The sequence below is a fragment of the Coregonus lavaretus genome (assembly GCF_964263955.1).
Source record: "Coregonus lavaretus genome assembly, chromosome: 40".
Lineage (NCBI taxonomy): Eukaryota > Metazoa > Chordata > Actinopteri > Salmoniformes > Salmonidae > Coregonus > Coregonus lavaretus.
The window spans coordinates 3,841,217-3,911,087 of record NC_140027.1 but is presented as its reverse complement, the minus strand read 5'-3'; the positions used below and the strand labels follow the sequence as shown (position 1 = coordinate 3,911,087).

General features: G+C 45.1%; 4 protein-coding genes and 3 pseudogenes across 9 annotated transcripts in view; 3 read left to right on the top strand and 4 right to left on the bottom strand.

Moving 5' to 3' along the window:
* The window catches only part of LOC311113258 (serine/threonine-protein kinase N1-like), a 61,883-nt pseudogene extending 61,014 nt beyond the window's left edge, over positions 1 to 869 (bottom strand). Inside the window, exon 1 of the transcript XR_014615940.1 lies at positions 515 to 869. The product of XR_014615940.1 is annotated as a serine/threonine-protein kinase N1-like (transcript). The remainder of the gene's footprint in view (positions 1 to 514) is intronic.
* Positions 870 to 10,320: 9,451 nt separating this feature from the next.
* Positions 10,321 to 21,598, top strand: LOC311113761 (ATP-dependent RNA helicase DDX39A-like; annotated as a pseudogene). The gene is made up of 8 exons (XR_014615939.1): positions 10,321 to 10,385; positions 11,323 to 11,531; positions 11,806 to 11,933; positions 12,249 to 12,694; positions 13,285 to 13,376; positions 14,797 to 15,089; positions 17,863 to 18,230; positions 19,482 to 21,598. The product of XR_014615939.1 is annotated as an ATP-dependent RNA helicase DDX39A-like (transcript).
* Positions 21,599 to 22,324: 726 nt separating this feature from the next.
* LOC311113760 (uncharacterized protein) lies at positions 22,325 to 26,029 on the bottom strand. Of its 3 annotated transcripts, XM_084157068.1 has the most exons (5): positions 25,271 to 26,029; positions 25,113 to 25,183; positions 23,843 to 24,920; positions 23,706 to 23,742; positions 22,325 to 23,595 (listed from the first exon to the last, which is right to left on the bottom strand). In XM_084157068.1, exons 3-5 carry the CDS (start codon positions 23,974 to 23,976, stop codon positions 22,339 to 22,341), a joined length of 1,428 nt encoding a protein of 475 aa, XP_084013194.1. In that variant the 5' UTR covers positions 23,977 to 24,920; positions 25,113 to 25,183; positions 25,271 to 26,029; the 3' UTR covers positions 22,325 to 22,338. The 3 variants fall into 3 exon arrangements, with proteins under 3 accessions (XP_084013194.1, XP_084013193.1, XP_084013192.1); XM_084157067.1 differs by having other exon boundaries at positions 25,113 to 26,029; XM_084157066.1 differs by lacking the exons at positions 25,113 to 25,183; positions 25,271 to 26,029 and having other exon boundaries at positions 23,843 to 25,088.
* Positions 26,030 to 26,420: 391 nt separating this feature from the next.
* Positions 26,421 to 34,339, top strand: LOC311113350 (ATP-dependent RNA helicase DDX39A-like; annotated as a pseudogene). Its single transcript has 7 exons — positions 26,421 to 26,488; positions 27,395 to 27,603; positions 27,878 to 28,005; positions 28,330 to 28,606; positions 29,402 to 29,471; positions 31,131 to 31,423; positions 34,329 to 34,339. The product of its transcript is annotated as an ATP-dependent RNA helicase DDX39A-like (transcript).
* Positions 34,340 to 38,113: 3,774 nt separating this feature from the next.
* On the bottom strand, positions 38,114 to 39,987 carry LOC311113748 (uncharacterized protein). The gene is made up of 3 exons (XM_084157050.1): positions 38,947 to 39,987; positions 38,745 to 38,856; positions 38,114 to 38,514 (listed from the first exon to the last, which is right to left on the bottom strand). The coding sequence occupies exons 1-3, from the start codon at positions 39,970 to 39,972 to the stop codon at positions 38,405 to 38,407; spliced, it is 1,248 nt and encodes a 415-aa protein (XP_084013176.1). The 5' UTR covers positions 39,973 to 39,987; the 3' UTR covers positions 38,114 to 38,404.
* A 677-nt stretch (positions 39,988 to 40,664) lies between these two features.
* LOC311113746 (uncharacterized protein) lies at positions 40,665 to 45,008 on the bottom strand. Its single transcript, XM_084157048.1, has 4 exons — positions 44,224 to 45,008; positions 42,796 to 44,135; positions 42,659 to 42,695; positions 40,665 to 42,548 (listed from the first exon to the last, which is right to left on the bottom strand). Exons 2-4 carry the CDS (start codon positions 42,927 to 42,929, stop codon positions 40,671 to 40,673), a joined length of 2,049 nt encoding a protein of 682 aa, XP_084013174.1. The 5' UTR covers positions 42,930 to 44,135; positions 44,224 to 45,008; the 3' UTR covers positions 40,665 to 40,670.
* Positions 45,009 to 45,382: 374 nt separating this feature from the next.
* LOC311113747 (ATP-dependent RNA helicase DDX39A) lies at positions 45,383 to 56,273 on the top strand. Its single transcript, XM_084157049.1, has 9 exons — positions 45,383 to 45,451; positions 46,388 to 46,596; positions 46,852 to 46,979; positions 47,311 to 47,587; positions 48,857 to 48,975; positions 53,091 to 53,222; positions 53,540 to 53,649; positions 55,215 to 55,507; positions 56,000 to 56,273. The coding sequence occupies exons 2-9, from the start codon at positions 46,389 to 46,391 to the stop codon at positions 56,014 to 56,016; spliced, it is 1,284 nt and encodes a 427-aa protein (XP_084013175.1). The 5' UTR covers positions 45,383 to 45,451; position 46,388; the 3' UTR covers positions 56,017 to 56,273.
* Positions 56,274 to 69,871: the final 13,598 nt, after the last annotated feature.

Sequence of the window (69,871 nt, the reverse complement as noted above, 5' to 3'; positions counted from 1 at the left end):
GTCAAGTAGGCTAATTGACAAAATTACCCCAGCTCAATGTCTGTCGCTTCAGTGGTGTGAATTTCTAAAAGCCCAGTAGCCCACTTTTGTCTCCTTTTCATATTTCATATTCTCCTTGTAATATTCTTCAAAGTCCTTGTTATAGTCGAAACGCATTAATCAAGCTGTCAGAAATGAGCAATAATGGCTGTCACCACAAACGTTTTTTTTTCCTCTTGAAAAGGGTCCATTCCAAAAAGGTTGGGAGCCTTGTGACTGCTATTGGTTCTTCTCAGACTCAAGATGGTTCTGAGAACTGGTGAGGTCCACTGGGATGTGTGTGTGTGTGTGTGTGTTTATGCTGTTATTACACTGTAACAGCAATTTTACATTTTAGTCATTTAGCAGACGGTCTTATCCAGAGCGACTTAGTGAGTGCATACATTTTTCATACTGGCCCCCCGTGGGAAACGAACCCACAACCCTTGCGATGGAAGCGCCATGCTCTACCAAATGAGCTACAGGGGACACTTACTTGCATCGAGTCATTCGCCATCGTTTTTCTAGCAGGCTTTGTGTGGTCGTGTTCCAGTGATGAAGCCGTTCTAGACCAAACCAACTAGACTGGACACATGCGATTGTCCGGCGAGTCCTCACAATGGTCTTCTCCACGAATCTAGGCAGCTAGATTGTCAATTCATCCAATTTTCGCGCAAATATGTGCTCTGTCCAAAAACTCACCACTATATTCTCTGAGATAAATTAACTTTTAAAAACAATTCTCAGTCAATGGTCAAAGATAATCCCATTGTTGTGTCGCCTCAACGCACCACTGCCCAAAGAAGCTGGTGATCCCAAAATGTTTGTCTAGTTTCAACAAAAGGTTCGTTCAACAAATACAAAATGTTCCCGGGTGTGTCTTTAAAATATCAGCAGGGTAAAAGCCTAAAAGAAAACTGTTTGATTCAGTTCATTGTTATTTTCTTTGGAGGCTAGCTATCAACAGCTAGAGAACAAGGGGAACAAACGGCACGACTCCCTCCCTATCCGCATAACAGACTCCGAAGAGGGATAGAGATCCATTGCTAACATACAACGCTACAGAGGCAAAAAAACTGTAACATCCGTGAAACATGAACAAGCGTCAGTCTCCCAGTATCACATGCCACAAAATCCTTCTTTCAATCCGCTTTCAGCCATTTTGCGTTACAAACGGGACTACCTTATATTACCGAATGACCGAAGAGTGTCACCGGTAAAAGCGTTGTTGTTTGCTCTTCGTTTGGTTTTGGAGGGCAGAGGAATATCGCCTTGTCTGTCCGCGCATTGCCGATGATGGCTTGAGCGGGAGGCTACACTTTTTTTTTCTGGTGGAGCTGCGCGCGGTTGCGCTGGCGCAATGTGTATGGTAGGTAGCAGGAGCGCGCCCAATGTATCATGTGACCATGTCCAGACCATGGATTTGTCATTTCCATCTTCTCCTAATGAACAAACTGTTGCTTATCTCTTTCCCCTATCCCAGATTTGCAATTTCGCCACACACAAAACAACTGCTATTGTTATTACTCTGCTTACAAGTAATAATGTGCCCATACAATCACAACCACAAGATTGTAAATGGAGTACAGTTACAGTAGAATAAAAAGTATATGACTGTACAGCATTTAATATCAGAAATCTACAAGTTAAACTCATTATCTAATATTGAAAGCAAGCCCAAATATATAGTGGATACATACTAGCCTACATTAAGCAAATGCCACTTTTCTAAAGTCTACAAGCCATTAGATCAATACATAACAATAGTACCAAAGACTAACTGAGGTACAGTGTTGTGCAGAAGAGGTGTCTGAGTGTAAGAGAGAGAGAGAGAGAGAGAGAGAGAGAGAGAGAGAGAGAGAGAGAGAGAGAGAGAGAGAGAGAGAGAGAGAGAGAGAGAGAGAGAGAGAGAGAGAGAGAGAGAGAGAGAGAGAGAGAGACTATGCACTCTATTGGGCAGCAGGTAGCCTAGTGGTTAAGAGCGTTGGGCCAATGACCTAAAGGTTGCTGGTTCGATTTCCCGAGCCGGCAAGGTGGGAAAATATGCCGTTCTGCCCTTGAGCAAGGCAGTTAACCCCCAACAACAACTGCTCCCTGGGCGCCATGGACGTCGATTAAGGCAGAGGGGTTAGGTTAAATGCGGAAGATGCATTTCGGTTGAATGCATTCAGCTGTGCAACTGACTAGGTATCCCCTTTCCCTATTGACCTCCTTATCCCTACATAAGCAGAAATTCAAACTATAGCTGAATAAAACGAAAACAAATCGCAGGGCATGCAAATGGGAGATTTGCTTACCGAGAATTTGATACTGCCAGAGGTAGACTGAGACGGAAGAGCAAAGGAGCACCTGGTCATAGGTGATGTTAGGTGAAACACATCACACAAAGGCTATGAAAATGCACACCAGAAATAGCCTGCTTACATCTGATAGCAGTAATGAGCAGGCTGAATAAACATAGCCTACATACACATCATCAAGTCTTTCATCCTATTTCCTTGTGGGGTATAGGGCAGGAGTTTATTTGATTTTACCTTGTTCCGTTTCCAGGCTTTTGCTTGCTGGAGTATATTATGGGGAATACATCTGCAATATACTGCTAATAATGTTAAACTATATTGAAAAATACTTTTGGAAATAGTAGTATAGATTATGTTCTTGCCTTTGACAGTTTATCTGATCAGAGTTTTTCCTGGTCAGGTCCTGCATGACAGGCTGTGTTTGCACAGGCAGTCCAATTCTGATCTTTTGCCCAATTCTTGGAAAAAGAGCTGATCTGATTGGTCAAAATACCAATTAGTGGAAAAGATCAGAATTGGGCTGCCTGTGTAAACACAGCCATAGACCTTGTTTTGACCTCCATAATCTCTGCAACCCAAAACCAAATCTTGCATGAGTGCCGGGCCAGCTACTCGATTAGGTTCCGGTAGGGAGAGGTTAAGAAATTGGACTAGTGTGAGCGAGTGGTGAAAGCAGGATGGACTTTGGTAGCCGTCATAAGAGACTATGACCTCCACAACCCTGAAGCTATTACATTTGAATGATCTAAACAAATGTAACTCTTATTGTGTCAATACCAATACAGTTAAGAGTGTTAAAGCCTGGATGAACTATAATGACTGGCATAGTGAACTCATAATGACTGGCACAGTGAACTCATAATGACTGGCACAGTGAACTCATAATGACTGGCATAGTGAACTCATAATGACTGGCACAGTGAACTCATAATATTGATGCAGTACACACATCAATTTGCACTTAATAATTTGTAGTCTACAGTAGGCCTGTTAAAAACAAAAAAAGAGGTTCAAAATAGATGCAAGTACATGTTTATTGAATGAAATAGGTCCGGGCCGGGCTATGGGAGGAATCATCATGGTTTGTAATGGTTTGTTATTTGGGGGGGGTATTGTCATGCCAGTTTCATCATCAGCCACGTCGTCTTGGTCAGCTTCCTTGGCCCTTTCAGCCAAGAGCTCCTTGGTGAGGGTGATGTCACTACTTGAGGAGTGGAACTCCCAATCCACGGCTCCTCCTGGCTCCAAAATGGCCGTCAGAGCTCCAATCTTCAGCATGGTCATCTATGACGTGTCCGATGGTGTCTGCCATGTAACAGATGGCTCCCTCGCCACAATAGCGTGGGGGTATGGTTGGAATCATCAAATGGGTTGTGAGTAGGGGGGTTTGTCTCCCTCTTCTGTTGACTCTGGGTTTGTGGAGAGGAGGCAAGTGCACTGAAGTGCACTAAGTGGGTATACCCACACAACTACTTTTTGCCGCTTCTCTTTTTGCAGGGGAAGCAAAATAGTTTTGCCAAGGTAGCTGTTATCCTCAGGAGGAGAGATAGTTTTTTTCCCGGCTCATCAGCCACGGTATCTGAACAGGTGACAGAGAACATGGCATGACATCATTAGGGCAAACTGTAAAAAAACGTTTTATTTTGTTCATGGAAGTTCCTCCCTGTTACTTCCATTTAATGAATAAGACCCTGATAACTTCATCATAGTCTCTTCCCCTAACATTACAATGTGGTGAAATAATATAATTTTGTTGAAGACAAATAGACATGTGGACTGACAGAAGGGAGGACTTACCATCAGTGCCAAGGGGAGACACCTTGTTCTTCTTCAGGGTCTTCTTGCGACCTCGCTTCCCCTCTCCTGACTTCCTCACTCCTTCCTTCACAGCCTCGTCCTTCACTGTCTTCTTAGTAGAGAGAGAAACAGATATGAGTTGGTGCCTCACAATCAAACAGCCCCAATAACTAAACAACATACTGGTTAATGGTAGACTCCTTACCTGTGTGGAGGTGCTGTCCACAAGGTCTGCGGAGAGGGAGCTGCTGCTGGCCTTCTCCAAGCTAGCAGAGTCACATTTCTCGTTGTCGTCGATCGCAGCCACCTCCTCTTGGTCCTCTTCTAGGGTTTCCCCCTGGGCCAAGAGTTCCTCTGTGAGGGTGATGTCACTCTTTGAGGAGCTTGAGGAGGAGCGTGACCTCCCACTACCAAGGCTCCTCCTCGCTCCAAAATGGCCGTCAGAACTCCAGTCCTGGGCGTAGTCGCCTATGACGTGCGCGATGGTGTCTGCCATGCAACAGACGGTTCCCTCGCCACCATAGCGTGCGGCACGCAGTTGAGCCCGGTTGGAATCCGAACGCAGGGACAACCTTTTAGCCGCAGCCTTCACGATGGCCTTCATTGCATCTTCCCCCCTGAATTGGATGCTCTCCTCCAGGCTGAAGAGGACAGAGATGTCAGCATACTTCAGGGCATGCTGGACCTCCACAAAGAGATTCTTCATCAGCCTGAAGGGGTCATTGGCCCTCCTTGCCTGGGGGAACTCTGAGGCCTCCAGTCGGCGCATGATGCCCTGGAGGATAAACTTCAGGGTATGTGGGCTCATGACGGTGTCCCTGGGAGTGCTGCGAAAGGAGATGTCCTCCTCGATGAGGATCTCACCCGGAAGGAGAGAGGGAATCTTCTCCAGGAGGCCCTGACTGGCCTCGGTGGGGGTCAGGGAGCTGGTACTCACCTCAGAGACATCAGCTCCCCCGACCTCTTCTTCCAAGGTCTGGGCAGGAGCTGCCCATGCTGCCTGAGTGGTCGTCAGGAATCCCGCACCCATGGAGGTGCTGGGGACCACCTCATCTTCATCCAGACAGGGGTTGAACTCCAGGGTCTGTGCAGGAGCTGCCCGTGCTGCCTTGGTTGAGGTGGAGGGCTCTGAGTGTAAGACAGTCATGACACTCGTGACCAACTCCTCTTCTTCCTCTGATGAAGAAGGACACAGAGTGTCAGGGAACCTGTCCCTAGCACCAGAATCCAGTCCTAAGAAAACACACTAATACTCTGAACTGATTCAAAGCCACATCCATGTATAGCACTATGCAGTATCTAGTACATTTACTATAATGATAATACACTGGTTATTACACAGGTTATTACATGGTTATAACAGGGTTAATAATGATCATATTGGTAAAACAGGTTATAAATGGACCTTTCTGGATGATGACACTGGCCCTGTAATTGTCGTTGCAGGTCCTGTTCAGCATCTGTTCCACCCAGGCGGTCAGGACCTGGCAGACGTCCTCTAGTCAAATCAACATTTATTTAAAATGTATATATAGATATATAATTATTATTTTTTATAGATGATTTTCTTCACAAAATTAGTGAACTAGGCCTTTATTACTCCTGTATGAACGGAGAAAATGACTTGTCAGCAGAGCGGAGAAAAATACTCCCTCCCCCCATCGACAGCACCCCCACCCCAAAACATCTTGGTCACATTGTAAATGGCAATAACAATAATAACAAGGGAGCAAGAGGAGACAAGACTACATAATAACTAACCTAGTGCCCTCTTGTCTTGATCAGAGAGTGAGGTGGAGGCCTGGGGGGTCAGGATCAGGGAGCTGCCCCTCTCCTCCTCCCCAACCCCATGAGACAAGCTGGAGTCGCTGTCCCACAAATCCTCCTCACTGGATGTGGGGGTGCTGGGAGGCTGGGTCTGCTCCATGTCCCATGTGCTGGTCTGCCAAATCTCCCCTGCCCTCTCCCTGAACAGGGCAAAGACATTGAGGGACCCCTCACTGAGGGCTTTATGGACATCCCTTCTCTTGGCCCTCCTCACTGACCCCAGGTCTCCCACACTGACACTGGAGTGGGGTGTGTCTCTCTGGAGATAAACCCTCTCCATCTCCTCTGCCTGATGACAGAGGTCGAACCGTCTCGATCTCTGTGAGGACCCAGAGTGACTCCAGCTGTTGTCCTCCCCCTCCTGGAGGGTTTCCACGGCCATAATGGTGTAGTGGGCCCTTCCCTCTGAGGTCACATCTGAAGAAGACAGGCAGGTGGATGGAGATGAGGCAGTGGATGACCCTGACGACCTATTGGATGAGCTGTTGTCTCCATTTGCCAGTGACCTAGGGCTGAGCCAATATGTTCCTCCATCCAGCCCTGCTCTGGAAGGGGGTGCAGGCTACTTCTGTTGGAGCAGGACACACTTGGATGTTCCAGAGATAGTGGCTGAGCATTCACACACTCTGCCAGCTCTGGCATGTTGGACCGGCTCGATCCCTGTGATGACCCAGAGCAACTCCCACTCCGGCTTTTGTTGCCTCTTCCGGACCTCGTGTGGTGGTTCCGTCTGGCGGCCTCCTGGGCACTCTCACAGGCGTCCCTAAACAGCTCTGAGAAGATACTGGAGAAGATCCTCATACCAGAGGAGAAGAGGTCCTCCTGGGCATTCCTCAGGATGTTACTCACAGCCATGTCTGCTGTACCCTGAAGCTCCTTGTCTGTCTCAGAATTGGGCGTGGGGGGCTGCCTGCCCCAGAGCCTCCCCTTTGGCTCAGAGCTCCGCCAGTGGAACGTCTCAAAGACGATCTTCAGCACCCCTGACCCGCGGAAGGAGCAGTTGGATGATTCTGGACTGTAGATCCTGAGCAGAGCTATCGCTGGCAGGAGGAACGCATAGGACATGTCCTCCAGGTCCTCTATGGTCACATTCTTAGAAAGAAATACAGAAAACAACCATTTTTAAATGACCGCATTTCCTCTTAGTCTTTAAGTTACACGTTTTTTGTTGTTGTTGGCATGATTAGTCGGTAAAGAAGTAGAAATGGGGTAAAGAAGAAAAAATGTGGGACTTACCTTTTGTTTGAGGAACTTCCTGATGCGCTTTCTCTGACTAGAAAACAAACAAACATCAGGAATCATTGGTTAGTAGACTGGCAACTAGATTCCATTTTTCTACTGCACATAACACGGTTCAGAGCAGGACTCACGGGTGAGACTTCAGGAAGTCCTCTAGAGAGGACGCCTCCTCTACGTTCTCAGGTGTCATCTCATGGGGTGTGTCCGCCAGAGAAGTGGTATCGGAGGTGACATCACTCTCTGGGGTCTCTGGGGTCAGGGGGTCATCAACAGATGGAGAGGAGTTCATTCTCACCTCATCCTCAGGTGTCATGGGGCCTGGTGGCACTGAAAGAGAAGAGAATCAGAATTACCACCGAACAAGCTAGTAACCATGGCAACGATGAATTGTTTTTAAAAGTTAATTTATCTCAGAGAATATAGTGGTGAGTTTTTGGACAGAGCACATATTTGCGCGAAAATTGGATGAATTGACAATCTAGCTGCCTAAATTCGTGGAGAAGACCATTGTGAGGATTCGCCGGACAATCGCATATTTCCAGTCCAGTTGGTTTGGTCTAGAACGGCTTCATCACTGGAACACGACTACACAAAGCCTGCTAGAAAAACGATGGCGAATGACTCGATGCAAGTAAGTGTCTCCTGTAGCTCAGTTGGTAGAGCATGGCGCTTGCATCGCCAGGGTTGTGGGTTCGTTTCCCACGGGGGGCCAGTATGAAAAATGTATGCACCCACTAACTGTAAGTTGCTCTGGATAAGAGCGTCTGCTAAATGACAAAAATGTCAATGTAAATATAACGATTCTATTGAATAACCACTGTGTCACCTGTTGTCTCCACTTTAGTCACTTTAGTGCCCTTCTTGATAGCTGGCAGGACACCTACAGAAAGAGGAGAGTCGAAGTATGATGTGATGCTTGAAGGGGCATACATGTATAACTCATAGTCCTTCCACCATATATCCTTTTAGAATTCTATCAATAAATCCACGTTTTTTGGAAGTGGTGATCAATACTCACTGTAACTGGTTGTTGGAGATAGAAGAGGTGGAGGCAGTGCCAACACACCAACTACTTGGTGGCTTGGTTTTTTCACCCCTGCCTTAGCCTCCCTAGCCCTTCTAGCCTTGATAGCCTCTCTGGCCTTCTTTTCTGCCTTGGCCATCTTGGCCTCTCGGCTGGGCCTGGGGCCATGTGGGGGCTTCGGCACAAGGTTCTGAGACAAATAACAACAGTGGGAAAATCATATCACCATAGAAACCACCTCTTTCACCATAGGCATGATGGTACTGAGTGACATGTCACATAAGGGTTAACCTTAGAATTAGAATTAGAATTAAAATCAGAATTCCAATACAATTAGTTCTAACTAGTAGGTGACCCATGTGTCTTACTGGCGTCATGATCTCGTTGTAAACTGGTTTTCAACACGTCATATTACTAGATTACAACCAACTGGTCTCCGTTACAACCAGACGTTTTGCAACAGAACTAAAAGCCGTTTCTTACCTTTAGGGGGCCGTCCTTGGGGCAATCTACCAGGGATGGCAGCCTTAGTCCATCATGGCCAGTGGCATGGACGCCTGTCTGGAGCACCTGCTCTCCAGGACTAGCTTGGAGGGTCCCAGCCTGGGGTAGAGGAACATAAGGAAATACATTTAACTTGAGCCCTCCATTATTATGCCCACTTTTCCAACAATAAATCATATCAATCCGTTTTTACAGCATATAGGCTATACTACCAAGAAGATAGCCTCATTACATATCAAGAGAGATAGCCCCAGAATAAACAAGCATTTTTTTTCACTTATGAGACTCACTTTTAGAAGAATTCTTCTCAACCGTTTATGATTTCTATCCATTGTGCTTTCAGGCACCCTTCAGATTGGACCTGAAATTTAAAAAAATTAACAATTACATTTAAAAATACATTTACATTTTATTTTTATAAAATCCTGGCCAGTTTTGCTGTACTCACACATAATTTCTTCTTTGTCCACTCAAAGTAACTTATTTGAACATGAGGATGACTGTCCTTTGCAAATCATCAACTCAACTGAGCCAAAAGTAGGCACTGAACCTTTTCTTGAGTTCGTTTACATCATAGGCTCCTAGATTACGTCATGCCATTGTACATGATTACGTCAACTAACACAGCGCAGAGCGACCACTCCGGGAAATTAATGCATTGTTTCTGATCACATACGAAATCTCTAAAAAAGTTTACAATGTAACCCAATTCACTTTGGTTCATTGAGGTTTTATCGTATTTAATGGATAAATGTTGCCCTCTTTTGACAATAACTGAAATAGTCAGGAATTAAAGTCGCTATCATCAGTCTGCACTCTGCACACTCCCACTGTTGGACTTTTAATAGCTACAGTTAAAATAACATCTATTTAGTGTCAATAATGTGGAACAATCAAATTATTATAGTCAAATAAATCAAATCATTGATGGGTTTGGTGAGGGAAGACAGATGTGGTAAGCTGATATGATCAGGGCAGGCCCACATATTGCCAATTATGAATAAATGTTTTAAGCCAAATGCCTATTTGTTCAAGACAGTCATTGTTACCCCTATGCCCAAAATGCCTCATATAGCTTCATGTCACACATCTATCATAATGTATACAAACTGGATGAATGCAGGCTGTTTATTTGTAAATGTTGTAAATAAATATGTATATATTATGTATATGATTATTATTTTTAATGATTGTTTCATTCACTTATCTTTTTGACCTGCATTGTTGGAGTTCAGAGCTTAAGAATTTCACTGTAACCTGCAATTACATCTGCGACCCTATGTATGTGACTAATAAACTAATCTAATCTAAATTCAGACATCATTTCTGGAAGTTGAAACCTAGTCATACGTAGCTATAATTTACATTATTGCTGAATAAGGCTATCACAGTGTACTTTTTTCATGCCAGTGTTGTCAAACGAGAGATGATGCCCACAATTAAGTTTAGGGGAGCTGGTGAAATCCCGCCATTTTTGCTGGCATTTTCAAGATCGTTATTTGAATAGGCCAATCATGGTTAGTTTTCAGACCGGTTTGGGGAGATTGTCTTAAAAATGTACCAATAGTGGCTACGAATACAGTAACCCAGCGCTTCCGGACGAAAGTACTTGAGGACTGCCCCTGTGAACGTAGCTAGCAGTGATACTCGAAGCCGATTTGAATTAACACCGAAAAGTAAGTGTATTTTAATTGCATAACAAATGCACTGTATTGAGTAATTTTCAATATCTGCATGGATTGTAAAGTTGAAACATCTATTTCTCTTTCCATAACGCCCATAAATAGCAGCCATGTTCGAGTATATTTGTGTTGTAATCTTTGCTAAAACCTTGTGCGATCTGGCTAGCTAACACATTTAGCATTGCGTCGAGCTAGTACTAGCACGGTCATGTCAGTTAGCAGTTAACTTATGCTAGCAGTGTGTCGCAGGTTGGTTCCGAGAATTACATTAGGTGAAGTTAGACCCTAGAAATGTCTTACTCGTTATTAATTTGAGCCAACGTTATTTCTGAATATGCACCTTGCATTTTGAACCTATTATGGACCTTATAGCACTTTGCTGCCACAAAGTTTGAATGAGAGGAGACGGCTGCCATTGTTTGTGCGGAGAGTGAGGCATGACTCCCTGTTCAACTTGATTGAATCGGGCAACTGGCTAACTAACGTTACAGGGTGGTCGCTGGTCCAATCCTTGTTTCTAGCTAGGTAAATTGTTATGATTATGTGCAAAATGTATTCGCTTCCCATTTTGCATACTATCCAACTTTGGCGGTGACAAGCGGTGCTGTGAGTGCGGCCTGCTACTAGCGTTATTAGCAGCTAGCCAATGCTATGTAGGAATACATGTTAGACCAGCGTTTCCCAAACTCGAACCTAGGGACCCCAAGGGGTGCACGTTTTGGTTTTTGCCGTAGCACTATACAGCTGATTTCAAATAATGAAATCATCATCAAGCTTTGATTGATAGATGGTGAGGAATTTTATATAGATTATTGAATTGGCATTTCAATTTACCTTCTGAATATACTGTATTGTTGATACAGCCCCCCCCCCCACCCCACTAGTCTCCAGTCTTTCCTAGTTTCAACTAACACAACTACTCCTTCTGTAGCATGGCAGAGAACGACGTTGACAACGAGCTGTTGGACTATGAAGAGGATGAGGAGCCACAGGTTGCCCCAGAGACTGCCACACCAGTGGGCAAGAAGGAGGTAAAGGGCTCTTACGTTTCCATCCACAGCTCCGGCTTCCGAGACTTCCTGCTCAAACCAGAGCTGCTCCGCGCCATTGTTGACTGTGGCTTTGAACATCCCTCTGAAGGTGAGTCTCACAGGCACTGCCCACCTTCAACCAAGGACCGTCTCTGACTTAGTTTGTTCTATGTGTGTCTCAAATGGCACCCTATTCCCGATTTTAGTGTAATACTTTTGACCATGGCCCATGGGGCTTTGGTCAAAAGTAGTGCGCTATATATGGACCCTGGTCGAAAGTAATCGACTATATAGGGTGTCATTTGGGACTCGGACTATGAGTTATACATGTATGCCCCTTCAAGCATCACATCATACTTCTGACTTGTGTTTCTGTCTTTCAGTCCAACACGAGTGCATCCCACAGGCCATCCTGGGCATGGACATCCTGTGCCAGGCCAAGTCTGGTATGGGCAAGACAGCTGTGTTTGTACTGGCCACCCTGCAGCAGATTGAGCCCGTGGACGGGCAGGTGAGTGGTTGGAAAATGAAATTCACCTCTACATTGTGGAAGCAGCCATTTCAATGGAGAATCCATTGAGTGCTTTTTAGTTGAGGAATAGGCTTAATCTGTATCCGGGAAACCACCCCTTAGAGACAAGGGGCGTGGAGGGAGACTTGCATAAGAAAGTGTTTACTATTGCAGTCTGAATTTGTTCTCCTTTTAATTCCACTGTTTACACAGCGCTTTTCTATTGGATAATCTTGTATGTGTGCCTTTTGTTTCTCTGATGTCCAGAGAGCTCTGTATTAAACATCCTCCCCTACCTCTCTCTCTGTCTACCAGGTGTCTGTGCTGGTGATGTGCCACACACGAGAGCTGGCCTTCCAGATCAGCAAAGAGTACGAGCGCTTTTCCAAGTACATGCCCACCGTCAAGGCGGCCGTGTTCTTTGGGGGCCTGTCCATCAAGAAGGACGAGGACGTGCTGAAGAAGAACTGCCCCCACATCGTGGTCGGAACGCCCGGCCGCATCCTGGCCCTCATCCGCAACAAGACTCTCAACCTGAAGAACGTCAAGCACTTTGTCCTGGACGAGTGTGACAAGATGCTGGAGCAGCTGGGTGAGTAGGACAGGGGGGATGGTGCCAGATGTGTGAGAATGTGAGTGACGGGAGCAAGGAGTACGTTGAAACGTCAAAGATGAACGGTCAATTGAAAACATGTTTCAATGTACACTACCAGTCAAAAGTTTGGACACCTTTTTCTTTATTTTTTACTAGTTTCTACATTGTAGAATAATAGTAAAGACATCAAAACTATGAAATAACACATGGAATCATGTAGTAACCCAAAAAGTGTTAAACAAATCAAAATATATTTGAGATTCTTCAAATAGCACCCTTCACAGAGTTCAAGTAACAGACACATCTCAACATCAACTGTTCAGAGGAGACTGCGTGAATCGGGCCTTCATGGTCGAATTGCTGGAAAGAAACCACTACTAAGAAGAGACCTGCTTGGGCCAAGAAACATGAGCAATGGACATTAGACCGGTGGAAATGTGTCCTTTGGTCTGGAGTCCAAATGGTATATTTTTGGTTCCAACTGCCGTGTCTTTGTGAGAAGCGGTGTGGGTGAACAGATGATCTCCATGTGTAGTTCCCATCGTAAAGCATGGAGGAGGTGTTATGGTGTGGGGATGCTTTGCTGTTGACACTGTCTGTGATTTATTTAGAATTCAGGGCACACTTAACCAGCAAGGCTACCACAGCATTCTGCAGCGATACGCCATCCAATCTGGTTTGGGCTTAGTGGGACTATAATTTGTTTTTCAACAGTCCACAGGGTAGACAGAACCGTTCTCTTCCCCCTGTATGTAGGTGGTGATCTTTGTGAAGTCAGTGCAGCGCTGTGTGGCTCTGTCTCAGCTGCTGGTGGAGCACATCCACAGGGGCATGGCCCAGGAGGAGAGGTGGGTTCTGACGGAGGGGAATGCACTTGTTGAAATCTGAGAGACTTTGATTGGTGTAAGCAGTATTGTGAAACATCCCCCTACCCTATCAAATACTGCGTACACTTCAAATCCTCTCACTTTTCAACAAGTGCATAGGGTTTAGTGGTCGATTTGGGATTGGGTCTCTGCTTTCATTGGGAAATTCGGATTTGGGCAAAAGAATGTCCTCTCCTCGACTCCTCTCTCATCCGTAAACCGATAACCGGTCGAGTAGTGTGTCAATTAGTTAGTAGGCAAACAGAGGCGTGAGGAAGCACAAGTGTCCTTTGCGGAAGAGTTTTGAGATTTGCCACTCCCCCTTTGAATCAGCTGTTTACTCGACAGAGAAAAGCATGCACATATTTAAAAACGATATGCTACTTATTGTTTTATCTATAAAATGTCTAGCACAACTAACTAAATGTCTTACTACTTTACACGTTTAATTTGGGATTCCACCCAGGGCCTAAAATTAACACCTGCCAAATGCGGGTAGATTTGGCATTGGCGGGTAAGATGTCTTTCACCAGCCTCGTTGGCAGGTGGTCAGGGCTCCACAGTGTGAGCATTTCACTCGCATTTGTGAATTAAAAGTATGATCACATTTTATAGTAAAATAAATGCTGCAGTAGCTGTTTTCAAAGTATTTCTGCCATTTTGTTTCATAGCTGGTAAATTAAGTCAAAGAACTACGAATTCTACATAGCCTATTCCACCTCGCACTGCAACACAGCCTGGCTGGTCTAATTTACTTGAAACTGAAGTCTACTGAAGTGAGACTTTGTCCTTGGGTTTCTTGGCTATTTACATTGTTTTGTTCACAAGCTAGGTTGTTTTTCTATGTTTGAGTTTCAACTGCTAGGGAACAGACAACTCTTCTATTGCTAGTCAGACTCAATATACCACATTACTTCTTACTTGTAATACATTTATTGTTTTTTAGAAACATTACAAAGCATGCTCATCCATTATTTTGTTGGTGTCATTTTAGCGGGGGGTGTGGCTGGTAGATTTTTAAATCTACCTGCCACAGTGGCTGGTGAACCAAAACGTTTATTTTATGCCATTCCACCCCTGTAAACATTATTTGCATGATGACGTGCAAATGATGGAGTCTCATTTCATGCAAACGCATTTGTTTCCACATTTCCTCCCCTCGGTTACTTTTGACCTTTTTTCAAACGGAGGCGAGAGGACTGAGATGAGCAATCAAATTGAGAATCTTCCATTTACGTGCACGTTTTCTATAATAGCAGAAGCTGTTATCCGGAGGGACTGAACAATAACTTTAACTCAGACATGTTTGTTGGTCAGTTTGTGTACCCACAGGAGTGAAGCAGGAAGCATTATGCCTGTTCTACTCATTCTAAATCTATGAATGCCCCCCTTCCTCACCCAGGCTTTCCCGGTACCAGCAGTTCAAGGACTTCCAGAGGCGGATCCTGGTGGCCACCAACCTGTTTGGCCGAGGGATGGACATTGAGCGCGTCAACATTGTCTTCAACTATTACATGCCCGAGGATTCCGACACCTACCTGCACAGAGTGGCACGTGCCGGCAGGTTCGGGACGAAAGGTCTGGCCGTGACCTTTGTGTCCGACGAGACCGACGCCAAGACCCTGAACGATGTGCAGGACCGCTTCGAGGTCAACGAGGCAGAGCTCCCAGAAGAGATTGACATTTCCATCTACAGTAAGCTATATCCAACAAACTAGTCTAGCACTGATTTGGATTTCATGTGCTGCCGCAGTTCTTTTTCATGGTTTTTGTCCGAAATGTCACCCTATGCCCTATATAGGGCACTACCTTTTACCAGAGCCACATAGGCTCTGATCAGAAGTAGCGCACTATATAGGAAATTGGATGCCATTTCAGACAGCCACGTTTTCACTTCTCATTTATTCCTTTGGGTTTTGGAAGATCCTTCATTAATACAGTGCTGCTTGCAATGCCAGTGCTGCTTGCAATTGTACCTTCAAAGGAAATGTTGAGTCACTTTAGAGCATTTGATTATTACGTAGTCATGGGAGTATGTGGTCTGTATAGCTACAGTGGGGGAAAAAAGTATTTAGTCAGCCACCAATTGTGCAAGTTCTCCCACTTAAAAAGATGAGAGGCCTGTAATTTTCATTATAGGTACACGTCAACTATGACAGACAAATTGAGATTTTTTTTCTCCAGAACATCACATTGTAGGATTTTTAATGCATTTATTTGCAGATTATGGTGGAAAATAAGTATTTGGTCACCTACAAACCTGTAACTTCTTCTTTAAGAGGCTCCTCTGTCCTCCACTCGTTACCTGTATTAATGGCACCTGTTTGAACTTGTTATCAGTATAAAAGACACCTGTCCACAACCTCAAACAGTCACATTCCAAACTCCACTATGGCCAAGACCAAAGAGCTGTCAAAGGACACCAGAAACAAAATTGTAGACCTGCACCAGGCTGGGAAGACTGAATCTGCAATAGGTAAGCAGCTTGGTTTGAAGAAATCAACTGTGGGAGCAATTATTAGGAAATGGAAGACATACAAGACCACTGATAATCTCCATCGATCTGGGGCTCCACGCAAGATCTCACCCCGTGGGGTCAAAATGATCACAAGAACGGTGAGCAAAAATCCCAGAACCACACGGGGGGACCTAGTGAATGACCTGCAGAGAGCTGGGACAAAAGTAACAAAGCCTACCATCAGTAACACACTACGCCGCCAGGGACTCAAATCCTGCAGTGCCAGACGTGTCCCCCTGCTTAAGCCAGTACATGTCCAGGCCCGTCTGAAGTTTGCTAGAGTGCATTTGGATGATCCAGAAGAAGATTGGGAGAATGTCATATGGTCAGATGAAACCAAAGTAGAACTTTTTGGTAAAAACTCAACTCGTTGTGTTTGGAGGACAAAGAATGCTGAGTTGCATCCAAAGAACACCATACCTACTGTGAAGCATGGGGGTGGAAACATCATGCTTTGGGGCTGTTTTTCTGCAAAGGGACCAGGACGACTGATCCGTGTAAAGGAAAGAATGAATGGGGCCATGTATCGTGAGATTTTGAGTGAAAACCTCCTTCCCTCAGTAAGAGCATTGCAGATGGGTCGTGGCTGGGTCTTCCAGCATGACAACGACCCGAAACACACAGCCAGGGCAACTAAGGAGTGGTTCCGTAAGAAGCATCTCAAGGTCCTGGAGTGGCCTAGCCAGTCTCCAGACCTGAACCCAATAGAAAATCTTTGGAGGGAGCTGAAAGTCCGTATTGCCCAGCGACAGCCCCGAAAACTGAAGGATCTGGAGAAGGTCTGTATGGAGTAGTGGGCCAAAATCCCTGCTGCAGTGTGTGCAAACCTGGTCAAGACCTACAGGAAACATATGATCTCTGTAATTGCAAACACAGGTTTCTGTACCAAATATTACGTTCTGCTTTTCTGATGTATCAAATACTTATGTCATGCAATAAAATGCAAATTAATTACTTAAAAACCATACAATGTGATTTTCTGGATTTTTGTTTTAGATTCCGTCTCTCACAGTTTAAGTGTACGTATGATAAAAAATAACAGACCTCTACATGCTTTGTAAGTAGGAAAAACTGCAGATTTTGCAGGTTATCAAATACTTGTTCTCCCCACTGTATACACACAACCGGTAAAAAGTGTTAGAACACCTTGGAAGCCAGTTACCCACATTCAAAGGTTTTTGCAAGGATCTGTACATAATTCCTGGAAGCTGAAAATGTCCCAGTTCTTCCTTGGCCTGCATACTCACCAGACATGTCACCCGTTGAGCATGTTAGGGATGCTCTGGATCGACGTGTACGACAGCGGATTCCAGTTCCCGCCAATATACAGCACCAGCCATTGAAGAGGTGTGGGACAACATTGACAGTCCACAATCAAAAGCCTAATCTACTCTATACGAAGGAAATGTGTTGCGCTGCATGGGGCAAATGGTGGTCACCAGATATTGACTGGTTTTCTGATCCACACTTTTTTTTAAAGGTATCTCTGACCAACAGATGCATATCTGTATTCCCAGTCATATGAAATCAATAGATTATGGCCTAATGAATTCATTTCAATTGACTGATTTACTTATGAACTGTAACTCAGTAAAATCTTTGAAATTGTTGCATGTTGCGTAGTATATTTTTTGTAAAGTATAATTCCGCCTTTCCAAATGATCACCTATTAGTCTACGTATAACACCAGAATTTACATCCACAAGATGAATAATAAAGAGTAGACAGTAGATAAACTGACTGAATATGTGAAGGATATGTTTTCCTTTTAAGTAGGGTGAGGATTGGCAAAGTGGGACACTTTCTGAATATTTGCTTTCCGGAAAACCTTATAGAATCATCTCATTGTCTTAACCCCCAACATGATACTATTCTAGATAGCTTAAGAACTCTACTACACTATGCAAACCAGAAAATAATGAAATAACTAACGTGTATGTGTGTCCTCAGATCAGGAGTGCAAGGGGCTGGTTCGGGCGTGTCTTCAGTCGCTGGGCAACACCTCATCCCCTCCCTCTCTTTTCTCCTGTCATCTGCCTGATGACTCTCTCTTTTGTTTGCGCCTCATAATTCCCCTAGGAAACCTGTAAGGGAAATAGAGAGACGAGAGGTTCATCTTAATGACAGTTCCAGGGGGCAAGTATTGAAACAATCACCATGTAAGAGGCTACAGAGAACTGGTGTATGTGTCCTCTCCTCTTTCAGCAGTCAGGTTGGAGTCTCTTCTGCTCCTCTTCTGTTTGTTGGCTTCAATGGTGTTCATCCTCATCTCCTCTCATCTTCTTCAACTTCTCCACCAAGATCACAAGGAAGCAATGGTGTGCTATGTTAATCACTCTGTATTATTGATGTACTAGTGTCACACGTGACAAAATGTTTACCATCCATTTTTACGGTGTTAAAATTGATTTATGTTAGCTCAAGTTTCACTGTAATATAGAATAACCAAATATTTTTACCCATATTTTAAGATGGCACAATATGGGCATTGTATGGTATGCAATGGTCATCACACTGGTTTAATGATCTACTAAAAAACATATCAAGCTCACTGTTACATTCCCCATCAAGACAACCAACATTTTTTTTCGCTCAAACAGAAGGGGGAACTAACAAAGTCACTGACAATAAATAAAACAAAACAGGTGGGGTTTTAGGAGGGGTTCTGAAAGACACTCATGGGGTTGTCCACTGAAAGTTGACTAGCAACAACAACTGGGACCTAAAAGACAGTGGTGGAAAAAGTACCCAATTGTCATACTTGATTAAAAGTAAAGATACCTTAATAAAAAATGACTCAAGTAAAAGTGAAAGTCACCCAGTAAAATCCTACTTGAGTAAAAGTATTTGGTTTAAAATATACTTTATCACAAGTAAATGTAATTGCTAAAATGTGCTTAAGTATCAAAAGTAAAAGTATAAATCATTTCAAATTCCTTATATTAAGCTAACCAGACTGCACCATTTTCTTGTTTTTTATTTATTTACAGATAGCCAGGGGCAGGCTCCAACACTCAGACATAATTTACAAACTTAGCATGTGTTTAGTGAGTCTGCCAGATCAGAGGCAGTAGGGATGACCAGGGATGTTCTCTTGATAAGTGTGTGAATTACACCATTTTCCTGTCCTGCTAAGCATTGAAAATGTAATGAGTACTTGTGGGTGTCAGGGGAAATGTATGGAGTAAAAGGTACATCATTTTCTTTAGGAATGTAGTAAAGTAAAAGTAGTCAAAAATATAAATAGTAAAGTAAAGTACAGATACCCCAAAAAACTACTTAAGTAGTACTTTCAAGTATTTTTACTTAAGTACTATACACCACTGCTAAAAGACACCCACCATGAGCGCCCACTAAATTTGCCCACTAACAGGCAAACAAAAGAAAAATCCTATACTGGGATATGACTGGCACAGTGAATATACTCATAACAATGATACAGTAGACAGCAAATTGACCTTAAGAATCTATAGCATGCAGGTGGGTCTGTAAAACATTTTTTTGATTGACTTAAACGGGTTTCCCAAACTCGTCTTCTGCACAGTTACTTTTTGCATCTTTTTTTGCAGGGGAAGCAAAATAGTTTTGCCAGGGCGGCTGTGATCCACGGGAGGAGAGCCTGTTTTTTCTTCGGCTCATCTGCAGCCACGGTACCTGAACAGGTGACAGAGAACAGGGCATGAAATCAGGGTCGTCTTCATTAGGGCACACAGGCATTTGTTATTGGCAAGTTCAAGGAAGTTCCTCCCTGTTTTAGTCTGTCTTCCAGTTAGTGGCTAATGAATAAGACCCTGATAACTTCATCATAGTCTCCCGTCCTTACATTCCAATAGTGTGCTGAAGACAGATGCACATGTTGACTGACAGAAATGAGGACTTACTATCATTGCCAAGAGGAGCCACCTTGTTCTTCTTCTGGTCCTTGTTATTTCCTCGCTTCCTCTCTCCTGACTTCCTCACTTCTTCCTTCATAGCCTCTTCCTTCTCTTTCTTCTTAGTAGAGAGAGAAACAGATATGAGTCGATGCCTCACAATCAAACTGCCCAATTAACTAAACAATCTACTGGTTCTTGGCTGTCTCACCTGTGTGGAGGTGCTGTCCTCGAGGTCTGTGGAGAGGGCGCTGCTACTGGCCTCGGTGCTCTCAGAAGGGTAGCTAATTACCTGGGACCTCTCAGAGATGGCTGAGCTTACACTGGTCTTCTCCAAACCAGTGCTGTCATCAGCCATCTCCTCTAGGTCATATCTTCCAGGGTTTCCCTCCGGGCCAGGAGCTCCTTGGTGAGGGTGACGTCACTCCTTGAGGTTAAGGAGCGTGACCTCCCACTTGCACGGCTCCTCCTGGCTCCAAAATGGCCGTCGGAACTCCAGTCCTCGGAATAGTCATCTATGACTTGTGCGATGGTGTCCGCCATGCACCCGATGGCTCCCTTGCCACCAGAGCGTGCGGCACGCAGTTGAGCCCGGTTGGAGTCCGAACGCAGACACAACCTTTTAGCCGCAGTCTTCACGATGGCCTTCACCGCATCCTTCCCCCTGAATTGGATGCTCTCCTCCAGGCCGAAGAGGACAGAGATGTCAGCATACTTCAGGGCATGCTGGACCTCCAGAAAGAGATTCTTCATCAGCCTGAAGGGGTCATTGGCCCTCCTTGCCTGGGGGGACTCTGAGGCCTCCAGTCGGCGCATGATGCCCTGGAGGATAAACTTCAGGGTATGTGGGCTCATGACGGTGGCACAGGGAGTGCTGCGAAGGAGGATGTCCTCCTCAATAAGGCTCTCGCCCGGTAGTAGGGAGGGAATCTTCTCCAGGAGGTCCTGCCTGGCCTTGGTGGGCATCAGGGAGCTGTCACTCACCTCAGAGACCTCAGCTCCCCCCACCTCTTCTTCCAGGGTCTGGGAAGGAGCTGCCCGTGCTGCATGGGTGGTCGTCACAGAGTCGTCCTTCATGGAGGTGCTGGGGACTACCTCTTCTTCATCAAGGAAGGGTTTGACCTTCGTGAGGTTAGGGACCACCTTCTCTTCATCCTGGCAGGGTCTGGGCAGAAAAACGTCCAGAGTCCATGCTGCCTGGGTTGAGGTGGATGGTTTAGGGTATGAGACAGTCATGACACTCGTGACCAACTCCTCTTCTTCCTCTGATGAAGAAGGACACGGAGTGTCAGGGAACCTGTCCCTGGCACCGGAATCCAATCCTAAGAAAATACACTAATACTCTGAACTGATTCAAAGCCACATCCATGTATAGCACTATACAGTATCCAGTACATTTACTATAATGATAATACACTGGTTATTACTGGTCATATGGGTAAAACAGGTTATAAATGTACCTTTTCTGGATGATGAGCCTGGCCTTGTAATCGTCGTTGCAGGTCCTGTTCAGGATGTCTCCCACCATGGTGGTCAGGACCTGGCAGATGGCCCCTAGTCAAATCAACATTTATTTAAAGCAGGGGTATCAAACTCATTCCATGGAGGGCCGAGTGTCTGCAGGTTTTTGTTTTTTCCTTTCAATTAAGACCTAGACAACCAGGTGAGGGGAGTTTCTTACTAAATAGTGACCTTAATTCATCAATCAAGTGTGGAGTGAAAACCCGCAGACACCCGGCCCTCCGTGGAATGAGTTTGACACACGTGATTAAAAGTGTTACTTCACAAACAAAATGTCTCCAAACACTTTATAGAAAAAGAAGAAGAAAAAAAGGAGAGAGAAAAGGAAAATACCCTTCATGACAATAAGGGAAAAGAGAGAAGGGGAATGGGAGGGGCAAAAGACGATATAAACAACATAATAACTAACCTAGTGCCTCCTTGTTGTCATCGGAGAGGGAGCCGGAGGACTGGAGGGTCAGGGAGCTGCCCCTCTCCAACTGAGCGGCCCACCTCCCAAGAGGCTCTGCCCCCTCCTCCTCCCCAAGCCCACGTGACCAGGTGGAGTCACTGTCCCACAAATCCTCTTCGCTGGATGTGCAGGTGTCCCCACAGCCATCCCTAAACATCGAGTTGAAGTTGTCATTCCACATAATGTCTCTACCCGGTGGGGTGGTCGGCAGACCCAATAAGTTCTCCAGCTGATTCTTAATGGCCCGTTGGATGAACCTATACAGCACATCTGTGAAGAATTCATTGGAGAGCCTATGGTTGGCAGCCAGGTCTTTCAGGATGGGCTCGGACCTGCTCTGGCGGGCCATTGGCTTCCTGCCCATACCGGTGTCCAGAAGCATCTGATACACCTTGCAGATGAGCTCCTTCCCAAAGTAGTGGACCTTCCTCCTGAAGATCCTGTTGACCAGCCTCCATGAGGACAGGATCTGCCCCAGGGGTTCCACTGCCGGGGTGAACTTCATGTCCATGATATCATTCAGTGAAACATCATCCTCACTGCTGAACTCCTGGTTGAGTTTCCGGTCAGTGTCGGAGTGCGTCAGATGATTAATAACATCAAAGATGTTACTGGCTGTGACTCCTGCCTCTCTGTGGCCGGTGGTGGGAGTGGTGGTCTGGCTGCTTCTTCTGCCGCCATGCCCAGACCTGGGAATGCTGGGAGTGCTGGCAGTCTGGGTCTCGTCCATCTCCCCAGCAGGGCTGCTTGTCTCCCCAACTTCCCCTGGCCTCTCCCCAAGCAGGGCAAAGACAGGGAGGGACCCTCGCTAAGGGCTTTATGGACGCCCCTTCCCTTGGGCCACCTTACTGACCCCAGTTCTACCACATTGATGCTGGAGCAGAGTGGGTCTCTCTGGAGGTCAAACCTCTCCATCTCCTCTGCCTGATGACAGAGGTTGAACCATCTTGATCCCTGTGAGGACCCAGAGCGACTCCAGCTGTAGTGGGCCCTTCCCTCTGAGGCCACATCTGGAGAATACAGGCAGGTGGATGGAGATGCGGCAGTAGACGACCCTGACGACCTATTGGATGAGCTGTCGTCTCCATTTGCCAGTGGCAGAGGTCTGGTGAGGTTCTCTAACTCGCCCATGTCTGCCTGAATGGTGGACAACTGACCTAGTAGGGCTGAGCCAATATGCTCCTCCATCCAGCTCTGCTCTAGAAGGGGGTGCAGGCCACTGCTGTCAGAGCAGGACACACTTGGATGTTCCAGAGATAGCATGGGGTTTGTTTCAGCATCCACACACTCTACCAGCTGACAGAGGTTTAATGCCAACTCTGGCATGTTGGACCGGCTCGATCCCTGTGATGACCCAGGGAGACTCCTACTCCGACTGTTGTTCCTACTCCCAGACCTCATGTGGTGGATGCGTCTGGCGTTCTCCTGGGCACTCTCACACGCGTCCCTGAACAGCTCTGAGAAGATGCTGGAGAGCCTCTCTACGGTCAGAGTTGTGCCTGGATTGGTGGTCTCCAGGTCATCCTCACCAGAAGAGAAGAGGTCCTCCTTGGCCCTTTTCAGGATGTTACTCACAAACACATCTGCTGTGCCCTGAAGCTCCTCGTTGGTCTCAGAAGGGGGAGTGGGTGGCTGCCCGCCCAGGAGCCTTTTCCTCAGCCCAGAACTCCGCTGGTGGAACTTCTCCGAGATGATCTGGAGCACACCTGACCCCCAGCGGGACGAGTCTGACGACTCTGGACTGGAGGTCCTGTGCAGAGTCATCGCTGGGAGGAACACCTCATTGGAGACACACACCACCCACTCGATTACCTCTTCCAGGTCGCCTATTGTCATGTTCTTAGAAAGAGAAACAGGAAACAACAAACTGACAGCTAGAAGGTTTTATGTTACAAGATAGTTTTTTTCCATGATAACCGTCGGTAAAGACGAAGAAATGGGGAACTTACCATTTGTTTGAGGAACTTCCTGATAAGCTTTCTCTGACTGGAAAACAAACAAACACCAGGAATCATTGGCAACTTAAACTAGTGTTTACATAGATTATATTTTTTCTGCACATAATGAGGTTCACAGCAGGACTCACGGGTGAGACTTCAGGTAGTCTGTTAGAGAGAACTCCTCAGGTGAAATTGGATGGGAAGCATCATCGCGCTCCGCCTCAGAGGTGACATCACTCTTTGGTGTCAGGGGGTCATCAACAGATGGAAAGGAGATCATTATCTCCCCGTCCTCAGGTGTCACGGGACCTGGGGGTTCTAAAACATAAGACAATCAGAATTACCACCGAACAAGCTAGTTACCACAGCAACGATTCTATTGAGGTTGTGCAATCAGGAATAAACACTGTGTCACCAACACCCACCTGTTGTCTCCACTTTAGTCACTTTAGTGCCCTTCTTGATAGCTGGCAGGACACCTACAGAAAGAGGAGAGTCGAAGTATGATGTGATGCTTGAAGGGGCATACATGTATAACTCAGTCCTTCCACCATATATCCTTTTAGAATTCTATCAATAAATCCACGTTTTTTGGAAGTGGTGATCAATACTCAGTGTAACTGGTTGTTGGAGATAGAAGAGGTGGAGGCAGTGCCAACACACCAACTACTTGGTGGCTTGGTTTTTTCACCCCTGCCTTAGCCTCCCTAGCCCTTCTAGCCTTGATAGCCTCTCTGGCCTTCTTTTCTGCCTTGGCCATCTTGGCCTCTCGGCTGGGCCTGGGGCCATGTGGGGGCTTCGGCACAAGGTTCTGAGACAAATAACAACAGTGGGAAAATCATATCACCATAGAAACCACCTCTTTCACCATAGGCATGATGGTACTGAGTGACATGTCACATAAGGATTAACCTTAGAATTAGAATTAGAATTAAAATCAGAATTCCAATACAATTAGTTCTAACTAGTAGGTGACCCATGTGTCTTACTGGCGTCATGATCTCGTTGTAAACAGGTTTTCAACACGTCATATTACTAGATTACAACCAACTGGTCTCCGTTACAACCAGACGTTTTGTAACAGAACTAAAATCAGTTTCTTACCTTTAGGGGGCCGTCTTTGGGGCAATCTACCAGGGATGGCAGCCTTAGTCCATCATGGCCAGTGGCATGGACGCCTGTCTGGAGCACCTGCTCTCCAGGACTAGCTTGGAGGGTCCCAGCCTGGGGTAGAGGAACATAAGGAAATACATTTAACTTGAGCCCTCCATTATTATGCCCACTTTTCCAACAATAAATCATATCAATCCGTTTTTACAGCATATAGGCTATACTACCAAGAAGATAGCCTCATTACATATCAAGAGAGAGAGCCCCAGAATAAACAAGCATTTTTTTTTCACTTATGAGACTCACTTTTAGAAGAATTCTTCTAAACCGTTTATGATTTCTATCCATTGTGCTTTCAGGCACCCTTCAGATTGGACCTGAAATTTAAAAAAATTAACAATTACATTTAAAAATACATTTACATTTTCTTTTTATAAAATCCTGGCCAGTTTTGCTGTACTCACACATAATTTCTTCTTTGTCCACTCAAAGTAATTTATTTGAACATGAGGATGACTGTCCTTTGCAAATCATCAACTCAACTGAGCCAAAAGTAGGCACTGAACCTTTTCTTGAGTGCGTTTACGTCATAGGCTCCTAGATTACGTCATGCCATTGTACATGATTACGTCAACTAACACAGGGCAGAGCGACAACTCCGGGAAATTAATGCATTGTTTCTGATCACATACGAAATCTCTAAAAAAGTTTACAATGTAACCCAATTCACTTTGGTTCATTGAGGTTTTATCGTATTTAATGGATAAATGTTGCCCTCTTTTGACAATAACTGAAATAGTCAGGAATTAAAGTCGCCATCATCAGTCTGCACTCTGCACACTCCAACTGTTGGACTTTTAATAGCTACAGTTAAAATAACATCTATTTAGTGTCAATAATGTGGAACAATCAAATTAGTATAGTCAAATAAATCAAATCATTGATGGGTTTCGTGAGGGAAGACAGATGTGGTAAGCTGATATGATCAGGGCAGGCCCACATATTGCCAATTATGAATAAATGTTTTAAGCCAAATGCCTATTTGTTCAAGACAGTCATTGTTACCCCTATGCCCAAAATACCTCATATAGCTTCATGTCACACATCTATCATAATGTATACAAACTGGATGAATGCAGGCTGTTTGTTTGTAAATGTTGTCAATAAATATGTATATATTATGTATATGATTATTATTTGTAATTATTGTTTCATTCACTTATCTTTTTGACCTGCATTGTTGGAGTTCAGAGTTTAAGAATTTCACTGTAACCTGCAATTACATCTGCGACCCTATGTATGTGACTAATAAACTAATCTAATCTAAATTCAGACATCATTTCTGGAAGATGAAACCTAGTCATACGTAGCTATAATTTACATTATTGCTGAATAAGGCTATCACAGTGTACTTATTTCATGCCAGTGTTGTCAAACGAGAGATGATGCCCACAATTAAGTTTAGGGGAGCTGGTGAAATCCCGCCATTTTTGCTGGCATTTTCAAGATCGGCATTTGAATAGGCTAGTTTTCAGACCGGTTTGGGGAGATTGTCTTAAAAATGTACCAATAGTGGCTACGAATACAGTAACCCAGCGCTTCCGGACGAAAGTACTTGAGGACTGCCCCTGTGAACGTAGCTAGCAGTGATACTCGAAGCCGATTTGAATTAACACCGAAAAGTAAGTGTATTTTAATTGCATAACAAATGCACTGTATTGAGTAATTTTCAATATCTGCATGGATTGTAAAATTGAAACATCTATTTCTCTTTCCATAACGCCCATGAATAGCAGCCATGTTCGAGTATATTTGTGTTGTAATCTTTGCTAAAACCTTGTGCGATCTGGCTAGCTAACACATTTAGCATTGCGTCGAGCTAGTACTAGCACGGTCATGTCAGTTAGCAGTTAACTTATGCTAGCAGTGTGTCGCAGGTTGGTTCCGAGAATTACATTAGGTGAAGTTAGACCCTAGAAATGTCTTACTCGTTATTAATTTGAGCCAACGTTATTTCTGAATATGCACCTTGCATTTTGAACCTATTATGGACCTTATAGCACTTTGCTGCCACAAGGTTTGAATGAGAGGAGACGGCTGCCATTGTTTGTGCGGAGAGTGAGGCATGACTCCCTGTTCAACTTGATTGAATCGGGCAACTGGCTAACTAACGTCACAGGGTGGTCGCTGGTCCAATCCTTGTTTCTAGCTAGGTAAATTGTTATGATTATTTTGCATACTATCCAACTTTGGCGGTGACAAGCGGTGCTGTGAGTGCGGCCTGCTACTAGCGTTATTAGCAGCTAGCCAATGCTATGTAGGAATACATGTTAGACCAGCGTTTCCCAAACTCGAACCTAGGGACCCCAAGGGGTGCACGTTTTGGTTTTTGCCGTAGCACTATACAGCTGATTCAAATAATGAAATCATCATCAAGCTTTGATTGATAGATGGTGAGGAATTTTATATAGATTATTGAATTGGCATTTCAATTTACCTTCTGAATTTACTGTATTGTTGATACAGCCCCCCCCCCACTAGTCTCCAGTCTTTCCTAGTTTCAACTAACACAACTACTCCTTCTGTAGCATGGCAGAGAACGACGTTGACAACGAGCTGTTGGACTATGAAGAGGATGAGGAGCCACAGGTTGCCCCAGAGACTGCCACACCAGCGGGCAAGGAGGTGGTAAAGGGCTCTTACGTTTCCATCCACAGCTCCGGCTTCTGAGACTTCCTGCTCAAACCAGAGCTGCTCCGCGCCATTGTCGACTGTGGCTTTGAACATCCCTCTGAAGGTGAGTCTCACAGGCACTGCCCACCTTCAACCAAGGACCGTCTCTGACTTAGTTTGTTCTATGTGTGTCTCAAATGGCAACCTATTCCCGATTTTAGTGTAATACTTTTGACCATGGCCCATGGGGCTTTGGTCAAAAGTAGTGCGCTATATATGGACCCTGGTCGAAAGTAATCCACTATATAGGGTGTCATTTGGGACTCGGACTATGAGTTATACATGTATGCCCCTTCAAGCATCACATCATACTTCTGACTTGTGTTTCTGTCTTTCAGTCCAACACGAGTGCATCCCACAGGCCATCCTGGGCATGGACATCCTGTGCCAGGTCAAGTCTGGTATGGGCAAGACAGCTGTGTTTGTACTGGCCACCCTGCAGCAGATTGAGCCCGTGGACGGGCAGGTGAGTGGTTGAAAAATGAAATTCACCTCTACATTGTGGAAGCAGCCATTTCAATGGAGAATCCATTGAGTGCTTTTTAGTTGAGGAATAGGCTTAATCTGTATCCGGGAAACCACCCCTTAGAGACAAGGGGCGTGGAGGGAGACTTGCATAAGAAAGTGTTTACTTCTAATCGCCAACACTATTGCAGTCTGAATTTGTTCTCCTTTTAATCCCACTGTTTACACAGCGCTTTTCTATTGGATAATCTTGTGTGTGTGTGCCTTTTGTTTCTCTGATGTCCAGAGAGCTCTGTATTAAACTACCTCTCTCTCTGTCTACCAGGTGTTTGTGCTGGTGATGTGCCACACACGAGAGCTGGCCTTCCAGATCAGCAAAGAGTACGAGCGCTTTTCCAAGTACATGCCCACCGTCAAGGCGGCCGTGTTCTTTGGGGGCCTGTCCATCAAGAAGGACGAGGACGTGCTGAAGAAGAACTGCCCCCACATCGTGGTCGGAACGCCCGGCCGCATCCTGGCCCTCATCCGCAACAAGACTCTCAACCTGAAGAACGTCAAGCACTTTGTCCTGGACGAGTGTGACAAGATGCTGGAGCAGCTGGGTGAGTAGGACAGGGGGGATGGTGCCAGATGTGTGAGAATGTGAGTGACGGGAGCAAGGAGTACGTTGAAACGTCAAAGATGAACGGTCAATTGAAAACATGTTTCAATGTACACTACCAGTCAAAGGTTTGGACACATACTCATTCCAGGGTTTTTCTTTATTTTTTACTAGTTTCTACATTGTAGAATAATAGTGAAGACATCAAAACTATGAAATAAGACATGGAATCATGTAGTAACCCAAAAAGTGTTAAACAAATCAAAATATATTTGAGATTCTTCAAATAGCACCCTTCACAGAGTTCAAGTAACAGACACATCTCAACATCAACTGTTCAGAGGAGACTGCGTGAATCGGGCCTTCATGGTCAAATTGCTGGAAAGAAACCACTACTAAGAAGAGACCTGCTTGGGCCAAGAAACATGAGCAATGGACATTAGACCGGTGGAAATGTGTCCTTTGGTCTGGAGTCCAAATGGTATATTTTTGGTTCCAACTGCCGTGTCTTTGTGAGAAGCGGTGTGGGTGAACAGATGATCTCCATGTGTAGTTCCCATCGTAAAGCATGGAGGAGGTGTTATGGTGTGAGGATGCTTTGCTGTTGACACTGTCTGTGATTTATTTAGAATTCAGGGCACACTTAACCAGCAAGGCTACCACAGCATTCTGCAGCGATACGCCATCCAATCTGGTTTGGGCTTAGTGGGACTATAATTTGTTTTTCAACAGTCCACAGGGTAGACAGAACCGTTCTCTTCCCCCTGTATGTAGGTGGTGATCTTTGTGAAGTCAGTGCAGCGCTGTGTGGCTCTGTCTCAGCTGCTGGTGGAGCACATCCACAGGGGCATGGCCCAGGAGGAGAGGTGGGTTCTGATGGAGGGGAATGCACTTGTTGAAATCTGAGAGTCTTTGATTGGTGTAAGCAGTATTGTGAAACATCCCCCTACCCTATCAAATACTGCGTACACTTCAAATCCTCTCACTTTTCAACAAGTGCATAGGGTTTAGGGGTCGATTTGGGATTGGGTCTCTGCTTTCATTGGGAAATTCTGATTTGGGCAAAAGAATGTCCTCTCCTCGACTCCTCTCTCATCCGTAAACCGATAACCGGTCGAGTAGTGTGTCAATTAATTAGTAGGCAAACAGAGGCGTGAGGAAGCACAAGTGTCCTTCGCGGAAGAGTTTTGAGATTTGCCACTCCCGCTTTGAATCAGCTGTTTACTCGACAGAGAAAAGCATGCACATATTTAAAAGCGATATGCTACTTATTGTTTTATCTATAAAATGTCTAGCACAACTAACTAAATGTCTTACTACTTCACACGTTTAATTTGGGATTCCACCCAGGGCCTAAAATTAACACCTGCCAAATGCGGGTAGATTTGGCATTGGCGGGTAAGATGTCTTTCACCAGCCTCGTTGGCGGGTGGTCAGGGCTCCACAGTTTGAGCATTTCACTCGCATTTGTGAATTAAAAGTATGATCACATTTTATAGTAAAATAAATGCTGCAGTAGTTGTTTTCAAAGTATTTCTGCCATTTTGTTTCATAGCTGGTAAATTAAGTCAAAGAACTAAGAATTCTATATAGCCTATTCCACCTCGCACTGCAACACAGCCTGGCTGGTCTAATTTACTTGAAACTGAAGTCTACTGAAGTGAGACTTTGTCCTTGGGTTTCTTGGCTATTTACATTGTTTTGTTCACAAGCTAGGTTGTTTTTCTATGTTTGAGTTTCAACTGCTAGGGAACAGACAACTCTTCTATTGCTAGTCAGACTCAATCTCACAGGCACAAACATGACTTGAGTTGTGTATCCACGGTAACCTCCAGCCCTTAAAAGGGCAGGTGAACATTTTGCCACAAAGTGGTTATCCCACTGGCTATAGGGTGAATGCACCAATTTGTAAGTCGCTCTGGATAAGAGCGTCTGCTAAATGACTAAAATGTAAATGTAAATGTCTCGTCTGTGGTATTTTGGTTAAAAGACTCGGGTCACAAAAAATGAAATTAAACAATATACCACATTACTTCTTACTAGTAATATATTTATTGTTTTAGAAACATTACAAAGCATGCTCATCCATTATTTTGTTGGTGTCATTTTAGCGGGGGCGGGGGGGGTGGCTGGTAGATTTTAAAATCTACCTGCCACAGTGGCTGGTGAACCAAAACGTTTATTTTATGCCATTCCACCCCTGTAAACATTATTTGCATGATGACGCGCAAATGATGGCGTCTCATTTCATACAAGCGCATTTGTTTCCACATTTCCTCCCCTCGGTTACTTTTGACCTTTTTTCAAAAGGAGGCGAGAGGACTGAGATGAGCAATCAAATTGAGAATCTTCCATTTACGTGCACGTTTTCTATAATAGCAGAAGCTGTTATCCGGAGGGACTGAACAATAACTTTAACTCAGACATGTTTGTTGGTCAGTTTGTGTACCCACAGGAGTGAAGCAGGAAGCATTATGCCTGTTCTACTCATTCTAAATCTATGAATGCCCCCCTTCCTCACCCAGGCTTTCCCGGTACCAGCAGTTCAAGGACTTCCAGAGGCGGATCCTGGTGGCCACCAACCTGTTTGGCCGAGGGATGGACATTGAGCGCGTCAACATTGTCTTCAACTACGACATGCCCGAGGATTCTGACACCTACCTGCACAGAGTGGCACGTGCCGGCAGGTTCGGGACGAAAGGTCTGGCCGTGACCTTTGTGTCCGACGAGACCGACGCCAAGACCCTGAACGATGTGCAGGACCGCTTCGAGGTCAACGAGGCAGAGCTCCCAGAAGAGATTGACATTTCCACCTACAGTAAGCTATATCCAACAAACTAGTCTAGCACTGATTTTTCATGGTTTTTGTCCGAAATGTCACCCTATTCCCTATATAGGGCACTATCTTTTACCAGAGCCACATAGGCTCTGATCAGAAGTAGCGCACTATATAGGAAATTGGATGCCATTTCAGACAGCCACGTTTTCACTTCTCATTTATTCCTTTGGGTTTTGGAAGAGCCTTCATTAATACAGTGCTGCTTGCAATGCCAGTGCTGCTTGCAATTGTACCTTCAAAGGAAATGTTGAGTGACTTTAGAGCATTTGATTATTACGTAGTCATGGGAGTATGTGGTCTGTATAGCTACAGTGGGGGAAAAAAGTATTTAGTCAGCCACCAATTGTGCAAGTTCTCCCACTTAAAAAGATGAGAGGCCTGTAATTTTCATCATAGGTACACGTCAACTATGACAGACAAATTGAGAAAAAAAATCCAGAAAATCACATTGTAGGATTTTAAATGAATTTATTTGCAAATTATGGTGGAAAATAAATATTTGGTCACCTACAAACAAGCAAGATTTCTGGCTCTCACAGACCTGTAACTTCTTCTTTAAGAGGCTCCTCTGTCCTCCACTCGTTACCTGTATTAATGGCACCTGTTTGAACTTGTTATCAGTATAAAAGACACCTGTCCACAACCTCAAACAGTCACACTCCAAACTCCACTATGGCCAAGACCAAAGAGCTGTCAAAGGACACCAGAAACAAAATTGTAGACCTGCACCAGGCTGGGAAGACTGAATCTGCAATAGGTAAGCAGCTTGGTTTGAAGAAATCAACTGTGGGAGCAATTATTAGGAAATGGAAGACATACAAGACCACTGATAATATCCATCGATCTGGGGCTCCACGCAAGATCTCACCCTGTGGGGTCAAAATGATCACAAGAACGGTGAGCAAAAATCCCAGAACCACACGGGGGGACCTAGTGAATGACCTGCAGAGAGCTGGGACCAAAGTAACAAAGCCTACCATCAGTAACACACTACGCCGCCAGGGACTCAAATCCTGCAGTGCCAGACGTGTCCCCCTGCTTAAGCCAGTACATGTCCAGGCCCGTCTGAAGTTTGCTAGAGTGCATTTGGATGATCCAGAAGAGGATTGGGAGAATGTCATATGGTCAGATGAAACCAAAATAGAACTTTTTGGTAAAAACTCCATTCGCGTGTTTGGAGGAAGAAGAAGGATGAGTACAACCTCAAGAACACCATCCCAACTGTGAAGCATGGAGGTGGAAACATCATTCTTTGGGGATGCTTTTCTGCAAAGGGGACAGGACGACTGCACCGTATTGAGGGGAGGATGGATGGGGCCATGCATCGCGAGATCTTGGCCAACAACCTCCTTCCCTCAGTAAGAGCATTGAAGATGGGTCGTGGCTGGGTCTTCCAGCATGACAACGACCCGAAACACACAGCCAGGGCAACTAAGGAGGTGCTCCGTAAGAAGCATCTCAAGGTCCTGGAGTGGCCTAGCCAGTCTCCAGACCTGAACTCAATAGAACATCTTTGGAGGGATCTGAAAGTCCGTATTGCCCAGTGACAGCCCCGAAAACTGAAGGATCTGGAGAAAGATCTGTATGGAGGAGTGGGTCAAAATCCCTGCTGCAGTGTGTGCAAACCTGGTCAAGACCTACAGGAAACATATGATCTCTGTAATTGCAAACAAAGGTTTCTGTACCAAATATTACGTTCTGCTTTTCTGATGTATCAAATACTTATGTCATGCAATAAAATGCAAATTAATTACTTAAAAATCATAATGTGATTTTCTGGATTTTTGTTTTAGATTCCGTCTCTCACAGTTGAAGTGTACCTATGATAAAAAATAACAGACCTCTACATGCTTTGTAAGTAGGAAAACCTGCAAAATCTGCAGTTTATCAAATACTTGTTCTCCCCACTGTATACACACACACACACAACCGGTAAAACGTTTTAGAACACCTTGGAAGCCAGTTACCCACATTCAAAGGTTTTTGCAAGGATCTGTACATAATTCCTGGAAGCTGAAAATGTCCCAGTTCTTCCATGGCCTGCATACTCACCCGACATGTCACCCGTTGAGCATGTTAGTGATGCTCTGGATCGACGTGTACGACAGCGGATTCCAGTTCCCGCCAATATACAGCAGCAGCTATTGAAGAGGTGTGGGACAACATTGACAGTCCACAATCAAAAGCCTAATCTACTCTATACGAAGGAAATGTGTTGCGCTGCATGGGGCAAATGGTGGTCACCAGATATTGACTGGTTTTCTGATCCACACTTTTTTTTAAAGGTATCTCTGACCAACAGATGCATATCTGTATTCCCAGTCATATGAAATCAATAGATTATGGCCTAATGAATTTATTTCAATTGACTGATTTACTTATATGAACTGTAACTCAGTAAAATCTTTGAAATTGTTGCATGTTGCGTAGTATATTTTTTGTAAAGTATAATTCCGCCTTTCCAAATGATCACCTATTAGTCTACGTATAACACCAGAATTTACATCCACAAGATGAATAATAAAGAGTAGACAGTAGATAAACTGACTGAATATGTGAAGGATATGTTTTCCTTTTAAGTAGGGTGAGTATTGGCAAAGTGGGACACTTTCTGAAAATTTGCTTTCCGGAAAACCTTATAGAATCATCTCATTGTCTTAACCCCCAACATGATACTATTCTAGATAGCTTAAGAACTCTACTACACTATACAAACCAGAAAATAATGAAATAACTAACGTGTATGTGTGTCCTCAGATCAGGAGTGCAAGGGGCTGGTTCGGGCGTGTCTTCAGTCGCTGGGCAACACCTCATCCCCTCCCTCTCTTTTCTCCTGTCATCTGCGTGATGACTCTCTTGTGTTTGCGCCTCATAATTCCCCTAGGAAACCTGTAAGGGAAATAGAGAGACGAGAGGTTAATCTTAATGACAGTTCCAGGGGGCAAGTATTGAAACAATCACCATGTAAGAGGCTACAGAGAACTGGTGTATGTGTCCTCTCCTCTTTCAGCAGTCAGGTTGGAGTCTCTTCTGCTCCTCTTCTGTTAGTTGGCTTCAATGGTGTTCATCCTCATCTCCTCTCATCTTCTTCAACTTCTCCACCAAGATCACAAGGAAGCAATGGTGTGCTATGTTAATCACTCTGTATTATTGATGTACTCGTGTCACACGTGACAAAATGTTTACCATCCATTTTTACAGTGTTAAAATTGATTTATGTTAGCTCAAGTTTCACTGTAATATAGAATAACCAAATATTTTAACCCATATTTTAAGATGGCACAATATGGGCATTGTATGGTATGCAATGGTCATCACACTGGATTAATGATCTACTAAAAAACATATCAAGCTCACTGTTACATTCCCCATCAAGACAACCAACATTTTTTTTTCGCTCAAACAGAAGGGGGAACTAACAAAGTCACTGACAATAAATAAAACAAAACAGGTGGGGTTTTAGGAGGGGTTCTGAAAGACACTCATGGGGTTGTCCACTGAAAGTTGACTAGCAACAACTGGGACCTAAAAGACAGTGGTGGAAAAAGTACCCAATTGTCATACTTGAGTAAAAGTAAAGATACCTTAATAAAAAATGACTCAAGTGAAAGTCACCCAGTAAAATCCTACTTGAGTAAAAGTCTAAAAGTATTTGGTTTAAAATATACTTAAGTATCACAAGTAAATATAATTGCTAAAATGTGCTTAAGTATCAAAAGTAAAAGTATAAATCATTTCAAATTCCTTATATTAAGCTAACCAGACTGCACCATTTTCTTGTTTTTTATTTATTTACAGATAGCCAGGGGCAGGCTCCAACACTCAGACATAATTTACAAACTTAGCATGTGTTTAGTGAGTCTGCCAGATCAGAGGCAGTAGGGATGACCAGGGATGTTCTCTTGATAAGTGTGTGAATTACACCATTTTCCTGTCCTGCTAAGCATTGCAAATGTAATGAGTACTTGTGGGTGTCAGGGGAAATGTATGGAGTAAAAGGTACATCATTTTCTTTAGGAATGTAGTAAAAGTACCGTATATTCCGCACTATAAGGCGCACCGGAGTATAAGCCGCAGCAGCTAAATTGAATGATGTGTACATATATAAGCCGCACTGGACTATAAGCCGCAGGTGTTTTAATGTTTAATTACCATATGTAAGGGTTCGTGCACAGAGGGGATTGTCGGGAAAGAGATGGCTGCTTGAGGAAGCTCCCATTTATTAACATTTCAACAAACAAGTTGCATATTTGCATAACGTATTCAAGTGTTACCATTTAGTGCAATAGTAGCTACAGAACATATTCAGTCTCCTGAGTGGCGCAGTGGTCTAAGGCACTGCATCGCAGTGCTAACTGTGCCACTAGAGATCCTGGTTCGAATCCAGGCTCTGTCGCAGCCGGCCGCGACCGGGAGACTCATGGGCGGCGCACAATTGGCCCAGCGTCGTCCAGGGTAGGGGAGGGAATGGCCGGCAGGGATGTAGCTCAGTTGATAGAGCATGGCGTTTGCAACGCCAGGGTTGTGGGTTCGATTCCCACGGGGGGCCAGTATAAAAAAATATATGTATTCACTAACTGTAAGTCGCTCTGGATAAGAGCGTCTGCTAAATGACTAAAATGTAAATGTAAATGTAAACTGTACTGTATCACATAGCGTTTCAGACACACAAACTTTTCAACTTTCAAACTTAAACGGTGCGCTCCCAGCGCACATACCGGCAGTTATCTACAGCAGTGGTTTTCAACCAGTGGTCCTTGAGGGAGTGCTAGGGGTTCCCCAGCAAAATTAGTTAATAGCGTCACAATCATTTAACCACTTAACTTTGGTTATTTTTGAAAAACCTTGAAAAAGTGTGCACATCTTTGAATATTTATCTACATTATAGCCTACAGTAGTACCATAACAAAAAACAAAGCTTACAGCGCTTGACGAGGCAATATCAATGGCTAAATTAAATGTGTTTTTTTTTAAGTGCAAAATAAAGTGCCTGTAACACGACAGTAAGCACGTAAGCCTAAAGTTGCAGCAACACGGCTGCTTAAAATATACGGTAATCAGCCTACCAGAAAAGTCATTAATCCTCGTCTTCATCTTTTAGGCTAAGGTGCAGTACACGGCTGTAACCAGAAAAGTCAAGTCATTAATCCTCATCTCCGTCTTCTTCCTGCGTACTAAAACCACCAAAGTCCTCATCTTCAGTGTCGGAAACGAACAGGCTCAGGGTGGCTTCGTCAGCCACTCTCCTCTCTCCTTCGTTGTCGCTCTCAAAACCAACGAATTCCTCTTCGTCACTGTCGGAATCTAACAGCCTCTGAAGGGCCTCAGCTGTGGCGGCGTCCTCCTCTTCATCACGCAGCAGTCCAGCCTTTCGGAACCCGTTAATGATCGTGGATGTTTTGACACTCCTCCACGCTATCAGGATCCACTCGCAAACTTGAGCGAAAGTTGCTTTTCGCATGCGACCAGTTTTGGTGAATGATTTATCGCCGCTAGTCATCCACGCCTCCCACTGAACGCGTAGTGCCACTTTGAACGCACGATTGACACTGATGTCGAGTGGCTGCAGATGCTTCGTTGTGCCCCCAGGAATCACAGCTGGAATCGAGTTTGTGCTCTTGATGGCTGCTTTCACATAATCCGTTATATGGGCCCTCATGCTGTCCAAAACGAGCAAAGCTTTTTTTTGGCGAAAGAATCCTCCAGGGCGCTTGACGTAGCACTCATTCAGCCACTCATTCATTACGCTTTCCATCATCCACCCTTTCTTGTTGACTTTAAAGGAGATGCCGTTCAGGATCTTTTCTTTTGGCATTGTAATCCGCTTAAAAATCACCATTGGCGGAAGCTTTAATCCAGATGCTGTGCAGCCAAGAAGACAAGTGAAATTCGTTCTCTCGTGGCCAGTGGTTCTCAACGTGATGGACAATTCACCTTTCTTGTTAACAGTCCTAGTGAGAGGCAGGTCAAACGTCAAAGGCACTTCATCCATATTTATGATCTGGTCCGGTCCGATAGAGGAATATTCCATCTTTCTTTGTGTGAATTCGCCGAAGTTTGTTATTTTTTTCCTGGTAGTCGGGAGGGAGTTGCTGACACACAGTCGTCCGCGCCCTGATGGACAGTCCCTTTCGTCTCATAAATCTGAAACACCAGGATGGTCCACCTCTACAATTTTCAATTTTCATTTCGGTGGCGACTGTTTCAGCTTTCAGTCGGATCTGCACGGTGAAAACACCTCGGCCGTCTGCTCTCTGTGTGTTCACCCAATCTTCAAGAAAGTCTTCAAGTTCGGGCCATCTGCTTTTATTACCTCTGAAAGCTTTTTTTGACTTTTTGCATTGAGACAGTTCTTCCCGCTGGCGTCTCCAACGTCTCACCATTGACTCATTGATGCCAAGGCTACGTGCAGCAGCTCTATTTCCTTCTTTTACAGCCAGATTGACTGCCTTTAACTTAAAAGCTGCATCATATGCATTTCTACGTTTGTTTTCCATAATGAGGGTTTGTGCATGAGAACTTCCTTTGCACAAACTGTCTCGCTCTCGTAATGTCTGTCTGTCTTGCTCTCGTTCTGTCTCTCGTACCACTCTCGGTTCCACTTTTACTTTTGCGCGCTACCTGTCTCACTCTTTTCCAGCCTCCAGCTTTTCCTGCTGGAGCCCGCCGCTTAAAGGTGGGGGGCGCGGACCGGTCATAGAGTTAAAGTTGGTGGACTGTAACCTGTAAAATCCATAGATTTAGGAGGTCTTCTAGTGGCCGTTAGCTGTAAAAATCCATAGATTAGCCGCACCGTTATATAAGCCGCAGGGTCGAAAAATGGGGAAAAAGGCGCGGCTTATAGTCCGAAAAGTACAGTAGACAGCAAATTGACCATAAGAATCTATAGCATGCAGGTGGGTCTGTAAAACATTTTTTTTATTGAATTAAATGGGTTTCCCAAACTCGTCTTCTGCACAGTTACTTTTTGCATCTTTTTTTGCAGGGGAAGCAAAATAGTTTTGCCAGGGCGGCTGTGATCCGCGGGAGGAGAGCCTGTTTTTTCTTCGGCTCATCTGCAGCCACGGTACCTGAACAGGTGACAGAGAACAGGGCATGAAATCAGGGTCGTCTTCATTAGGGCACACAGGCATTTGTTATTGGCAAGTTCAAGGAAGTTCCTCCCTGTTTTAGTCTGTTGTCTTCCAGTTAGTGGCTAATGAATAAGACCCTGATAACTTCATCATAGTCTCCCGTCCTTACATTCCAATAGTGTGCTGAAGACAGATGCACATGTTGACTGACAGAAATGAGGACTTACTATCATTGCCAAGAGGAGCCACCTTGTTCTTCTTCTGGTCCTTGTTATTTCCTCGCTTCCTCTCTCCTGAATTCCTCACTTCTTCCTTCATAGCCTCTTCCTTCTCTTTCTTCTTAGTAGAGAGAGAAACAGATATGAGTCGATGCCTCACAATCAAACTGCCCAATTAACTAAACAATCTACTGGTTCTTGGCTGTCTCACCTGTGTGGAGGTGCTGTCCTCGAGGTCTGTGGAGAGGGCGCTGCTACTGGCCTCGGTGCTCTCAGAAGGGTAGCTAATTACCTGGGACCTCTCAGAGATGGCTGAGCTTACACTGGTCTTCTCCAAACCAGTGCTGTCATCAGCCATCTCCTCTAGGTCATCTTCCAGGGTTTCCCTCCGGGCCAGGAGCTCCTTGGTGAGGGTGACGTCACTCCTTGAGGAGGTTAAGGAGCGTGACCTCCCACTTGCACGGCTCCTCCTGGCTCCAAAATGGCCGTCGGAACTCCAGTCCTCGGAATAGTCATCTATGACTTGTGCGATGGTGTCCGCCATGCACCCGATGGCTCCCTCGCCACCAGAGCGTGCGGCACGCAGTTGAGCCCGGTTGGAGTCCGAACGCAGACACAACCTTTTAGCCGCAGTCTTCACGATGGCCTTCACCGCATCCTTCCCCCTGAATTGGATGCTCTCCTCCAGGCCGAAGAGGACAGAGATGTCAGCATACTTCAGGGCATGCTGGACCTCCAGAAAGATATTCTTCATCAGCCTGAAGGGGTCATTGGCCCTCCTTGCCTGGGGGGACTCTGAGGCCTCCAGTCGGCACATGATGCCCTGGAGGATAAACTTCAGGGTATGTGGGCTCATGACGGTGGCACAGGGAGTGCTGCGAAGGAGGATGTCCTCCTCAATAAGGCTCTCGCCCGGTAGTAGGGAGGGAATCTTCTCCAGGAGGTCCTGCCTGGCCTTGGTGGGCATCAGGGAGCTGTCACTCACCTCAGAGACCTCAGCTCCCCCCACCTCTTCTTCCAGGGCCTGGGAAGGAGCTGCCCGTGCTGCATGGGTGGTCGTCACAGAGTCGTCCTTCATGGAGGTGCTGGGGACTACCTCTTCTTCATCAAGGAAGGGTTTGACCTTCGTGAGGTTAGGGACCACCTTCTCTTCATCCTGGCAGGGTCTGGGCAGAAAAACGTCCAGAGTCCATGCTGCCTGGGTTGAGGTGGATGGTTTAGGGTATGAGACAGTCATGACACTCGTGACCAACTCCTCTTCTTCCTCTGATGAAGAAGGACACGGAGTGTCAGGGAACCTGTCCCTGGCACCGGAATCCAATCCTAAGAAAATACACTAATACTCTGAACTGATTCAAAGCCACATCCATGTATAGCACTATACAGTATCTAGTAAATTTACTATAATTATAATACACTGGTTATTACATGGTTATTACTGGTCATATGGGTAAAACAGGTTATAAATGTACCTTTCTGGATGATGAGCCTGGCCTTGTAATCGTCGTTGCAGGTCCTGTTCAGGATGTCTCCCACCATGGTGGTCAGGACCTGGCAGATGCCCCCTAGTCAAATCAACATTTATTTAAAGCAGGGGTATCAAACTCATTCCATGGAGGGCCGAGTGTCTGCAGGTTTTTGTTTTTTCCTTTCAATTAAGACCTAGACAACCAGGTGAGGGGAGTTTCGTACTATATAGTGACCTTAATTCATCAATCAAGTGTGGAGTGAAAACCCGCAGACACCCGGCCCTCCGTGGAATGAGTTTGACACGTGTGATTAAAAGTGTTACTTCACACACAAAATGTCTCCAAACACTTTATAGAAAAAGAAGAAAAAAAGAGGAGAGAGAAAAGGAAAATACCCTTCATGACAATAAGGGAAAAGAGAGAAGGGGAATGGGAGGGGCAAAAGACGATATAAACAACATAATAACTAACCTAGTGCCTCCTTGTTGTCATCGGAGAGGGAGCCGGAGGACTGGAGGGTCAGGGAGCTGCCCCTCTCCAACTGAGCGGCCCACCTCCCAAGAGGCTCTGCCCCCTCCTCCTCCCCAAGCCCACGTGACCAGGTGGAGTCACTGTCCCACAACTCCTCTTCGCTGGATGTGCAGGTGTCCCCACAGCCATCCCTATACATCCAGTTGAAGTTGTCATTCCACATAATGTTTCTACCCGGTGGGGTGGTCGGCAGACCCAAGAAGTTCTCCAGCAGATTCTTAATGGCCCGTTGGATGAACATATACAGCACATCTGTGAAGAATTCATTGGAGAGCCTATGGTTGGCAGCCAGGTCTTTCAGGATGGGCTCGGACCTGCTCTGGCGGGCCATTGGCCTCCTGCCCATACCGGTGTCCAGAAGCATCTGATACACCTTGCAGATGAGCTCCTTCCCAAAGTAGTGGACCTTCCTCCTGAAGATCCTGTTGACCAGCCTCCATGAGGACAGGATCTGCCCCAGGGGTTCCACTGCCGGGGTGAACTTCATGTCCATGATATCATTCAGTGAAACATCATCCTCACTGCTGAACTCCTGGTTGAGTTTCCGGTCAGTGTCGGAGTGCGTCAGATGATTAATAACATCAAAGATGTTACTGGCTGTGACTCCTGCCTCTCTGTGGCCAGTGGTGGTCTGGCTGCTTCTTCTGCCGCCATGCCCAGACCTGGGAATGCTGGGAGTGCTGGCAGTCTGGGTCTCGTCCATCTCCCCAGCAGGGCTGCTTGTCTCCCCAACTTCCCCTGGCCTCTCCCCAAGCAGGGCAAAGACAGGGAGGGACCCCTCGCTAAGGGCTTTATGGACGCCCCTTCCCTTGGGCCACCTTACTGACCCCAGTTCTACCACACTGACGCTGGAGCAGAGTGGGTCTCTCTGGAGGTCAAACCTCTCCATCTCCTCTGCCTGATGACAGAGGTTGAACCATCTTGATCCCTGTGAGGACCCAGAGCGACTCCAGCTGTAGTGGGCCCTTCCCTCTGAGGCCACATCTGGAGAATACAGGCAGGTGGATGGAGATGCGGCAGTAGACGACCCTGACGACCTATTGGATGAGCTGTCGTCTCCATTTGCCAGTGGCAGAGGTCTGGTGAGGTTCTCTAACTCGCCCATGTCTGCCTGAATGGTGGACAACTGACCTAGTAGGGCTGAGCCAATATGCTCCTCCATCCAGCCCTGCTCTAGAAGGGGGTGCCGGCCACTGCTGTCAGAGCAGGACACACTTGGATGTTCCAGAGATAGCATGGGGTTTGTTTCAGCATCCACACACTCTACCAGCTGACAGAGGTTTAATGCCAACTCTGGCATGTTGGACCGGCTCGATCCCTGTGATGACCCAGGGAGACTCCTACTCCGACTGTTGTTCCTACTCCCGGACCTCATGTGGTGGATGCGTCTGGTGTTCTCCTGGGCACTCTCACACGCGTCCCTGAACAGCTCTGAGAAGATGCTGGAGAGCCTCTCTACGGTCAGAGTGGTGCCTGGATTGGTGGTCTCCAGGTCATCCTCACCAGAAGAGAAGAGGTCCTCCTTGGCCCTTTTCAGGATGTTACTCACAAACACATCTGCTGTGCCCTGAAGCTCCTCGTTGGTCTCAGAAGGGGGAGTGGGTGGCTGCCCGCCCAGGAGCCTTTTCCTCAGCCCAGAACTCCGCTGGTGGAACTTCTCCGAGATGATCTGGAGCACACCTGATCCCCAGCGGGACGAGTCTGACGACTCTGGACTGGAGGTCCTGTGCAGAGTCATCGCTGGGAGGAACACCTCATTGGAGACACACACCACCCACTCGATTACCTCTTCCAGGTCGCCTATTGTCATGTTCTTAGAAAGAGAAACAGGAAACACCAAACTGACAGCTATAAGGTTTTATGTTACAAGATAGTTTTTTTCCATGATAACCGTCGGTAAAGAAGAAGAAATGGGGAACTTACCATTTGTTTGAGGAACTTCCTGATAAGCTTTCTCTGACTGGAAAACAACAAACACAAGGAATCATTCGGCAACTTAAACTAGTGTTTTCATAGATTATATTTTTTCTGCACATAATGAGGTTCACAGCAGGACTCACGGGTGAGACTTCAGGTAGTCTGTTAGAGAGAACTCCTCAGGTGAAATTGGATGGGAAGCATCATCGCGCTCCGCCTCAGAGGTGACATCACTCTTTGGTGTCAGGGGGTCATCAACAGATGGAAAGGAGATCATTATCTCCCCGTCCTCAGGTGTCACGGGACCTGGGGGTTCTAAAACATAAGACAATCAGAATTACCACCGAACAAGCTAGTTACCACAGCAACGATTCTATTGAGGTTGTGCAATCAGGAATAAACACTGTGTCACCAACACCCACCTGTTGTCTCCACTTTAGTCACTTTAGTGCCCTTCTTGATAGCTGGCAGGACACCTACAGAAAGAGGAGAGTCGAAGTATGATGTGATGCTTGAAGGGGCATACATGTATAACTCAGTCCTTCCACCATATATCCTTTTAGAATTCTATCAATAAATCCACGTTTTTTGGAAGTGGTGATCAATACTCAGTGTAACTGGTTGTTGGAGATAGAAGAGGTGGAGGCAGTGCCAACACACCAACTACTTGGTGGCTTGGTTTTTTCACCCCTGCCTTAGCCTCCCTAGCCCTTCTAGCCTTGATAGCCTCTCTGGCCTTCTTTTCTGCCTTGGCCATCTTGGCCTCTCGGCTGGGCCTGGGGCCATGTGGGGGCTTCGGCACAAGGTTCTGAGACAAATAACAACAGTGGGGAAATCATATCACCATAGAAACCACCTCTTTCACCATAGGCATGATGGTACTGAGTGACATGTCACATAAGGGTTAACCTTAGAATTAGAATTAGAATTAAAATCAGAATTCCAATACAATTAGTTCTAACTAGTAGGTGATCCATGTGTCTTACTGGCGTCATGATCTCGTTGTAAACTGGTTTTCAACACGTCATATTACTAGATTACAACCAACTGGTCTCCGTTACAACCAGACGTTTTGCAACAGAACTAAAAGCCGTTTCTTACCTTTAGGGGGCCGTCCTTGGGGCAATCTACCAGGGATTGCAGCCTTAGTCCATCATGGCCAGTGGCATGGACGCCTGTCTGGAGCACCTGCTCTCCAGGACTAGCTTGGAGGGTCCCAGCCTGGGGTAGAGGAACATAAGGAAATACATTTAACTTGAGCCCTCCATTATTATGCCCACTTTTCCAACAATAAATCATATCAATCCGTTTTTACAGCATATAGGCTATACTACCAAGAAGATAGCCTCATTACATATCAAGAGAGATAGCCCCAGAATAAACAAGCATTTTTTTTCACTTATGAGACTCACTTTTAGAAGAATTCTTCTCAACCGTTTATGATTTCTATCCATTGTGCTTTCAGGCACCCTTCAGATTGGACCTGACATTTAAAAAAAATAAACAATTACATTTAAAAATACATTTACATTTTATTTTTATAAAATCCTGGCCAGTTTTGCTGTACTCACACATAATTTCTTCTTTGTCCACTCAAAGTAATTTATTTGAACATGAGGATGACTGTCCTTTGCAAATCATCAACTCAACTGAGCCAAAAGTAGGCACTGAACCTTTTCTTGAGTGCGTTTACGTCATAGGCTCCTAGATTACGTCATGCCATTGTACATGATTACGTCAACTAACACAGCGCAGAGCGACCACTCCGGGAAATTAATGCATTGTTTCTGATCACATACGAAATCTCTAAAAAAGTTTACAATGTAACCCAATTCACTTTGGTTCATTGAGGTTTTATCGTATTTAATGGATAAATGTTGCCCTCTTTTGACAATAACTGAAATAGTCAGGAATTAAAGTCGCCATCATCAGTCTGCACTCTGCACACTCCAACTGTTGGACTTTTAATAGCTACAGTTAAAATAACATATATTTAGTGTCAATAATGTGGAACAATCAAATTATTGTAGTCAAATAAATGAAATCATTGATGGGTTTCGTGAGGGAAGACAGATGTGGTAAGCTGATATGATCAGGGCAGGCCCACATATTGCCAATTATGAATAAATGTTTTAAGCCAAATGCCTATTTGTTCAAGACAGTCATTGTTACCCCTATGCCCAAAATGCCTCATATAGCTTCATGTCACACATCTATCATAATGTATACAAACTGGATGAATGCAGGCTGTTTGTTTGTAACTGTTGTAAATAAATATGTATATATTATGTATATGATTATTATTTTTAATGATTGTTTCATTCACTTATCTTTTTGACCTGCATTGTTGGAGTTCAGAGCTTAAGAATTTCACTGTAACCTGCAATGACATCTGCGACCCTATGTATGTGACTAATAAACTAATCTAATCTAAATTCAGACATCATTTCTGGAAGATAAAACCTAGTCATACGTAGCTATAATTTACATTATTGCTTAATAAGGCTATCACAGTGTACTTATTTCATGCCAGTGTTGTCAAACGAGAGATGATGCCCACAATTAAGTTTAGGGGAGCTGGTGAAATCCCGCCTTCTTTGCTGGCATTTTCAAGATCGGCATTTGAATAGGCCAATCATGGTTAGTTTTCAGACCGGTTTGGGGAGATTGTCTTAAAAATGTACCAATAGTAGCTACGAATACAGTAACCCAGCGCTTCCGGACGAAAGTACTTGAGGACTGCCCCTGTGAACGTAGCTAGCAGTGATACTAGAAGCCGATTTGAATTAACACCGAAAAGTAAGTGTATTTTAATTGCATAACAAATGCACTGTATTGAGTAATTTTCAATATCTGCATGGATTGTAAAGTTGAAACATCTATTTCTCTTTCCATAACGCCCATAAATAGCAGCCATGTTCGAGTATATTTGTGTTGTAATCTTTGCTAAAACCTTGTGCGATCTGGCTAGCTAACACATTTAGCATTGCGTCGAGCTAGTACTAACACGGTCATGTCAGTTAGCAGTTAACTTATGCTAGCAGTGTGTCGCAGGTTGGTTCCGAGAATTACATTAGGTCAAGTTAGACCCTAGAAATGTCTTACTCGTTATTAATTTGAGCCAACGTTATTTCTGAATATGCACCTTGTATTTTGAACCTATTATGGACCTTATAGCACTTTGCTGCCACAAAGTTTGAATGAGAGGAGACGGCTGCCATTGTTTGTGCGGAGAGTGAGGCATGACTCCCTGTTCAACTTGATTGAATCGGGCAACTGGTTAACTAACGTTACAGGGTGGTCGCTGGTCCAATCCTTGTTTCTAGCTAGGTAAATTGTTATGATTATGTGCAAAATGTATTCGCTTCCCATTTTGCATACTATCCAACTTTGGCGGTGACAAGCGGTGCTGTGAGTGTGGCCTGCTACTAGCGTTATTAGCAGCTAGCCAATGCTATGTAGGAATACATGTTAGACCAGCGTTTCCCAAACTCGAACCTAGGGACCCCAAGGGGTGCACGTTTTGGTTTTTGCCGTAGCACTATACAGCTGATTTCAAATAATGAAATCATCATCAAGCTTTGATTGATAGATGGTGAGGAATTTTATATAGATTATTGAATTGGCATTTCAATTTACCTTCTGAATATACTGTATTGTTGATACAGCCCCCCCCCCCCCCCCCCAGTCTCCAGTCTTTCCTAGTTTCAACTAACACAACTACTCCTTCTGTAGCATGGCAGAGAACGACGTTGACAACGAGCTGTTGGACTATGAAGAGGATGAGGAGCCACAGGTTGCCCCAGAGACTGCCACACCAGCGGGCAAGAAGGAGGTAAAGGGCTCTTACGTTTCCATCCACAGCTCCGGCTTCCGAGACTTCCTGCTCAAACCAGAGCTGCTCCGCGCCATTGTCGACTGTGGATTTGAACATCCCTCTGAAGGTGAGTCTCACAGGCACTGCCCACCTTCAACCAAGGACCGTCTCTGACTTAGTTTGTTCTATGTGTGTCTCAAATGGCAACCTATTCCTGATTTTAGTGTAATACTTTTGACCAGGGCCCATGGGGCTTTGGTCAAAAGTAGTGCGCTATATATGGGCCCTGGTCGAAAGTAATCCACTATATAGGGTGTCATTTGGGACTCAGACTATGAGTTATACATGTATGCCCCTTCAAGCATGTGTTTCTGTCTTTCAGTCCAACACGAGTGCATCCCACAGGCCATCCTGGGCATGGACATCCTGTGCCAGGCCAAGTCTGGTATGGGCAAGACAGCTGTGTTTGTACTGGCCACCCTGCAGCAGATTGAGCCCGTGGACGGGCAGGTGAGTGGTTGAAAAATGAAATTCACCTCTACATTGTGGAAGCAGCCATTTCAATGGAGAATCCATTGAGTGCTTTTTAGTTGAGGAATAGGCTTAATCTGTATCCGGGAAACCACCCCTTAGAGACAAGGGGCGTGGAGGGAGACTTGCATAAGAAAGTGTTTACTTCTAATCGCCAACACTATTGCAGTCTGAATTTGTTCTCCTTTTAATCCCACTGTTTACACAGCACTTTTCTATTGGATAATCTTGTGTGTGTGCCTTTTGTTTCTCTGATGTCCAGAGAGCTCTGTATTAAACATCCTCCCCTACCTCTCTCTCGGTCTACCAGGTGTCTGTGCTGGTGATGTGCCACACACGAGAGCTGGCCTTCCAGATCAGCAAAGAGTACGAGCGCTTCTCCAAGTACATGCCCACCGTCAAGGCGGCCGTGTTCTTCGGGGGCCTGTCCATCAAGAAGGACGAGGACGTGCTGAAGAAGAACTGCCCCCACATCGTGGTCGGAACGCCCGGCCGCATCCTGGCCCTCATCCGCAACAAGACTCTCAACCTGAAGAACGTCAAGCACTTTGTCCTGGACGAGTGTGACAAGATGCTGGAGCAGCTGGGTGAGTAGGACAGGGGGGATGGTGCCAGATGTGTGAGAATGTGAGTGACGGGAGCAAGGAGTACGTTGAAACGTCAAAGATGAACGGTCAATTGAAAACATGTTTCAATGTACACTACCAGTCAAAAGTTTGGACACCTTTTTCTTTATTTTTTACTAGTTTCTACATTGTAGAATAATAGTGAAGACATCAAAACTATGAAATAACACATGGAATCATGTAGTAACCCAAAAAGTGTTAAACAAATCAAAATATATTTGAGATTCTTCAAATAGCACCCTTCACAGAGTTCAAGTAACAGACACATCTCAACATCAACTGTTCAGAGGAGACTGCGTGAATCGGGCCTTCATGGTCGAATTGCTGGAAAGAAACCACTACTAAGAAGAGACCTGCTTGGGCCAAGAAACATGAGCAATGGACATTAGACCGGTGGAAATGTGTCCTTTGGTCTGGAGTCCAAATGGTATATTTTTGGTTCCAACTGCCGTGTCTTTGTGAGAAGCGGTGTGGGTGAACAGATGATCTCCATGTGTAGTTCCCATCGTAAAGCATGGAGGAGGTGTTATGGTGTGTGGATGCTTTGCTGTTGACACTGTCTGTGATTTATTTAGAATTCAGGGCACACTTAACCAGCAAGGCTACCACAGCATTCTGCAGCGATACGCCATCCAATCTGGTTTGGGCTTAGTGGGACTATAATTTGTTTTTCAACAGGACAATGACCCAACACACCTCCAGGCTGTGTAAGGGCTATTTTACCAAGAAGGAGAGTGATGGAGTGCTGCATCAGATGACCAGGCCTCCACAATCCCAATTGAGAGAATGCCAATAGTGTGCAAAGCTGTCAAAGCAAAGGGTGGCTATTTGTAGAATCTCAAATATAAAATATATTTTGATTTGTTTAACACTTTTGTTGTTTACAACATGATTCCATATGTGTTATTTCATAGTTTTGATGTCTTCATTATTATTCTACAATGTAGAAAATAGTAAAAAGAACAACCCTTGAAAGAGTAGGTGTCAACTTTTGACTGGTACTGTACATACCACTTAGAATGGACATCTAATTCACTGTTTCATACTAAGTAGTGGTGGATCTTGGAACAGATTGTGATAGATGGTGTGACTTAAGTAAGGATTTAGCCAAAACGTAGACTGTCAATAGTGTATTTAAACCTTTTTTTGCTGTATGTAGTACTCAGATTTCAGGCTGAGGGTGTTTACTTTTTTGTGACTGACATTCTTTTCCTATCGTCTCTCCCTCAGACATGAGGCGTGATGTTCAGGACATCTTCAGGCTCACACCCCACGAGAAGCAGTGCATGATGTTCAGCGCCACCCTAAGCAAAGAGATCCGCCCTGTCTGCCGCAAGTTCATGCAGGATGTAAGTTGGAAGGGGTTTCAATAACCACAAGTGATGTACATGTTCTGAATCTTAAAGTAGCAGTTTTACACACACAGATTAACCAGTCTCCCTAAATTGCACTTTTAAAGCGGCAATCAGCAGTAGAAAGAATAATGAAGCGTTTTCCTCGCCCCTGTTTTCAGTAAAAAGCTGAGGGATAGGTCTGGAGAAATGTAACCACTCTCAAATTCGTAGAGCTATGGATGCAAGGACTGACCATCCATGATATCAGAATTATCGTTTTGAGGCTATATATATATATATACACACACACAGAGCTCTGGAAAAAATTTAAGAGACCACTGCAAAATTATCATTTTCTCTGGTTTTACTATTTATAGGTACAGTGAGGGGGGGGAAAAAAGTATTTGATCCCCTGCTGATTTTGCACGTTTGCCCACTGACAAAGACTTGATCAGTCTAATTTTAATGGTAGGTTTATTTGAACAGTGAGAGACAGAATAACAACAAAAAAATTCAGAAAAACTTGTCAAATGTTATAAATTGATTTGCATTTTAACGAGGGAAATAAGTATTTGACCGCTCTGCAAAACATGACTTAGTACTTGGTGGAAAAACCCTTGTTGGCAATCACAGAGGTCAGATGTTTCTTGTAGTTGGCCACCAGGTTTGCACACATCTCAGGAGGGATTTTGTTCCACTCCTCTTTGGAGATCTTCTCCAAGTCATTAAGGTTTCGAGGCTGACGTTTGGCAACTCGAACCTTCAGCTCCCTCCACAGATTTTCTATGGGATTAAGGTCTGGAGACTGGCTAGGCCACTCCAGGACCTTAATGTGCTTCTTCTTGAGCCACTCCTTTGTTGCCTTGGCTGTGTGTTTTGGGTCATTGTCATGCTGGAATACCCATCCACGACCCATTTTCAATGCCCTGGCTGAGGGAAGGAGGTTCTCACCCAATATTTGACAGTACATGGCCCTGTCCATTGTCCCTTTTGATGCGGAGAAGTTGTCCTGTCCCCTTAGCAGAAAAACACCCCCAAAGCATAATGTTTCCACCTCCGTATTTGACGGTGGGGATGGTGTTCTTGGGGTCATAGGCAGCATTCCTCCTCCAAACACGGCAAGTTGAGTTGAAGCCAAAGAGCTCGATTTTGGTCTCATCTGACCACAACACTTTCACCCAGTTCTCCTCTGAATCATTCAGATGTTCATTGGCAAACTTAAGACAGCCCTGTATATGTGCTTTCTTGAGCAGGGGGACCTTGCGGGTGCTGCAGCATTTCAGTCCTTCACGGCGTAGTGTGTTACCAATTGTTTTCTTGGTGACTGGTCCCAGCTGCCTTGAGATCATTGACAAGATCCTCCCGTGTAGTTCTGGGCTGATTCCTCACCGTTCTCATGATCATTGCAACTCCACAAGGTGAGATCTTGCATGGAGCCCCAGGCCGAGGGAGATTGACAGTTCTTTTGTGTTTCTTCCATTTGCGAATAATCGCACCAACTGTTGTCACCTTCTCACCAAGCTGCTTGGCAATGGTGTTGTAGCCCATTCCAGCCTTGTGTAGGTCTACAATCTTGTCCCTGACATCCTTGGAGAGCTCTTTGGTCTTGGCCATGGTGGAGAGTTTGGAATCTGATTGATTGATTGCTTCTGTGGACAGGTGTCTTTTTTTTATACAGGTAACAAGCTGAGATTAGGAGCACTCCTTTTAAGAGTGTGCTCCTAATCTCAGCTCGTTACCTGTATAAAAGACACCTGGGAGCCAGAAATCTTTCTGATTGAGATGGGGTCAATACTTATTTCCCTCATTAAAATGCAAATCAATTTATAAAATGTTTGACATGCGTTTTTCTGGATTTTGTTGTTATTCTGTCTCTCACTGTTCAAATAAACCTACCATTTAAAATTATAGACTGATAATTTCTTTGTCAGTGGGCAAACGTACAAAATCAGCAGGGGATCAAATACTTTTTTCCCTCACTGTATGTGTTTGGGTAAAAATAAAGTTTTTGTTTTATTCTATAAACTACTGACAACATTTCTCCCAAATTCCAAAAAAATATATTGTCATTTAGAGCATTCATTTGCAGAAAATGACAACTGGTCAAAATGACAAAAAAGATGCAGTGTTGTCAGACCTCAAATAATGCAAAGAAAATAAGTTCATGTTCATTTTTAAACAACACAGTTCAGAAATCAATATTTGGTGGAATAACCCTGATTTTCAATCACAGCTTTCATGCGTCTTGGCATGCTCTCCACCAGTCTTTCACATTGATGTTGGGTGACTTTATGCCACTCCTGGCGCAAAAATTCAAGAATCTCTGCTTTGTTTGATGGCTTGTGACCATCCATCTTCCTCTTGATCACATTCCAAAAGTTTTCAATTGGGTTCAGGTCTGGAGATTGGGCTGGCCATGACAGGGTCTTGATCTGGTGGTCCTCCATCCACACCTTGATTTGACCTGGCTGTGTGGCATGGCGCATTGTCCTGCTGGAAAAACCAATCCTCAGAGTTGGGGAACAATGTCAGAGCAAAAGGAAGCAAGTTTTCTTCCAGGACAACCTTGTACGTGGCTTGATTTATGCGTCCTTCACAAAGACAAATCTGCCCGATTCCAGCATTGCTGAAGCACCCCCAGATCATCACAGATCCTCCACCAAATTTCACAGTGGTTGCGAGACACTGTGGCTTGTAGGCCTCTCCAGGTCTCCATGTAACCATTAGACGACCAGTTGTTGGGCAAAGCTGAAGATTGGACTCATCAGAGAAGATGACCTTACTCCAGTCCTCTACGGTCCAATCCTTATGGTCTTTTGCAAACCTCAGCCTGGCTCTTTGCTTCTCATTGATGAAGGGCTTTTTTCTAGCTTTGCACGACTTCAGCCCTGCCCCTAGGAGCCTGTTTCGAACCGTCCTCGCCGTGCACTTCACCCCAGCTGCCGTTTGCCATTCTTTTTGTAGGTCACTTGATGTCATCCTACGGTTGTTGAGTGACATTCGAATGAGTTGGAGGTCATCCCGGTCAGGAGAGTCGTTTTCGCCCTCTGCCGGTCTGTAGCTTTGTTGTCCCCAATGTCTGCTGCTTGAACTTGTTCTTATGAACCGCCGTCATTGAAATTTTAAGGATGGAAGCAACCTGACGCTCACTGTATCCCTTTGCCAGTAAAGCCAGAATTGAACCCTTCTTTTCCTCACTCAAAACTTTCCTTTTCAACTCTTTTGGCATGGTAAATAGTTATTTTATTTATTAATATTACTTTTTGAGGTACTATTAGCACTGTTTTTGCCATCCAGCTGGTCCTATTGCAAGAGGATAGTGATGACCACAGCAGTGGTTTTTATACTTTTCCTCATTAAATAAGATTTGGTTCAGGTGATCACCTAATCAGTACCTAATTCAGTAGAATGAGGTGTGCCTGTGTTGGAATTCAACAGACACTGGAATGGATTGGCTGTCATACATGTTGAGATGCTGATTTAAGAAATATTTGCAGTGGTCTCTTAATTTTTTCCAGAGTTTTATATATATATATAGTTTGCGTTGTTTACAAACATTGGAGTGAAACAAGCTTATGTTTTGGCTTCTGATGGGTTACGACAGTTGAACTAAGCTCATGAGGCATTTGGATGTGGAAACTGCTGAGGGGTAGTTAAGTGATTTTGGATATGGTTTAATATCCAAGTATGAAGTTCCAGTCAAGCCCCTCTAAGCTTTGCCTGCTCGTGACTGTCTGTGTCACAAGTGGCCATATCAGGGGTGCAGAGTTACCATCTCTTAAAACCGGGGTCTGGGGCTCTACCCCTGCCTCTGGACATTTTCGGGAGGAACTGTCCTTGCATTAAAGCTATAACAGAACTCTTCTATAACGAAAAGAATGTTCCATCCAGACTCTAGTACTAGTAATTGACGTTCACAAAATCACATTTGTAGTTCTTCATTCACCAACACAGATTGTGGTTTACTCCTGTATTCACTTAATGTAGCTAGGTTTATAGAACTGGAACACCTAGTGACGATTTCCCAATGTTGTATTCATTAGGGCACACGTTTGCAATGAAAGTCCAGGTAGTCTCTCCCTGTTTTCTGTTATGTTTGGTGCTTAATGAATATCTCCTTCCTCCTGTAGCCCATGGAGGTGTTTGTGGACGATGAGACCAAGCTGACGCTGCACGGCCTGCAGCAGTACTACTGCAAGCTGAAGGATAGCGAGAAGAACCGCAAGCTCTTCGACCTGCTCGACGTGCTCGAGTTCAACCAGGTACGGACAAAATTGATATTTTCAGAGGTTTTAATGCTAAAACGTCATTGATTTTTGTTTTAATCTGAGTGAGTTGAATGTGTTTCATCCATGGATTTGAAAGTCACGTTAAATACAATTGTACTCATTCAAGTTAACTAAGTCTATGAGCCGACATGGTTTCTGCCTGTGTTAGTTTTATGCCCCATGTTTTTCGTCTTCAGTGTACATCTATTTGACCAGGGTAAAGCCAGGGTGCCATATCAGATGCAGCATGGGTTTTGTGGCCCGTGTTTGTCTTCATTGTCTTACTGCCGTTCTCTTCCCCCTGTATGTAGGTGGTGATCTTTGTGAAGTCAGTGCAGCGCTGTGTGGCTCTGTCTCAGCTGCTGGTGGAGCAGAACTTCCCTGCCATCGCCATCCACAGGGGCATGGCCCAGGAGGAGAGGTGGGTTCTGACGGAGGGGAATGCACTTGTTGAAATCTGAGAGGCTTTGATTGGTGTAAGCAGTATTGTGAAACATCCCCCTACCCTATCAAATATTACGATACTGCGTACACTTCAAATCCTCTCACTTTTCAACAAGTGCATAGGGTTTAGGGGTCGATTTGGGATTGGGTCTCTGCTTTCATTGGGAAATTCTGATTTGGGCAAAAGAATGTCCTCTCCTCGACTCCTCTCTCATCCGTAAACCGATAACCGGTCGAGTAGTGTGTCAATTAGTTAGTAGGCAAACAGAGGCGTGAGGAAGCACAAGTGTCCTTCGTGGAAGAATTTTGAGATTTGCCACTCCCCCTTTGAATCAGCTGTTTACTCGACGGAGAAAAGCATGCACATATTTAAAAACGATATGCTACTTATTGTTTTATCTATAAAATGTCTAGCACAACTAACTAAATGTCTTACTACTTTACACGTTTAATTTGGGATTCCACCCAGGGCCTAAAATTAACACCTGCCAAATGCGGGTAGATTTGGCATTGGTGGGTAAGATGTCTTTCACCAGCCTCGTTGGCGGGTGGTCAGGGCTCCACAGTGTGAGCATTTCACTCGCATTTGTGAATTAAAAGTATGATCACATTTTATAGTAAAATAAATGCTGCAGTAGCTGTTTTCAAAGTATTTCTGCCATTTTGTTTCATAGCTGGTAAATTAAGTCAAAGAACTATGAATTCTATATAGCCTATTCCACCTCGCACTGCAACACAGCCTGGCTGGTCTAATTTACTTGAAACTGAAGTCTACTGAAGTGAGACTTTGTCCTTGGGTTTCTTGGCTATTTATATTGTTTTGTTCACAAGCTAGGTTGTTTTTCTATGTTTGAGTTTCAACTGCTAGGGAACAGACAACTCTTCTATTGCTAGTCAGACTCAATCTCACAGGCACAAACATGACTTGAGTTGTGTATCCACGGTAACCTCCAGCCCTTAAAAGGGCAGGTGAACATGTTGTCTCGTCTGTGGTATTTTGGTTAAAAGACTTGGGTCACAAAAAATGAAATTAAACAATATACCACATTACTTCTTACTAGTAATACATTTATTGTTTTAGAAACATTACAAAGCATGCTCATCCATTATTTTGTTGGTGTCATTTTAGCGGGGGGGTGGGGGGCTGGTAGATTTTTTTTATCTACCTGCCACAGTGGCTGGTGAACCAAAACGTTTATTTTATGCCATTCCACCCCTGTAAACATTATTTGCATGATGACGCGCAAATGATGGAGTCTCATTTTCATACAAGCGCATTTGTTTCCACATTTCCTCCCCTCAGTTACTTTTGACCTTTTTTCAAAAGGAGGCGAGAGGACTGAGATGAGCAATCAAATTGAGAATCTTCCATTTACGTGCACGTTTTCTATAATAGCAGAAGCTGTTATCCGGATGGACTGAACAATAACTTTCACTCAGACATGTTTGTTGGTCAGTTTGTGTACCCACAGGAGTGAAGCAGGAAGCATTATGCCTGTTCTACTCATTCTAAATCTATGAATGCCCCCCTTCCTCACCCAGGCTTTCCCGGTACCAGCAGTTCAAGGACTTCCAGAGGCGGATCCTGGTGGCCACCAACCTGTTTGGCCGAGGGATGGACATTGAGCGCGTCAACATTGTCTTCAACTACGACATGCCCGAGGATTCCGACACCTACCTGCACAGAGTGGCACGTGCCGGCAGGTTCGGGACGAAAGGTCTGGCCGTGACCTTTGTGTCCGACGAGACCGACGCCAAGACCCTGAACGATGTGCAGGACCGCTTCGAGGTCAACGTGGCAGAGCTCCCAGAAGAGATTGACATTTCCACCTACAGTAAGCTATATCCAACAAACTAGTCTAGCACTGATTTGGATTTCATGTGCTGCCGCAGTTCTTTTTCATGGTTTTTGTCCGAAATGTCACCCTATGCCCTGTATAGGGCACTACCTTTTACCAGAGCCACATAGGCTCTGATCAGAAGTAGAGCACTATATAGGAAATTGGATGCCATTTCAGACAGCCACGTTTTCACTTCTCATTTATTCCTTTGGGTTTTGGAAGATCCTTCATTAATACAGTGCTGCTTGCAATGCCAGTGCTGCTTGCAATTGTACCTTCAAAGGAAATTTTGAGTCACTTTAGAGCATTTGATTATTACGTAGTCATGGGAGTATGTGGTCTGTATAGCTATGTTATGCTGCAGGCATCCATTTTATTTTTAGGTAATTTTTTGTACCCAGCATCTGCAAGTAATTTTATGTGGGTACACTATGTTTGATGCTGTAAACTAACATCTCCCTCTTCTCTCACCTTTTCTCATTTCAGTTGAACAGTCCAGATGAAGATCGCCCCCTGACCAGTGAAGATGACGTGTGTACACCCCTCTGTACCTGTCTTTTTCGGCGAGGGAGAATCAAAAAAGAATCTGACCGTTTTTTATTTTAAATACCTCTCCCTGATCTCCCAGTTCATTTTGCATCACTTTTTATTTTATCCTATCCTCCCGAGGCTGCAGTTTTAACTTTGTTTTCCCTGTTAATTGTGGTTTCTGTTTTTTGGGTTAATTAAATAATTGAAATTAAAACTTTTTATACAATTATGTCACTGTTTATTTTATTTTCCCTTACTAATAGAGTTGAACAATTCTGGCAATTTTCCACCTACATTAGAATGTTGGGAAAGTTACCAGAATTTTGTAACCATAGTTACTAATTAGAGAAGCTGGAGATTGAATTTTCACATTGCAGCATATCATTGAACATGGACGATCAATGTTGAATTCAAATGTCAGAAGACGGACCTAGATTAACACTAGAATATATCCGATTCAATTTTTCCTGTCACAAGTAGAGGGCACTATGATCATAGATTTCAGATATCTTCCACTATTTATAAAAAATTATATATATATATACATACATACAGTGGGGAGAACAAGTATTTGATACACTGCCGATTTTGCAAGTTGTCCTACTTACAAAGCATGTAGAGGTCTGTAATTTTTATCATAGCTACACTTCAACTGTGAGAGACGGAATCTAAAACAAAAATCCAGAAAATCACATTGTATGGTTTTTAAGTAATTAATTTGCATTTTATTGCATGACATAAGTATTTGATCACCTACCAACCAGTAAGAATTCCGGCTCTCACAGACCTGTTAGTTTTTCTTTAAGAAGCCCTCCTGTTCTCCACTCATTACCTGTATTAACTGCACCTGTTTGAACTCGTTACCTGTATAAAAGACACCTGTCCACACACTCAATCAAACAGACTCCAACCACTCCACAATGGCCAAGACCAGAGAGCTGTGTAAGGACATCAGGGATACAATTGTAGACCTGCACAAGGCTGGGATGGGCTACAGGACATTAGGCAAGCAGCTTGGTGAGAAGGCAACAACTGTTGACGCAATTATTAGAAAATGGAAGAAGTTCAAGATGACGGTCAATCACCCTCGGTCTGGGGCTCCATGCAAGATCTCACCTCGTGGGGCATCAATGATCATGAGGAAGGTGAGGGATCAGCCCAGAACTACACGGCAGGACCTGGTCAATGACCTGAAGAGAGCTGGGACCACAGTCTCAAAGAAAACCATTAGTAACACACTACGCCGTCATGGATTAAAATCCTGCAGCGCACGCAAGGTCCCCCTGCTCAAGCCAGCGCATGTCCAGGCCCGTCTGAAGTTTGCCAATGACCATCTGGATGATCCAGAGGAGGAATGGGAGAAGGTCATGTGGTCTGATGAGACAAAAATAGAGCTTTTTGGTCTAAACTCCACTCGCCGTGTTTGGAGGAAGAAGAAGGATGAGTACAACCCCAAGAACACCATCCCAACCGTGAAGCATGGAGGTGGAAACATCATTCTTTGGGGATGCTTTTCTGCAAAGGGGACAGGACGACTGCACCGTATTGAGGGGAGGATTGATGGGGCCATGTATCGCGAGATCTTGGCCAACAACCTCCTTCCCTCAGTAAGAGCATTGAAGATGGGTCGTGGCTGGGTCTTCCAGCATGACAACGACCCGAAACACACAGCCAGGGCAACTAAGGAGTGGCTCCGTAAGAATCATCTCAAGGTCCTGGAGTGGCCTAGCCAGTCTCCAGACCTGAACCCAATAGAACATCTTTGGAGGGAGCTGAAAGTCCGTATTGCCCAGCGACAGCCCCGAAACCTGAAGGATCTGGAGAAGGTCTGTATGGAGGAGTGGGCCAAAATCCCTGCTGCAGTGTGTGCAAACCTGGTGTCTGTACCAAATATTAAGTTCTGCTTTTCTGATGTATCAAATACTTATGTCATGCAATAAAATGCAAATTAATTACTTAAAAATCATACAATGTGATTTTCTGGATTTTCGTTTTAGATTCCGTCTCTCACAGTTGAAGTGTACCTATGATAAAAATTACAGACCTCTACATGCTTTGTAAGTAGGAAAACCTGCAAAATCGGCAGTGTATCAAATACTTGTTCTCCCCACTGTATATATATAAACATGGGGGATTGGAAGTGATGCAGACAATTACATTGATGGAAGTTACAATCTATCTGCAATATTAAGCTGATCTACCCCCTTAAAAAATATATATATACAGTGGGGAAAAAAAGTATTTAGTCAGCCGCCAATTGTGCAAGTTCTCCCACTTGAAAAGATGAGAGAGGCCTGTAATTTTCATCATAGGTACACGTCAACTATGACAGACAAAATGAGAAAAAAAAATCCAGAAAATCACATTGTAGGATTTTTTATGAATTTATTTGCAAATTATGGTGGAAAATAAGTATTTGGTCAATAACAAAAGTTTCTCAATACTTTGTTATATACCCTTTGTTGGCAATGACACAGGTCAAACGTTTTCTGTAAGTCTTCACAAGGTTTTCACACACTGTTGCTGGTATTTTGGCCCATTCCTCCATGCAGATCTCCTCTAGAGCAGTAATGTTTTGGGGCTGTCACTGGGCAACACAGACTTTCAACTCCCTCCAAAGATTTTCTATGGGATTGAGATCTGGAGACTGGCTAGGCCACTCCAGGACCTTGAAATGCTTCTTACGAAGCCACTCCTTCGTTGCCCGGGCGGTGTGTTTGGGATCATTGTCATGCTGAAAGACCCAGCCACGTGTCATCTTCAATGCCCTTGCTGATGGAAGGAGGTTTTCACTCAAAATCTCACGATACATGGCCCCATTCATTCTTTCCTTTACACGGATCAGTCGTCCTGGTCCCTTTGCAGAAAAACAGCCCCAAAGCATGATGTTTCCACCCCCATGCTTCACAGTAGGTATGGTGTTCTTTGGATGCAACTCAGCATTCTTTGTCCTCCAAACACAACGAGTTGAGTTTTTACCAAAAAGTTATATTTTGGTTTCATCTGACCATATGACATTCTCCCAATCCTCTTCTGGATCATCCAAATGCACTCTAGCAAACTTCAGACGGGCCTGGACATGTACTGGCTTAAGCAGGGGGACACGTCTGACACTGCAGGATTTGAGTCCCTGGCGGCGCAGTGTGTTACTGATGGTAGGCTTGTTACTTTGGTCCCAGCTCTCTGCAGGTCATTCACTAGGTCCCCCCGTGTGGTTCTGGGATTTTTGCTCACCGTTCTTGTGATCATTTTGACCCCACTGGGTGAGATCTTGCGTGGAGCCCCAGACCGAGGGAGATTATCAGTGGTCTTGTATGTCTTCCATTTCTTAATAATTGCTCCCACAGTAGATTTTTTCAAACCAAGCTGCTTACCTATTGCAGATTCAGTCTTCCCAGCCTGGTGCAGGTCTACAATTTTTTTTCTGGTGTCCTTTGACAGCTCTTTGGTCTTGGCCATAGTGGAGTTTGGAGTGTGACTGTTTGAGGTTGTGGACAGGTGTCTTTTATACTGATAACAAGTTCAAACAGGTGCCATTAATACAGGTAACGAGTGGAGGACAGAGGAGCCTCTTAAAGAAGAAGTTACAGGTCTGTGAGAGCCAGAAATCTTGCTTGTTTGAAGTTGACCAAATACTTATTTTCCACCATAATTTGCAAATAAATTCATTAAAAATCCTACAATGTGAGTTTCTGGATTTTTTTTTCTCATTTTGTCTGTCATAGTTGACGTGTACATATGATGAAAATTACAGGCCTCTCTCATCTTTTTAAGTGGGAGAACTTGCACAATTGGTGGCTGACTAAATACTTTTTTTCCCCACTGTATAACTTGACAGTTGGCACTATGCATTGGGGCAGGTAGCGTTCTCCTGGCATCCGCCAAACCCAGATTAGTCAGTTGGATTGCTAGATGATGAAACGTGATTCATCACTCCAGAGAACGTGTTTCCACTGCTCCAGAGTCCAATGGCAGCGAAATATTGTGATGACGTTGCTTCCAGAGACAGTTTGGAACTGAGGACAGATGATTTTTACGCACTTATCTTTGACTGCAAAATTAAATAAAACGAAAACCATCATAAATTATGTTTAGTTAGAGTTTTTTTCTTCTAAACTTTAGACAAAAATCTAATGGGATTTTCGATCTTCTGAATCTGGCGGATAAATGCTGTCAGTAGATGCAGATGTTTCAAATAGGCCTAGCTTGTGCATCACTGTCACTAGCTATCACTACCCACTGGGCACAGATGTCAGTTCAACGTCTACTTTTGATTTACATTTGGTTGAGTTTTCAACTAATGTGAATTCAACGTGGAATCAACCAAAAATATCACCCTGTCATTGGATTGAAGTTAAAAGTTAGGTGAAAAAAAGACGAAATTCCCTTCAGTTGAGTACTTTTTGCAAATCCAATCAGATTTCCACTTTGATTCAAATGACATGGAAATAGCATTGATTCAAATAGTTTTAACCCAGTGGGCAGCTAACAGGGAAGAAATCTGAGGGTGAGCACAGAGTGTGACTGGGACAAGCTAGAACAGGTTGTGAAGTTACTGGAGCCATTCGCAATCCACACCAACCAACTTCAAACTGACAGCCAGTCGCTGTCTGATGTGGTGCCGTGCCGTCTCAACATTGCGCAGCAGGACCCCAGGAAGATGTCAGCATGATGAATCCAGCAAGCATCTCGACCACAGTGCTTCAGAAATATAGCTTCCTCGCATCGAAGATTCTGTCTGAGGTCACTGTCCAGCCAGAGGGTCAACCTGGCAGGGCATTAAGTGCCCTGTGTGAGCTGCGGAAATACCTGGAAGAGGTAAAGGGGGGCATGTTGAGTCACCTCTCCAGTTCTGGCAGGCAAGGATGGCTGTTTATCCAAAGCTGTGCCCTGTGGCACTGGATCTGGTTTCTGCCCCTGCATCCCAAGTGTTTGTGAACAGAATATTCAAATCAAATCTAATGTTCTTTCTCACATGCGCCGAATAAAACAGGTGTAGACCTTACTGTGAAATGCTTACTTACGAGCCCTTAACCAACAATTCAGAGTTTTTAAAAAGTAAATAAGAAAAATGTGCTAAATAAACTAAAGGAAAAATAGTAACATAATAAAATAGCAATAATGAGGCTATATACAAGGGGTAAAGGTACAGAGTCAATGTGCAGGGGTACGAGTTAGTCAAGGTAATTGAGGTAATATGTAAATGTAGGTAGGGGTAAAGCGACTAGGCATAGATAATAAACAAAGAGTAGCAGCATATGTGAAGATGTGTGTGTGTTTGTGTTGGAGTGTCTTGTTCATTGTATTAAGGATCGGACCAAGGTGCAGCGTGGTATGCATACATGTTTAATTTATTAAATAAATATTTGACAAAATAACAAAAGCAACTGAACGTGAAGTTCTAAAGGCTAACAGCAACAAGCCTAAACTGAAACAAGATCCCACAACTAAGGTAGGCAAAATGGCTGCCTAAGTATGATCCCCAATCAGAGACAACGATCGACAGCTGCCTCTGATTGGGAACCACACCCGGCCAACATAGAAATATATAACATAGATCAACTAGCATTCACACCCTGACCAAACTAACTAGAGAAATAACAGGGCTCTCAAGGTTAGGGCGTGACAGTACACCCCCCCCCCCCCAAAGTTGCGGACTCCGGCCGCAAAAAACCTGACTTATTAGGGGAGAGTCTGGGTGGGCATCTAGCCTCGGTGGCGGCTCCGGACACCGTAAACTCCTCTCCTTTCCTGCCTCCCCGTAGCACATCTGGTCCGGTCTGGACCCCGGCGCGATGCTTCCCCTCTCAGTCCACGATGCACCAAGCCCTGTCTGGACCCTGGAGTGGGAGCCCTCGACCATGGAGAGGCGTTGACGTCTGGTTCCGGCTCGGCAGTCCTCCCGTGATGCACCAAGTCCTGTCTGGACCCTGGTGTGGGAGGCCCCGATCCTGGAGAGGGGTCGACGTCTGGTTCCGGCTCGGACCCCGGTGGAGCAGATGGCTCCGGCATGGAGGAAGAGTAGACGACGGACCCGGACTAGGCACCGGTGAAGTGGACTGCCCCGGATCTGGTAGGGAGCAGATAACCGGAGCAGGACTGGGCACCGGTGGAGCGGACTGCTCTGGCACTGGAGTGGAACTGGACCCCGGTGGAGCGGACTGCTCTGGCACTGGACTGGAGCAGCTGACCGGAGCTGGACTAGGCACCGGTGGAGTAGACTGCTCTGGCACTGGAGTGGAGCAGCTGACCGGAGCTGGACTGTGTGTTTGGACCATGATAAGTCCTTACTGATGTGGACACCAAGGAACTTGAAGCTCTCAAACCACTCCACTACAACCCCCTCGATGTGAATGGGGGCGTGCTCTGCCCTCCTTTTCCTGTAGTCCACGATCAGCTCCTTTGTCTTGCTTACATTGAGGGAGAGGTTGTTGTCCTGGCACCACACTGACCTCTTCCCTATAGGCTGTATCATCGTCGTCTGTGATCAGGCCTACCACCGTTGTGTCGTCGACAAACTTAATGATGGTGTGGAGTCGTACGTGGCCAAGCAGTTGTGGGCGAACAGGGAGTACAGGAGGGGACTAAGCACACACCTCTGAGGGGTCCCCCCGTGTTGAGGGTCAGCGTGGCAGATGTGTTGTTGCCTACCCTCACCATCTGGGGGTGGCTTGTCAGGAAGTCCAGGATCCAGTTGCAGAGGGAGGTGTTCAGTCCCAGGGTCCTTAGTTTAGTGATTAGCTTTGACGGCGCTATGATGTTGAATGCTGAGCTGTAGTCAATGAACAGCCTTCTCACGTAGGTGCTCCTTTTGTCCAGGTGGGGAAGGGCAGTGTGGAGTGCAATAGAGATTGCGTCATCTATGGATCTGTTGGGGCGGTATGCGAATTGTAGTGGTGGATCCAGGGTTTTTGGGATGATGGTGTTGATGTGAGCAATGCAGATGTGAGTGATATGGCGTAGTCATTTAGGTTCAGGTTACCTTCATGTTCTTGGGCACAGGGACTATGGTGGTCTGCTTGAAACATGTAGGTATTACAGACTGGGTCAGGGAGAGGTTGAAAATGTCAGTGAAGACACTTGCCAGCTGGTCAGCGCATGCTCTGAGTACGTGTCCTGGTAAACCGTCTGGCACGCGGCCTTGTGAATGTTGACCTATTTGAAGGTCTATCTCACAAAAGTGAGTACACCCCTCACATTTTTGTAAATATTTGAGTATATCTATTCATGTGACAACACTGAAGAAATTACACTTTGCTACAATGTAAAGTAGTGAGTGTACAGCTTGTATAACAGTGTACATTTACATTACATTTACATTTACATCATTTAGCAGACGCTCTTATCCAGAGCGACTTACAAATTGGCGCATTCACCTTATAGCCAGTGGGATAACCACTTTACAATATGTTTTTTTGGTGGGGGGGGGGGGGGGGGTTAGAAGGATTACTTTATCCTATCCCAGGTGTTCCTTAAAGAGGTGGGGTTTCAAATGTCTCCGGAAGGTGGTGAGTGACTCCGCTGTCCTGGCGTCGTGAGGGAGCTTGTTCCACCATTGGGGTGCCAGAGCAACGAACAGTTTTGACTGGGCTGAGCGGGAACTGTGCTTCAGCAGAGGTAGGGGAGCCAGCAGGCCAGAGGTGGATGAACGCAATGCCCTCGTTTGGGTGTAGGGACTGATCAGAGCCTGAAGGTACGGAGGTGCCGTTCCCCTCACAGCTCCGTAGGCAAGCACCATGGTCTTGTAGCAGATGCGAGCTTCAACTGGAAGCCAGTGTAGTGTGCGGAGGAGCGGGGTGACGTGAGAGAACTTGGGAAGGTTGAACACCAGATGGGCTGCGGCATTCTGGATGAGTTGTAGGGGTTTAATGGCACAGGCAGGGAGCCCAGCCAACAGCGAGTTGCAGTAATCCAGACGGGAGATGACAAGTGCATGGATTAGGACCTGTGCCGCTTCCTGTGTAAGGCAGGGCCGTACTCTCCGAATGTTGTAGAGCATGAACCTACAGGATCGGGTCACTGCCTTGATGTTAGCGGAGAACGACAGGGTGTTGTCCAGGGTCACGCCAAGGCTCTTCGCACTCTGGGAGGAGGACACAACGGAGTTGTCAACCGTGATGGCGAGGTCATGGAACGGGCAGTCCTTCCCCGGGAGGAAGAGCAGCTCCGTCTTGCCAAAGTTCAGCTTGAGGTGGTGATCCGTCATCCATACTGATATGTCTGCCAGACATGCAGAGATGCGATTCGCCACCTGGTTATCAGAAGGGGGAAAGGAGAAGATTAGTTGTGTGTCGTCTGCGTAGCAATGATAGGAGAGGCCATGTGAGGATATGACAGAGCCAAGTGACTTGGTGTATAGCGAGAATAGGAGAGGGCCTAGAACTGAGCCCTGGGGGACACCAGTGGTGAGAGCACGTGGTGCGGAGACAGCTTCTCGCCACGCCACTTGGTAGGAGCGACCGGTCAGGTAGGACGCAATCCAAGAGTGAGCCGCGCCGGAGATGCCCAGCTCGGAGAGGGTGGAGAGGAGGATCTGATGGTTCACAGTATCAAAGGCAGCAGACAGGTCTAGAAGGACAAGAGCAGAGGAGAGAGAGTTAGCTTTAGCAGTGCGGAGAGCCTCCGTGACGGGGGGGGGGGGGGGGGGATTCAGCAGGGAGGAGAAGGTGGCAAAGAGCTTCCTAGGGTTAGAGGCAGATGCTTGGAATTTAGAGTGGTAGAAAGTGGCCTTAGCAGCAGAAACAGATGAAGAAAATGTAGGGAGGAGGGAGTGAAAAGATGCCAGGTCCGCAGGGAGTCTAGTTTTCCTCCATTTCCGCTCGGCTGCCCGGAGCCCTGCTCTGTGAGCTCGCAATGGGTCATCAAGCCACGGAGCTGGAGGGGAGGACCGAGCCGGCCGGGAGTATAGGGGACATAGAGAGTCAAAGGATGCAGAAAGGGAGGAGAGGAGGGTTGAGGAGGCAGAATCAGGAGATTGGAGGGAGAAGGATTGAGCAGAGGGAAGAGATGATAGGATGGAAGAGGAGAGAGTAGCGGGAGAGAGAGAGCGAAGGTTGCGACGGCGCATTACCATCTGAGTAGGGGCAGAGTGAGTAGTGTTGGAGGAGAGCGAGAGAGAAAAGGATACAAAGTAGTGGTCGGAGACATGGAGGGGAGTTGCAGTGAGATTAGTAGAAGAACAGCATCTAGTAAAGATGAGGTCAAGCGTATTGCCTGCCTTGTGAGTAGGCGGGGATGGTGAGAGGGTGAGGTCAAAAGAGGAGAGGAGTGGAAAGAAGGAGGCAGAGAGAAATGAGTCAAAGGTAGACGTAGGGAGGTTGAAGTCCCCCAGAACTGTGAGGGGTGAGCCATCCTCAGGAAAGGAACTTCTCAAGGCGTCAAGCTCATTGATGAACTCTCCAAGGGAACCTGGAGGGCGATAGATGACAAGGATATTAAGCTTAAATGGGCTAGTGACTGTGACAGCATGGAATTCAAATGAGGAGATAGACAGATGGGTCAGGGGAAAAATAGAGAATGTCCATTTGGGAGAGATGAGGATTCCTGTGCCACAACCCCGCTGACCAGATGCTCTCAGGGTATGCGAGAACACATGGTCAGACGAGGAGAGAGCAGTAGGAGTAGCAGTGTTTTCAGTGGTAATCCATGTTTCCGTCAGCGCCAATAAGTCGAGGGACTGGAGGGTAGCATAGGCTGAGATGAACTCTGCCTTGTTGGCAGCAGAACGGCAGTTCCAGAGGCTGCCTGAGACCTGGAACTCCATGTGGGTGGTGCGTGCAGGGACCACCAGGTTAGAGAGGCAGCAGCCACGCGGTGTGAGGCGTTTGTATAGCCTGTGCGGAGAGGAGAGAACAGGGATAGGCAGAGGCATAGTTGACAGGCTGCAGAAAATGGCTACAATAATGCAAAGGAGATCGGAATGAAATCAACTAAACATCTGGGAAAGGAGAGAGCGGGGCCTCCCTCACCACAACAACCAAAATATAACTCTCCCAACTTCCACCTCAGAAACTATAATTGTTGTAAACTACAGCGGTTCAATGTTTTCTAGGAATAGACTAACTTAGTTTATTCAGCTAGCTAACTAGGTACAGTATTCTTCCGTGAAAATCGTCCAGGGCACCTAGTCATAAGACGCCACAGCCAGCTAGCATGCCGGACTCCAACAACACGGTTTAGCACCAATACTCGGCCACAACAAACCAGCAGTGTGTCAACACGCCAAGCAGATCGTTCGTGTCCGTGTCTAACGTTGTGTGTTCATCTGCTTGTCTTCAGCAAACTGTTTGCGGGCTTTCTTGTGCATCATCTTTAGAAGAGGCTTCCTTCTGGGACGACAGCCATGCAGACCAATTTGATGCAGTGTGCGGCGTATGGTCTGAGCACTGACAGGCTGACCCCCCACCCCTTCAACCTCTGCAGCAATGCTGGCAGCACTCATACGTCTATTTCCCAAAGACAACCTCTGGATATGACACTAAGCACGTGCACTCAACTTCTTTGGTAGACCATGGCGAGGCCTGTTCTGAGTGGAACCTGTCCTGTTAAACTGCTGTATGGTCTTGGCCACTGTGCTGCAGCTCAGTTTCAGGATCTTGGCAATCTTCTTATAGCCCAGGCCATCTTTATGTAGAGCAACACTTATTTTTTTCAGATCCTCAGAGAGTTCTTTGCCATGAGGTGCCATGTTGAACTTCCAGTGACCAGTATGAGGGAGTGTGAGAGCGATGACACCAAATTTAACACACCTGCTCCCCATTCACACCTGAGACCTTGTAACATAACGAGTCACATGACACCGGGGAGGGAAAATGGCTAATTGGGCCCAATTTGGACATTTTCACATAGGGGTGTACTCACTTTTGTTGCCAGTGGTTTAGACATTAATGGCTGTGTTGAGTTATTTTGAGGGGACAGCAAATGTACACTGTTATACAAGCTGTACACTCACAAAGTGTCATTTCTTCAGTGTTTTCACATGAAAAGATATAATGAAATATTTACAAAAATGTGAGGGGTGTACTCACTTTTGTGAGATACTGTACATCGGCTGCGGAGAGCGTGATCACACAGTCGTCCGGAACAGCTGGTGCTTTCATGCATGGTTCAGTGTTGCTTGCCTCAAAGCGAGCATAGAAGGCAGTTTGCGGCTGGGTATCCCTTTGTAATACGTGATAGTTTGCAAGCCCTACCACATCCGACGGGCGTCAGAGCCGGTGTAGTAGGATTCGATCTTAGTCTTGTATTGACTCTTTGCCTGTTTGATGGTTCTTTGGAGGGCGTAGCGGGATTTCTTATAAACGTCCGGATTAGTATCCCGCTCCTTGAAAGCGGCAGCACTAGCCTTTAGCTCAGTGCAGATGTTGCCTGTAATCCATGGCTTCTGGTTGGGATATGTACGTACGGTCACTGTGGGGACGTCGTCGTCGATGCACTTATTAATGAAGCAGGTGACTGATGTGGTGTACTCCTCAATGCCATTGGATGAATCCCGGAACATATTCCAGTCTGTGTGAGCAAAACAGTCCTGTAGCTTAGCATCTGCTTCATCGGACCACTTCCATAATAAAAGCGTTTTAGTTTTTGCTTGTCTTTTTTATTTAATTTTTTAATCATTACTGTATGTCTAATAAATCACTGTATTTGTTTATTTAATGAAAATAACTCCAAATATTTTGTATAATTTATTTCTCTGAGACTCAATATACTTTCAAATGACTAAAACCAAATTGAAACTGTGTAGAAATGACAATATATACATTCATACTTTCTTTTCTTGACTGTGTCTAGCTTGCTAATAATCACCGAAATGAAAGCTAGACAGTCAGGGATCATGGAAAATTCCCCAAACTCAAATTTAACCAATTTTCAGTGCGGCCCTCCGGACTTTGTTGAAGATCGAATGCTGCCTTTGGGGCAAAATGAGTTTGACACCACAGCTCTAGAGCCTACCCCGCTTACCCCTTCAACGTAGGAGGACGCATATGAGGTGACTGGTCATTGGTCAGAATAATCAGATCAGATTGTGATGTCATACTGTGGGACAGAAACTCCATCCCACCTGAACAGGCTGAAATTCCAGCAGTTTTCTTTACAAAAAGCTCTTACACTAGAAGGGCATTATCATAATTTTTCACGATTTCAGTGTGTTATTTCGACCTCATAGTGTGGAAATATCATGGGGGAAAACAGGTCAATCACATTTCTGACTGCACTGCCCCTTTAACTTAGTAAAAATAGTGAACTTCCCCTTTAATACAGTATGTCCCCTCTGCCCTTTTATCCCAGGTGAGAAGCCCCATGCGTGCCAGGGGTGTGGCAAAGCCTTCAGCCAGAGCTTCAACGTCATCACTCGCAGCCGTCAGCACAGTGGCAACCAACCCTGCTACTGACCGTGCTGCCTCTTCGGCTTCCAACGCAAACTGGACCTGAGACAGCACCAGGAGAACCACTGCACATAGACTTTCAGGCTAAGACCCTGCTACCAGCTGACCTGAGATCAGTTTTAATAAGCAAGAGAACTACTGCACATAGATAGCAACCCAGAGACTCACATGGTCGCTAATCTTTTCATTCTTAGGCTAATCATTGTTTTATTATTTTAGGTGATGAAACTCCCTTGATTGTCAGTGATTTACCTGTCAGGGGGTAGTTATAGATATGTCCCTTTAAGATAAAATAAGAAGAACCTATGCCCACGTAGGTTCTCTGGAGCTGAATCCTCCTCTTCAGTTCTCTGGAACATAAACATTTTCCTGGAAGGGATGGGCCGAGAACTCCCCACCCACCCTCCCTCCCTCTCTCTGTCAGCCCTACCCTATAAAATATTGATTTATTGAAACCATAATATCAACAGGTTATATCATATCATGGACCACAATCTTCAAAAAGGCAGTAACCTCAGCAGGCGCTTAATTGTAGCAGCCTAGGGCTGTGTAATAGCATAACCTTGTATTGTTAATTTAGCTAACAAGACGCTCTTATTTCCCGAGCCCTTATCACAGCCAAGACACACCTATTTTATAGTTTTTTTTTTTAAAACAGTGTAATATATCAGAATTAAATAGAACATAATATTTTTCCAAATGAAAGAGGTTGACAGTGTGAAGAGACGTGCATCTCTTGCCTGGATCTGTCTAGGTCTATAGAGTCCAGGGCTACAGTGAGGGAAAAAAGTATTTGATCCCCTGCTGATTTTGTACATTTGCCCACTGACAAAGAAATGATCAGTCTATAATTTTAATGGTAGGTTTATTTGAACAGTGAGAGACAGAATAACAACAAAAATATCCAGAAAAACGCATGATTAGCATTTTAATGAGGGAAATAAGTATTTGACCCCCTCTCAATCAGAAAGATTTCTGGCTCCCAGGTGTCTTTTATACAGGTAACGAGCTGAGATTAGGAGTACACTCTTAAAGGGAATGCTCCTAATCTCAGTTTGTTACCTGTATAAAAGACACCTGTCCACAGAAGCAATCAATCAGATTCCAAACTCTCCACCATGGCCAAGACCAAAGAGCTCTCCAAGGATGTCAGGGACAAGATTGTAGACCTACACAAGGCTGGAATGGGCTACAAGACCATTGCCAAGCAGCTTGGTGAGAATGTGAAAACAGTTGGTGCGATTATTCGCAAATGGAAGAAACACAAAAGACCTGTCAATCTCCCTCGGCCTGGGGCTCCATGCAAGATCTCACCTCGTGGAGTTGCAATGATAATGAGAACGGTGAGGAATCAGCCCAGAACTACACGGGAGGATCTTGTCAATGATCTAAAGGCAGCTGGGACCATAGTCACCAAGAAAACAATTGGTAACACACTACG

Excerpts from the sequence above, each read along its gene's own strand:
- LOC311113748 (XM_084157050.1), bottom strand. The coding sequence starts at position 39,972 with ATGACTGTCTCATACCCTAAACCATCCACCTCAACCCAGGCAGCATGG. Across the intron at positions 38,857-38,946 it reads AGGACAGCACCTCCACACAG|AAGAAAGAGAAGGAAGAGGC; the intron begins GTGAGACAGCCA and ends CTCTCTACTAAG. Across the intron at positions 38,515-38,744 it reads GGCTCCTCTTGGCAATGATA|GTACCGTGGCTGCAGATGAG; the intron begins GTAAGTCCTCAT and ends TCACCTGTTCAG.
- LOC311113747 (XM_084157049.1), top strand. The coding sequence starts at position 46,389 with ATGGCAGAGAACGACGTTGACAACGAGCTGTTGGACTATGAAGAGGAT. Across the intron at positions 46,597-46,851 it reads ATTTGAACATCCCTCTGAAG|TCCAACACGAGTGCATCCCA; the intron begins GTGAGTCTCACA and ends TCTGTCTTTCAG. Across the intron at positions 47,588-48,856 it reads CAAGATGCTGGAGCAGCTGG|ACATGAGGCGTGATGTTCAG; the intron begins GTGAGTAGGACA and ends TCTCTCCCTCAG.
- LOC311113760 (XM_084157067.1), bottom strand. The coding sequence starts at position 23,976 with ATGATCTCCTTTCCATCTGTTGATGACCCCCTGACACCAAAGAGTGAT. Across the intron at positions 23,743-23,842 it reads GACTACCTGAAGTCTCACCC|TCAGAGAAAGCTTATCAGGA; the intron begins GTGAGTCCTGCT and ends TTTGTTTTCCAG. Across the intron at positions 23,596-23,705 it reads GGAAGTTCCTCAAACAAATG|AACATGACAATAGGCGACCT; the intron begins GTAAGTTCCCCA and ends TCTCTTTCTAAG.
- LOC311113746 (XM_084157048.1), bottom strand. The coding sequence starts at position 42,929 with ATGATCTCCTTTCCATCTGTTGATGACCCCCTGACACCAAAGAGTGAT. Across the intron at positions 42,696-42,795 it reads GACTACCTGAAGTCTCACCC|TCAGAGAAAGCTTATCAGGA; the intron begins GTGAGTCCTGCT and ends GTTGTTTTCCAG. Across the intron at positions 42,549-42,658 it reads GGAAGTTCCTCAAACAAATG|AACATGACAATAGGCGACCT; the intron begins GTAAGTTCCCCA and ends TCTCTTTCTAAG.